The sequence below is a fragment of the Sardina pilchardus genome, chromosome 19 (assembly GCF_963854185.1).
Source record: "Sardina pilchardus chromosome 19, fSarPil1.1, whole genome shotgun sequence".
NCBI classification, from domain to species: domain Eukaryota; kingdom Metazoa; phylum Chordata; class Actinopteri; order Clupeiformes; family Clupeidae; genus Sardina; species Sardina pilchardus.
This window is the reverse complement of record NC_085012.1, coordinates 3,768,170-3,839,167: the sequence shown is the minus strand read 5'-3', so window position 1 is coordinate 3,839,167 and position 70,998 is coordinate 3,768,170. Positions and strand designations below refer to the sequence as shown.

Sequence of the window (70,998 nt, the reverse complement as noted above, 5' to 3'; positions counted from 1 at the left end):
ATGTCTATGATATCTGTAGTGTTCCTAAACATGGATAACATAATGCGTCAGGGGTCATCGTGTCTGTTCACGTCAACAACCACGGGTTAAAGTAGACTGAGTGTCTCCTGAAGGTTTCTAATGTTGTTGTATGATTATCTATCCTTTGCTGTTGTGTATTTAAACCGTGTATAATTCTCTGTCAAATCAGAGACGCATATTCTGGAGTACCCTGTGCTTCGTGTGTGCCTCTCTCCTGTACAGCTGTAATTAAACCCTGTATCCTGTTTGTACTTCTTTGTGACTGGATCTCATGTTTCACTTTGGTATGCAATATTTTTACCAACAGTTTCTGGAGGTTCTACCTGAGCATTGATAAGGATTATATGGATATATTGAATTAAAGATTCTTCTGTTTTGAAAATTGAAACCTGATGTGTGTGATCCCTCAACACGCCGGAGAATTGCTCTCCTGGTGAGTAGTATTGGTTTGTTCCTTTTAAGTGCTACAGTACATTCTGCCTTTGGTTGGGCAAAGGGAGATTCGGGTGAGTAGGGCCCCTGTCTTTCTTAACCGAATAGACAGTACTCGTTTGGGGATAGTTTTTTGTTGGGTGATAGTCAGTGTCAGTGACGGTTGAGCTATCGGCCCTGGCATCAAAGTCTCCCCAGTAAGAGAGGACATTTTGAGTGTGCGCACAGACGGGCCAACGTCAACTAATCTATCTGTTAAGGACAGACCTGTTAAAGTTTGAGACCAGTTACGCTAAGATGGCCACTTGGGATGAAGGAAGGGTTCCATTGTCTATCCAGGTTGCTATGGCTATGGTTGGTGATGATAAAGAACATGACACAATTAAAATTTCTATGGTTAAAGATGGCTATCAGACAGCTTCTGAATCAGATGAAGCTGCACGTTTTTTGGAGAGTGTGTGGGCTCAGAAGTCTGGAGGACGGCTCTTAGAGCCCGATGGGCAACCTGTTTGTGTGCCTGAACTTAAAAAAGAGCTAAAAGAGGCTTCTGAGACAATGTGTAAACTAGTTGAGAAAAAGCACCATGCCAATCTAGTGAAAGGTACGTAGGCTATGTGATGATGTGGGGTTATTTTAATTCCAACGACCAAGGGAACTTTATCAGGATGCATAATATCCTGGATCCATGAAATAGCTGGCCTTTAAAAACAAAAATCTGCCTGCCCCTATGTTAACCCTATGTGTTAAATTCCCATAGGTCACGCCTCTTGTGCAGTAGAAATACAGCGCAGACTCCCCATACTAATGTTCAATAATACAGTAAAAGATTGATCTTAGTTTGGTGATAGCCAGACTAAGATCTATGTGAAAAATTGCCGAAATTCCCCTTTAAAACTAGTTTTTGACCTCAATAGCAACTTTGTTTCCATATGGCTATGCACACATAATTATCTTTGTGTGTATGTGTGTGTGTGTGTGTGTGTGTGTCTCCCGGGACATCTAATGGCTTATGATATAACAATGACCAAAACAATGTCTTTTAAATTGTAGATATTACAGATTCTAATTCAACAGTATGTCATGTGGTATGTGTCAATGAATTTGAGGTTAATTTTTTAAAGGATATTGGAATTATGCCTTTAGGTTACTAAGTGTATGACCTAGACATGCTGAGACATCATTTAGCTCACAAGGAATTTTATACTGTTCCTTATTGCCACAATAATATAATATAAAAAATGTGTGGGTGTGAACTATTAAAAAAAATGCCCGGAACTAATACGTAGCAGAACAGATGTTAATTTTTAACTCTCTTACTAGATTATAAAAAACATACATACATGAAGAGAGACGATGGAGAAATTAGGAGATATAGCTGGTTTTCCTTTTGGCAGCATGGATGACATTGCTGTGGTTGGGATTGGATGCAATTTTCCAGGAGGTGAGAAAAAATATTTATTTTTTATAAACATTTTTTTTAATAAACATTTTTTGGATTGTTGGATTGCACTAAGCTAGTTTAACTGTATGGATAATAAGCCTACTAAGCTGGTTTAACTGTATGGACAAATCACCTAATACAGATAGTTTAACTGTATGGATAATTGTACAGAACAATTGCATTACTGGACAATTGCATTAGCCTATCCCACCCATAGTGTCTATTTGTCTGCTAATGTACACACTGTATTTATTCTTATACACAGCCTTATTCTACTGCTCTACATTCTGTTCTTACTGTTCTGGGTTTTTTTTTAATTATTTTTTTAAAATCTTTTTTATGTTACAGTACTTGTTGAGTGTACTTTGAGAGCAAAGATAAATCAAGTCAAATGTCTTGTTTGTTGGCCAATGAATCTGATTCTGATTCTGGATCATTAGCAAATGTTTACAAGTTAAACTGTGATGGCAAACAAAGGAAAATGCAGCAAACATGATGGATCAAAAAATAAATAAATACATTTTAAAAATCAAGCAATCATGGCTCCAAGGAGAAGTATTAGAAAGAGAAGTGTGGTGATGTGAATATAGTATGTGTCGAGCAGAGACTGAAGCAGGCGACAATGAGCCCAGCTCATTGTAACAGAGAAACATCCATGGCACCTGCCATCAACAAATAACGCTAAACAGTATGTGCAGTATACAATATGTCAAAATGGCCTACACTATTGTATTTTAATGGCAATCATATTGGTGGTACTTGGACAGCCAACTGTTTTCTGATATGGTAGTCATTGCGAAAAGTTTGAGAACCACTGGTTTAGATTAATATTTTTGAAGTGTGTTTGATGTGCTTATAAAAAATGGCTTTGCCATGACTCATTTAATTTCATTTAATTTCATTTCATATTCATTATGCAGGAAAGTATTGAAAGTACAGTTTAAAACGGGCCTGACTCAGTGAGAAGCTGATTTCCAACAGGTTCCTGTTCTGCAGCACATATAACAAGTAACAGGGAGAAGACAAGACACATCAATAGTGTAGAAGCGGGTGCGCACATCTGAATATTTAAGAAAGTAGGTGCTGGACTCAAAAAGCAACAAGTAAAAATGACCAAAAAGTCCGCACACTAAGGTGCTGTGTCCACCAAACGCGTTTTTTACAGCCAGAGCGCCCTCAACCTCCTTCTCTCGGCGCTTCGATAAGTGTTTATTGTTGCTAAGTTACCAAATCCAGAGACGGTTTATAACGAGAAGTGCCATTGACGAGCCCGGCGCTGTTCTAAAAGTTGATTTCAACTTTGAGCGCTCTGAGCGCTGCGACAAAAAACGGTCGGCGCCAATGTTTTTTTCCGCCGAGGGCGCTCAGCGCTGTGAGCGCTGAGCTACATAGACTTTACATTGAAAATTGTCGCGTCGGTGCAAAAAACGCGTTTGGTGGACACAGCACCTAAAGCTCCAATATTCTTTTTCTTTTTATTCACCACATGTGACGTTTCGGGACACACTGCCCTTCCTTTGCCATGACTCAACCCATACTTTCAGACCAACGCTATCCTTATTTTGTCATTTACACGGACATTTTTTAATACAGCTTATCATTTTCATGTCTCTGCAGGTGAAGGCCTTGATAACTTCTGGAAGGTTCTAGTGGAAGGAAAGAATTGTGCTGTAGAAATTCCAGATGAGAGATTCGACTGTTCCCAGTGGTATGATCGAGATGAGAACAAACCTGGGAAGATACGGACCAAGAGGGCTGCCCTTATAAATGGGTATATTCTTAATGTGACAAGTACATTTTAGAAATGATTAAATATGTGTTTGCTATTCACACTAACCTGTGTGTGTGTGTGTGTGTGTGTGTGTGTGTGTGTGTGTGTGTGTGTGTGTGTGTGTGTGTGTGTGTGTGTGTGTGTGTGTGTTTGTGTGTGTGTATGTGTGTGTGTGTGTGTGTGTGTGTGTGTGTGTGTGTGTGTGTGTGTGTGTGTTTGTTTGAACATAGATTTAACGAGTTTGACAACAAGTTCTTCGGCATCACGGATGCTGAGGCTGACCAGATGGATCCTCAGCACAAGATGCTGCTGCAGTGTTCCTACAGAGCCCTGGAGGATGCTGGGATTCCCATGGAGAAGGCCAGTGGCACCAGAACAGGGGTTTATATAGGTAACATCTCCTTATATTCACCTCTTCTAACAAAATAGCAATTTAAGTCTGGTGTAACGCTGACCGAAACAATAATATTCACTGAAATATCCTTCAGAGGCAAAACATGATTGATAAGATGCGGAAGGTCTTACATTTCATCAGTTTACCATTACCTTTTCTTTTTAGGCCTCATGAACAAGGACTATGAGATCCGTAGTAGCAGCAACAGAAATGCCATAACCCACTATTACGCCACGGGTACGGCTATGAGTGTGGCAGCCAACAGGATCTCCTACACTTTCAATCTCACTGGGCCTTCATTTGCTCTGGACAGTGCCTGCTCCTCCTCCTTAGTAGCCCTGCACTCTGCCTGCCAAGGCATCAGACAAGGTAAAAGCAAACTGTGTATACTAATGGATATTTCCTGCTGTCATATTACCTGATACAGTATTACTGTAACATTAGCAATGGCAATAGTCCTTGAGCTAGACCTCCTTATTTTGGTCCACTAATACTATTTGAAGGGAATGTCTGCTACATTCAGGGTCATTTTTGGGGACTTTATCATCCTGTTTATGTCTATTATACTGTATACCTAGAAGAACTTAGAACTGAGAATACCTTTATTGTCATTGCACATTCAACAAAATTAAATTGCACCTACCCTGATGGTGACACATATGACAAGACAACATACTAAAACATAAATCACATATTACAACAATAATAATAAATAAATAAATAACTACGTAAGTAAGTAGATAAATTATAAGAATAGATAAGTAGCTAAAATAAGACCATAAAGTGCAGTCCATAAAGGGCAGTGCAGTACATACTGTATGGGTCATGAGTTCAAGTGTTTTATTAGCCTGGCACGCCCTCCCAGTGACGCAACACCTTCGGCTTTTGCTGTCGCTGGTCTGGTCAACTGCTAATCGGGAAGGATTTCTGAGTTCCCGAAATCTGCGGAACTGCCCCCTTTGATCGAGAACCAATCAACTTTGAGCAGCTCCAACGGTTCTGGGTAGAGGCGTGTTCAAGGCAGAGGAGAGAGTGTTGCTATTGGTTTAAACTCGGCAAACCGCTTTCTGACATCGACCAGTAGCAAATCGAGACACTTAAAGGAGGTCAACCAGCGTTTGGAGAAACCGTGTTAGCACAGGCTCTTGGTCAGACTAAAGTCTCGCAGAGCCTTTGAAAGTCGATGGTAATCAGGCTAGTGTTTTATGGCACTTGGATGCAAACTATTCGACCCTGCAATGATCTGCAGCACCTTCCAGTTGGCAGCCTTGCCTGGCAGCCTTGGTTTGAACCAGGGGTAGGCAACCTATGGCACGGGTGCCACTGCTGGCACACCGAGGCATAATCACTGGCACGCGCCACCAGCATCAGCAAAAAAAAAAGTGAGACATATAGCCTATGATCCATTTTAGCCTCAGCCCACACTGTTCAGTTAAATAGGCCTGCTGTTGCCTATAAAATGTTGTGGCCGTTTCGCTTGTTATGCATGGCTATAATAATAATAATAATAATAATAATAATAATTAACATTTTATTTTATTAGCACATTTTCAATGTATATTCAAAGTATTTTCCCGTTGTTTGTGTGTGTTTTTCAACCATTATTGTTGATAGTGGCACACTCATTGACTAGTAATTTTGAAGTTGGCACTGGAGGTCTCAAAGGTTGCCGACCCTGAACAGTCCTTAATTATGTTCTTTGCCCACTGCAGTCATCTGTATGTCAGTGAGTGAGGGGAGCTGTGTGTGATACAGTGCCCTCCAAAAGTATTGGAACTCATGCTTAAAGTTAAATATAAGATCATCTTTTGGAAATGGATATAAATGCCTTAAATGAAACAATAGTCCTTTTTCCATCAGATTTTCAAGCACATTAACTCTTAATGCGAATTATGTTTTAGCGATATAAGAAGCGCCGAGACGGTTTTCCATTCAAAAGAACAATTCTAGCGAATCAAAATGATGTCATCAGAGCCCTGTTAATGCGCATATTTCTACTGCGCTAGATGGTTTTCCATCAACAGTTGTGCGAATGGAACACTTTATAGCGAATTAATCAAAGGTAGCGAGTGGTACACCATTGTGAGGTGAACGTCTTTGTAATGTATGCGCGAGACAGAACTCAATTTTTTGCGTCGACTTTGTGAACATTCTGAGCAGGCGTCACAGTAACTTATATCGCTACAAACCTTTTCCATCACATTTATATCGATTTAACTCTCCTTAAACCACCTCTGGCGAGCGAATTATCACGACAAAACCGAGGTTAGAGCGATATAAGCCATTTTCCATCACACTAACTTTTGATGCGCATTGTTTTTAAGCTAATTAACTTTTTAATGGAAAAAGGGCTAATGAGGAAATATTCAACCTTTAAGGACATCAATTGTCTTTGTGAATGTCCTTTAAGGACATCAATTGTCTTTGTAATGTATTGTAAATAAATAAATGTTTTCCTTAAAATACATAAGTATTGGAACGCCCATGTTAAATTCCCATAGATGATTTTTATTTTTATTTTTAAAGGTAAACTATGCAATGTTTTTCAGTTAATCAGTTCGTTCCATAGCCTACTGCTATATATGATTAAATGAGTCATTACCGTTTTTTTTCAGCCGCCCCAGTGGTCTGTAGCGGTAAAACCACGCTTGCAATTTCAGGAGCCCTCGGGCACGCACCCATGATCTACTCCAGGAATTGTCATGTGAAGTCTCATGAAAAGGCACGGCAGACTGACCGATTGAGGAGTTTTGTAAAATATACACGCTAAAGCTGTAGGGGAAGCTCTGCAGAGAACTATGCAAGCATAAAACGAGCGAAAACGAAAAGCGAAAGCGAAACCAGCTATGAAATCGCCAATCCTGCATAGTTTCCCTTTAAAGGCCAGTTATTTCATGGATCCAGGACACTATGCACCCTGATAAAGTCCCCTTGGCCTTTGGAATTAAAAATAACCCCACATCAACACTATACCCTTCACCATAATAAGAGTTTAGCATGCTTTATGTCAGTTATTAGCTGTTAGCTAATTAGCTGGTTTGAATTGCACTGAGCTCAATGAGAATGATTCTGAATCGCGTTCGATGCCGTTGTAAATTTCACGATAACCTCACACTTTGACCGCATTTCGTTCTATAGTAATGCGCTAGCATAAAACTAGCACAAAAGTTAGAGTGGCTGCGTCTCGTTGTTGCATGGCAACCATTCATATGGAGGGAATATATTTCTTGGCGGAAGAATGATTATCTATGAATACATTGTTACTTTTTCGTTGCTGTGCCTGTTTCATGAAATGAAAGACTCTAGATCGACGTGGTAACCGTTTTAGAAAAGCAGTAAGCCACTAGAGTCTGTGGTTTATACTGTATAATCGAACAGATTACACAGCTTCACATCGTGCCTAAATCCGCCCCTTAGCTGTTCGATTATACAGTATAAACCACTGCCTCTCAGGGCTTATTGCTTAATTAACAGACCTCCGAACGTTGGGAAGGCCCGTTCATGTGAATGGAACTTTCTGCAGCACTCTGAGGAGCTTTGTAATAAGGGCCTCTTATATTATGTTCACTATTTTGTGTCATCATACAGGTGACTGTGAGATGGCTCTGTGTGGAGGCGTCAGCTGCATCTTTGAACCAACACTCTTTGTGGCTCTCAGCAAAGCCAAAATGATCTCGCCTGATGGCATGAGCAAACCTTTCTCCAATAAAGCAGATGGATATGGCAGAGGGGAGGGATGTGGCATTGTCCTTTTAAAACCTCTGAAAAGGGTAATGCAAACAAATAAGGCTTTATTAACAGATATGTGTGTATACACTGCATCAAGTAATAACACATGGTCATGAATCTTAAGATAATTATGATCATTAATATCATACTGTTAAGACAATGTGGTATCAGTGTAAAATTAAAATAAAATATAATGCAATCAATACCATCGTTATCTAAAGTACTGTATTTGAAATATTGTCCATACATTTCACAGGCTTTAATGGATTCTGATCACATATGGGGCATTATCAGCAAAACAGCCGTGAACCAAGATGGCCGCACAGTCACTCCAATCACCAAGCCATCCATGACTCAACAGGAGGAGCTTCTCAGCAGAATCTACTCTACAGAGAAAGACCTGACTAGTGTCCAGTACGTAGAGGCTCATGGGACTGGAACACCAGTAGGTGACCCAATTGAAGCAGGAAGCATCTCTAATGTCATTGCCAAAGCAAGACCAGCAGGATCAGGGCAGATTTATATGGGTTCAGTTAAAGGAAACATTGGGCACACTGAATCAGCAGCAGGGGTGGCAGGACTGATTAAGGTTCTCCTAATGATGAAACATGAAACAATTGTGCCCTCAGTGTTCTACACAGAGGATGGAGCTAGCATTGATGCTAAAGCCCTGAATGTAATCGTACCTACCCAGCCACAAAAATGGATAGCCACAAGTACTGGAAGGGCTGCAGGGATAAACAACTTTGGTTTTGGGGGGACCAATGCCCATGTTATCATCAAAGAGTATAGTCAACCGAACAATTCAGATAGAGAGGTTCAGAAATCTCAGCACATGTTTGTGCTCTCAGCAGCATCAGAAAAATCTCTTACCAGCATGATTGCTGATATGGCTGAACAGCTGAGCAAGGAGACAACAGCTGACATACAAACACTTGCATACACGTCAGCGTGTAAGAGAAGTCATGCAAAACACAAATACAGGAAGGTGTTCAGAGCCTCATCATTGACAGAGTTAGGGGGACAGCTTAAATCTGGTCTTGATAAAAAGATAATCCCTTCCAAATCAGATCCCAGATTGGTGTTTGTTTTCTGCGGCAATGGCGTTACCTACAGAGGGATGTGCAGTCAGCTCCTCAAGAAAGAGCCTGTTTTCAGAGAGAAGATGAAAGAAATTGAGATAATCTTCAAACGCTACCATGACTTGTGCATAGTAGACTCACTTGAAAATGACATAGATGAGGAACTTGATTTCTCAAAACCAGATGTTGTCCAGCCACTGTTGTTTGCTGTTCAGGTGGCCATTGTTGCTCTCCTAAAGCACTGGGGTGTTAGACCAGATGCTGTTCTTGGGCACTCTGTGGGAGAAGTTGCTGCTGCTCATTGCTCTGGACTGGTGTCACTTGAGGATGCTGTCAAGGTCATCCATTACCGCAGTGTGCTGCAGAGCAAGGTCACTGGTGGGAAGATGCTGGTTGTTGGGAACATGAGTGTAACAGATGTCTGTCAACACCTTCCTTCTTTCTCGGGGAAGATTTGTTTGGCAGCCCATAATAGTCCCACATCTTGCACTCTTTCTGGTGATGGAGAATCCATTTTGGCTCTGTACCAAACTCTAAGCAGTTCAGCAAACAGCAAGACTCTGTTTCTTCATGTCTTGGATGTCCCTGCTGCATACCACAGCCAGATGATGAACCCAATTCTATCAGAGGTAGAGAGCAGCATAGGCACTTTGGAGAAAAACAAAATGGATGTAGAGTTGTGCTCAACTGTATCAGGCAAAATAGCTAGCAATCATGATTTCTGCACTGGCTCATACTGGTCCAAGAACATCCGTGAGCCTGTTGAATTTGAAAAAGCTTTGACAGTAGCAGCTAAAGATAAGAAGAATGTTGTGTTTGTAGAGATAGGTCCCAGGCGAGCTTTACACAGAAACATCATGGAGACACTTGGAAATGACTCTACTATCCTGTCTTCAGCACAGCCTGAAAAAGATCATGAGACATTGCTTACCACTTGTAGTAAGCTGTTTGAGTTGGGTCTCAATGTCAACTGGCATAACTTATATGGAGGCAAACAGATCATACCATCATCACTGCCAAGGTATCATTTTGACTGTGTTAGAAAACCCATCACCATTTCACATGCACCAGAAGTCACGGCAAGAAACCACCCTGTTCTTAAACAGACAGGTGGAAGAGACAATGAGTTTATTTGTGATTTATCAGCAGAGGAGCTGTCATATTTAGAACAACACAAAAACAGCGGAATCCCCATAATTCCTGGAGCTTTATACGTTGACATGGGCCTGGCAGCTTATATGGCACATGCCAAACCAAAGGCACCTCTCAACACGCTGCAGCTAAGCATCAACTTCTTGAGTCCATTTCTGCTGACCAAGCGTCAACCTGAGCTGAAGGTGACATTTGAACCAGATGAGCATGAGACTCTTTTTAAGATTCATTCCAGCAGCACAGTCTTTGCTTCAGGAAGCATAGAATGCAAAAGAGGGCAAACGGCAGAGGAGCAAAACATCTCATTAGACTGCTTGTCTAAGAGATGCACATCTGTTGTTAAATCTGATGATCTGTACAGGAAACTAAACATGGGAGGGTTTCAGTATGGTGGTGTCTTCAAGAACAAAGGAGACATTTTTTGTGGGGAGGAATTCAGGGAAGCATATTCTGCTGTGACTGTTCCAGAGGAGTTGCTTAGTCAAGTACATGACTTTTGCATCCATCCAGTTATTCTGGATTACCTTCTGCAAATGACACTCGTCACAAGTTCCCAGGGGAATGTAACTAGACCTGGGTTTCCAGCAGCAATTGGAAGCTTAGTTGTCTTTGAACCCCTGCAAGATGAAATGATGATATATGTGCGTGCAACAGATATGACAACTGATCACTTTGAGGTTTGTGGCTGCTTTACAGACAAAAAAGGAAGAGTTCTTGTTGAAGTGAAAAATTTAATTGTCAAGTACGTTGGAAGTGTTTCCCGTGTTGTTGATGAGTACTTCTTTCACAATGACTGCAACATAATTTCAGAGGGTGTGGAGCAATCCTTTCCAGGAACGGCATTGGTCTTTTCTGATAATAATGCCATTGCAGAGGCATTGAAGCCATACTTGAGTGAAGGCTCAAAATATATTTCCTCGAAATATACAGACAAAGTGTTGAAACAGGGAATGGCTTCATTTTTTTCCAAGATGAACATTTCAGATGTGAGGAAAACATTTACAGACATTTTGTTTCTGTGGGGCAATCAAGACCTCTCCCCTAAGACAGTTGATGATGTCTTGACAAACATGGTAAATTGTTGTGAACAATTGCGCCAAATAGTTTTAGAACTAAGGAAGATGAATTACTCAAACTCTGTCAGAGTAGTGACCTATCGATCTGCAGAGATCACAGTGGACCATATCAGTTCAGGGTTTGTGCTTTCAGGCATGACAAGAGCATGTGCAGCTGAAATATCTGAATTCACATTTCAGCTGATTGACATCGGCTCCGTCTCAGCTGAGGACATTAGAGCCCTTAATCACATCTTGACTTCCTACCCCAGCAGCGAATACCCAGAGTTGGTGGTGAAAGATGGTCAGATTGTCCAGCCACAAATTGCTCATACCCCAATGATCACCTTCAACCAAGAGAAGAGGGATCACTGTTCACAAGCAAAGTCCTTCACTTTGCAGACAGCAAACCCTTTTGAAATGATCGGCTTATCTGCAATTCCCTCTGATGAGGAGGTTGGACAGATACTAGAGAAAAATGTTGAGGTTCAGGTTAGTAAAATTTGTGCCCATTCCTCAGACTATTATCCAGTCAGTGTTTCTGACCATAACTTTGGTCAAACAATGTATTGGAACAAACATACAAATCAGAACCACAAGCTCCTGGCTCTTGACTTCAGTGGTATAGTCACAGCGGTGGGGAAGGGTGTGAGAAAATTAAAAGTGGGAGACCACATTGCTGCCTGCTACCCTGTAGTTGCATCCTCCAGAGTTGTAGTACCAGAGGAAGTTTGCTACAAAACAAAGAAACTTCCATTTTTGCGAGACCTCCCATGTGTTTCATACTATGTAGTGGCTTGGATGATACTCCGCTCAACTTTGCCAAAACTGAAATGGGATGGCAAGTTGGGCATCCTCTCCTCTGTCCCTGACTCGGGCTTGGTGAAAGCCCTCACTCTGATTGCAAATAAGTCTGGATGGAATGCTTTTGTTACGACTGAGCTGAGTGGGGCCCTGCAAGATCTGAACAAATTTGATGCACTTGTCGTACTGCCTCCATTTGACAAATCTCTATTTGTCAAAGCATGCACCGTTGCTGGGGTTAAGAATGTTGTTGTTGTTTGTGACAGAAAGCTCTCATCTACTGTCTCCCAAAACATTCTTGGAGTAGACCATGATGCTTGCATTCAGACCATTGTGACATCTAGCATCTTGGCTAAAGGCTCTATCAGAGCAAACCAGCCACAGATATACAAATGGCTGAAGGCCTTGCATCTTGACAAAAAGTTGTTATCTTTCCCAACTATCACTTTTCAGAGGGGCACGACTGGAAGCATTGACCTTTTGCCCTTAGATGAGCCAGAGTCTTATTTCAGTGTCAAAAGTATGCCCGTGGTGGCACTAAGTGAAAGCAGTGGTAACAATACAATCTCTGACATTTCACTGCTACCAAGAGAACAGAAGCTCTTCAACAAGAACTGTGTGTACATTGTGACTGGTGGCCTCACTGGGCTGGGGTTTGAGACAGTGAGGTTCATTGCTGAGAGAGGTGGAGGGTACATTGTCATTTTCTCCAGGAGGAGTCCCAGCTCTGAGATGCAACAGGAGATTGATGCTGTGAAACAGCAGTGTGGGGCAGTGATTGCCAGTGTGCAGTGTGACATTGCTGTCACTGAACAGGTTACAAAGGCCATCCTGAACATTGAGGAAATATTCCCCTCCTATCCAATCAAGGGGGTATTTCACAGTGCAGTTGTACTTCATGATGCTCTCATGGGAAGCCTTGACCAGTCCCTCTATGAGAAGGTTCTGAAGCCTAAAGTGAATGGAGCACTGAATCTGCATAATGCCACAAAGCACTGCAAGCTAGAGTACTTTGTATGCTACTCATCTATCTCTGCTTTTATTGGCAATGCATCCCAGACAAACTATGCAGCTGCTAATTCTTTTCTTGACACCTTCTGTCATTATAGAAGGAATCTCGGACTTGCAGCGCAGTCCATCAACTGGGGGGCTCTGAACCTTGGCCTTCTGTTGAACCAAGACCATCTGCAAAAATTCCTAGAGGCCAAAGGCATGATGGTGATGGAGAGTCCAGAAATCAACCAAAGCTTAGAGCAGTGCCTTCTTTTGAACAAACCCCAACAGGTTATTTGCAAGTTCAATTTCAAAACCATGTATCACCATGGTTTTACACAAAATCCCTCTCTCTCTAAACGTTTGCTGACGCTGGTTCAGGGTGAACTGAAAGATTTTGAAAAGTCTGATCCACAGGCTGCACATGACGAACTGCCTTCTTCCCCACATGAGTTTGTCAGGACCATACTCAGTGAGACCTTAGGTGTTGAGTATGATGAGCTGAATGATGAGACATTCCTCTCAGCTCTGGGTGTAGACTCCATGTTAGGCATGACCCTGCAGAATCTCATCTTCCAGGGAAGAGGTGTAAATGTCCCTCTTGTAAACTTACTGGATCCTAGCTGTACTGTTGCTACCCTGGCAGCCTTACTGATGGAACATACAAGAGAGGTTCATGAAGACAATAATGATAATACTTCATTATAGATTACATATGTAGCACAGATTGTGTGTTTGAGGCTAAGAGAAACAAAAGCATTTTGTCAAAAAGATTGAGAATGCATGACAGTATGACATAGTGTCAAATATATCCCGGACTTGTAGGATATGAGCATTACATTATGAAAATAATAGTTTGAAATATAGGGAAAAAAGCCAATCACAATCATTAATATCATGACTTATTTATCCTGTATCATATTCTGTATTAACAGATTATTTGGTGTAGTGTAATGTTGTTCTAATCAAATGTATCAATTAGAAAAAAAAATGAATAAAAATAAAGTCATAGTTTGAAATAAAGGGGAAAAAACTAATCATTAATATCATGACTTACTGTATTTATCCTGTCTCATATTCATATTAACATTATGATTTGATGTAGCACAATGATTTTCAAATTAATTGTATCAATTGAAAACCATGTGAATAAAAATATAGTATACCACTGGAAATAGTGTCTGACCCTCTTTAATTTGTACTGTTTCAGAGAAGATATGTGTACTTTTTGGGCCGAGTGTTCAGTACATATTTGGCACCGTTACCATACTGAGTAGCTAAATAAGAGAGGGGGAAATTAATTTGTGAGAGCAAATTGAATGAAATAGTGCCGGGATAAAACTTCTTATTCTATGTATATAAAATGTGGGTCTTATTCACCATTGCGTCTTATTCACCATTGTGTAAACCAAAAGGAGGCTAAGGGGTACACAGACTACAATAGGCCTCTATCACTGATGCATCTACTGGTCAATGCATAGAACACTGTTTGTGTACCCTGTAGCCTCATTTTGGTTCATGAATATGAGTAAGGCGAATTGGCTTCCTCAAACCAGCAACCATGTAAAGCAGGTATTGTGCCACAAGATGGCAATGTTTCAGTAGCATTAATGTGCTTGGCCATTTGCTGCATTTGTACAGAATGTTTTGTAGTGTAGCAAAGAGAAAATAAATACAGTCCCCTCTGGAAGACATGCGGTAACACTTTACGATAAGGGTACATGAATTCTCATGAATTCATGCATGAATTAATCCCTGAATATGTCATGAATCATTATGAGTTAACATGAATTCACTGATTGTCATTAATGAATTCATGCATAAAAACTCATCATCTTAAGCATTAAGTACGGTTGGCACATCATCATGAATCATGATGAATTAAGCATGATCATGATGACTTTTTGTCGGACAAAATCGTGGACTTCACGGTCATGGAGAAAAAATGGAAATGTCCTTATGGAAACTCACTTACTATTGAAGAGAGAGAGAGTGTGAGGTGAGAGATGAAAGGCAATCCTTGTGTTATCTTCATTCTTTGAGGAAGTACAGATACTTATTGCTCTGTATCACAGTCTGGGAAAACTCCATTGGTAGAGGCAGCCATGGCCTACTGGTTAGGGCTTTGAGCTGGTAACCGAAGGATTACCGGTAGGAAAAAATGTGGGTAGGGGGAATAGTTGGCCACTGCTCTCCCATACCCACATCCACAGCTGAAGTGCCCTTGAGCAAGGCTGCTCCCCAAGCGCCGCAGCTCACTGCTCTGGGTTAGTGTACGCTTCACCTCACTGTGTGTTTACTGTGTGCTGTGTGTGTTCACTGTTCACTAATTCACGGATGGGATAAATGCAGAGACCAAAGACCAAGAAGCCTGATTTGATTTTTTAGACCCTGGAATCACTTTGTAGTCATGCATTAGTGGCCTGAATTTGATTCGGACAGCTATTGTTAGTCAGTGGAGTTTGATGAGCTATGGCATCAATGTGCCCTTTTCGGTTCATTGATAAACACACACACCACCATGTTCTGCATCATCTATAAGGGTTTCACTCTATGAGCTGGGCGACCCATTAAAAGGGCACCCTCTGTGCCAGTCCGCCGTTGCTCAGGGGTCATAGATCATGCCCACAGATGTTTTTGTCAGATAAGTGTTGGAGAGATTTAAGATTCTTTGTGAATACCTACAGTACTGTACATGCCTGAATGAGTAACTCCAGAAGATCGTCTTCTGAAGAATGAAGACATAACAGCCACAATTCTTTACTCAAAAATACTCAAATTTGTTTTGTTTTTTTTTAAATTAGAGATAGCAACTTGTGAATAAAATCAAAATATGTAAATTAAGTAAGCAAAATTGGTGCTTGACTGCTTTGCTCTATGTGTGCAGTGACTATGCTAAGCTACTTGGTTTACACATGATTTTAACAGGTGGAACATTTTCACAGCAAAATGCTCTGTACACGGTTTGTGGTCTTATAGGCAGTTCAAAGTTGAGAGCCAAAGAACACACAATAACCCACACCCACTGTGGCAAGCTCGCCATATGCACCACTCACAAGACACATGTTCTGAAAGCAGAGTATGTGAATGTACACTACAGTATATGTGTGAGTGCACTGCATACACACTTCCGGTTGAAAGCTCACCACATTTGTGAAATGTTCCAAAGCTGACAGTGACAGCTGACAGTGAACAATACACCCCCACAATCATGTTTTTGCAAATGAATCCATAAAGGCTCCTTCCAAAGTCAATTTAGGGGTTATTCAACTCGTAGCAGGGTGAACGACTGCAATCCCTTCGTGGCCCTCTATCTGCTATAACCACACTACTGTATGTAAGTTAACCGATCAGTTCTTTGACAGTTTTTTTTGTCTGAGAAATAAAATAATTTCCAATCAGATACTTTCTAGGAGGAATGTTGAATGAAAACCTGCCTAGGTCAAGTTTTCTTATGGCCTGATCCAGCTAGATGGAGAGATGATTAATGTATTATGTATTGTTGTTGTTTGTATTGTTACTTTAGTTTTTCTTCAGTGACTGTAAGTGTACAGTACCTTTTATATGGGTACAGATTTTTATTTTTCTACACTTTACATTAGTAAGAACTATAATTTTGCCATTTTCTGTTGATTGACTTGTCACTGTAACTGAACATATGGTACAGTGAAAGAAATAAATATTGTCTATAGCATCAGTTTTGTGCATTGCTTGATGAGGGTTCATCAAAATATTCTTGTCATCTAAATTATCCTAATGCTCTCAAACAATATGTCTGAATAAGATCCATATATTGGACGAGGGTTTTTACAAATGTGTTTTGAATTTATTGTGTTGGTGTGTATAAGATTGAGACAGTGCAGAATCATTCAAAGAATGTGTTAGTGATATGAGATTGAGAACAGTATAAATATTACATTTTGCTAACAATCTGTTATGTTCTGCTGATTGGGTGTGGTGTTTGGTTAATTGTATGATGTGTTTAGAAAAAAGAGCCCTATTTTCAAAATTGTGTGTAAACGATTGGAAAAAATTGTAACTGTTTTTAAAAACTGTTGCTTACTTGATGTTGTTTGATGATGTATTGTCACTAAGGTAGTATGCTGCTAGCCTGGTCCTAACCATCCCATAATACTACCATTTCATTTCGTATTATGGTCTGGAATTTCTTTGCTCTGAAGCGCTTGCAGGAAGCGGGAAGTAACGCCCAGTTCTGGTTTGAATTGATTGGACAGCTCTCACCCAATCGGCGATAGTTACTCATAACAACATAGCGCAGGCGTTTAACGTCATCGTCACGAGCGCCCTCCCCCTTTCGCCCCCACCAACCCGTCTCTTCGTTTATTGGCTGCTTTCTGGAGGGGGGGCGTTCTGTTACAATTCTACCGAGCAGAATGCTCCACAGAGGAGCACGGCCAGACTCGTAGTGGAGGCAATCCTTGGCCGGAAGTACGTGGATGGCTCGCGAGGCTAGTATGCTGCTTGAATGATAGGACTTTTGCATGATCAGATTAGCATTGACACATTATATCTTTATCAGTCACCTCTACTGCTATTCACTGACACAGTTTTGGTCCACAGGGTCACCACAGGCTGACCACTAATGCAGAGCAACTGTCACATATTTTGGTGGAACGCAATGTACAGCCTCATGGAAGGCTGTTTCAGCACATGTGGGCCTACAGTAATTCTGGTGGAGCGTTAGCAATGGTATCTCCTGTTTTATTCTGCTCCTTTCATATTTACTCCAACACTAAACATCTTGTTTTTGCTCAACCGTACAACTCTTTATTTAACTTCAGTACATGCATACATACTGTACATCCTTCAGCATTTTAACATGCTCATTCACTAAGTGTGACATCCAACCAGGTACATGTCAACAGGCACGCTAAAACTATGAAAATGATGGTCATTCAGAAATGTCTGTGCTGGCTGAAAAGCCCTCCAGGAAGTGTGTCATGGGAAATTGTGGCATGGTGCATTGTGTGTCTAAACCAATCAGAATACGTCTTGTCATTTTCAATACACTAAGAGCAGGAAGTCCAAAAAAAAATAAAAAATCTTCATAATAGTTCATGTCAACATGGCTGTGTCATCATCCACCTTCATCGCAATCTTGTGTAAGTACATTTTCCTCAAATTACACCTAACTTATGTTTTCACTTGTTTCCAAAGTCTTTACATAAATGTTTACATATTTCAGGTGTTTTCCATTTCAGTCAAAAGAGCATTGGTGGAATAGAAGTGGAAAGAAAAGTCAGACCAGGGGAGAGAATTTCTCTTTTCTGCGACTGCCGCATGCGTGATGGTGGAGATATGCAGTTATCATACATTATCTGGAGCAGACACTATTCTCATGTCAACCAGCCTCCAAGTAGTATTTCTTCAAATGGAAATAACTTTCCTTCTAATCTAAGCTTGATAAGGAACCCACTTAATAATACGTACGATCTAGTGGTTGAGAACATCACTAAATATGATCTAGGGGTTTACTACTGTGGCTATATCTGGAAAAAAGTGAAACAGAAGGATAAGCATGGAACAATGTTTACCAGGCTAACTTTTGAAGGTAAGCAATATAACCAAACCAGTTTGATCAATGCCATTAAAACATTTAACCCTCTATGGTACGGTGTTGCCTGTAGGCAACATAGCCTATTTTGCCTTGTTGTAATAAAATGAGACATCCATTAAATAAGTTAATACCACTTTAAGAACTGGACAACTCAATACTAACCAATGGAAATGCAAAATGATGGTCACATGACTCACAGGCTGCTAGTTTGACACTTCTTTCAGCACATGCACACGTTTGGCTGGGTGTCATATTTTCACGCTAGAAAAGTGTGAATTTCACTAATTTCCCTCAAGTTTGCATCCTTCAAAAAAACTTACAGCCTTCATTGACAAGCATAGATGTATTTTCAATCATTTTTTTGTATATAAAATAATGAATATTTTAGAAAATAGCTAAAATCTGTATGTTGCCCACAGGCAACATTGTACCGTAATGGAATCACAGTAGGCCATACTTTATATCATTTAGGGGTTGGAGGGTGTTTTTTACTCATTGTAATGCTTTTTTCTACTTGCAATTTCAATAAATAGTCATTTAAAATAATATACATGATGATTTTAACATATTTTAGTTTGATTATGATAGTGTTCCACAGTGGTACAATGTTGCCTGTGGGCAACGGGTGAAAATTATATGATACTTTTTTGCAAGAAATAGATAATATTATGGTGTAAAAACTACATAATTCTGCTTTCTATGTCTCTGGCTATATAAAAATATGTTCTAAACACATATGCCATATTCTTTTGTATAAGAAAACATACATAGTTTAATGTTTTCCATTGTGGTACAATGTTGCCTACAGGCAACATTTTTATAAAAACAAAATAAAAAATATATTTGTAAAAATCTTCATTAATTTTGTTAAAGTGACTATTTCTAAGCAGGAAAAACATTACAAAAAAAATCTTGCCCCTTCAGATCATAATGCGTACCATAGAGGGTTAAACTATGGAGGTTATCACAAGACATTCATATAAATTCTCAATGACTTTTTGGGCCAACAAAAATGATGTGAATTTTGTGTGATGAATGTCAGAATCTAATATAGCAAAAATAAAAGAACACATACTGTACACAGTGAACACATACATGGTGAGCAACATGTATATTATGCTAGAAAAGTCTGAAAGTGCACATACAGTATAAAACTTGTGCTGCGCTTACTGTACTACAAGACACTGACTTGACTTGCTCTTTCTCCCTTCCATCAATAGAGCCTTCCAAACCTCCACCTCCAGACTGTCAGACTGTGTGGTCGTTGTTGGCCATTTTGTGCCCAATAAGTGCTCTACTGTCTGCCCTCACATCATCTGCTTGTGTGCTCATTCTCAGCAAAAAGACAAGTAAGCGTTTGTGTGATGGCCTATCTTGTGTCATTTTAACTGTAGCTAAGGGTCCAACGAAGAACTATTAATATTAAAGACGTAATATGCTATTTATTAATACTGTTTGATATGAATTTATTGTACAATTAGTAAAGTTAAATGAAACTGCATTTACAGCATCGTATGAATTAGATTCATGTGATTTTAATTAATGTAATGTATTACTTATTTATATTATTAAAAAGCCATCAATTATGTTACATGTAAACTTGTTACAGTGAAAATCACGCTTTTATTTCCACCGGCTACTCCACACTTCATTTTTTGCAGAATGTGTCTTTCTTTTACATTTTTTAACAGGTTTCCATAATGTGCAACTAAGATTGTGCACACTCACACACACACACACACACACACACACACACACACACACACACACAAACACACACTCACACACACACACACACACACACACACACACACACACACACACACACACACACACACACACACACACACACACACACACAGGTTAGGGAATGTGGGGGCCTAGCAATGCACTGGCAGGAATGGCGTCGCCATGGTATTAGCAGTCACTCACAGCAACTTTCATGACAATTGGACAAAGAATGGCTGAGATGTCAGCTCATCTACTTTATTACTGCGCCCCAGAGGTCAAATGACACCACTTTCCTGGTACCTCCTCACAATCAGGCACCAAGCCCCTGTACCAACTTTGGACTTTGCTGAGATATGAGCTCACTTCCTTTATTACAGTGCCCCTAGAGGTCAAATGATGCCACATCCCTTGTTTGTCATCACAATCAGCTACCAAGTGCCTAGTGCATCCTCACAATGAGCTACCAAGTCCCTGTACCAAATTTGGACTTTGTACATCAAAGCATTGTTGAGATATGAGCTCACTTCCTGTATCACAGCACCCCTAGAGTCCAAATGATGCCAATGTGTCATCACAATCAGTTAACAAGTTCCCTTACCAAGTTTGGACTTCATTCATCAAAGCATTGCTGAGATATGAGCTCACTTCCTGTTTGCAGGCTTTGCTGTCAAATTTGGTTCAAACATTACGCACATGGATGTAGTGCCACCTTTGACACATTGGTGGCGCTAGAGCACTTGAGGTGCAGACATGAAAATGGATGAAATTAATCATGGGACCATAGACTCCCATGCCAGAAGAAAGTCTAACAAACACAATGGGGTCCTGCAGGTTCACTGCTAGGGCCTCAATTAAAATTGATTACAAATCAGCTGTGTGGCTTAGACTACTTGTGCCAGGGGTGAAAATAGACACTCTACATCACTATATCATTATAAGTGGATGCTATTGTTGCCCTGGTGAACAGTAATGTGTGCTATTTACACAGTACATAATTGTTGCAATCAAAACTTCTGTTTGAGCACTAAGCTCTTCTTCAAATTGTGCGCAGATGTTGGTACACATGTGCACTTACACCTCTACCAGAGTGGTAGATAAAACATGGCTCTGACCTCTACTAAATGACGTTCACTAACGGAAGTTCGGGAGGAGCATGATGGAATTTGCCACGCCTCCTTCTTCAATCAGTCAGGCTACTTATTTGCAGTCTACCTGTTGAAGCTTCAGCAACGGCGTTACTCCGCTCGCAACCCACCACCTCCCCTTTCACCCGTCTTCCATAGGTAAAGAATAAAGGGGTGCATGGCGGAATCCTGCCCGACTCCTGCCTGCGCAGTCGACTCCGGTGTGATTCCGCGAAGCACTTCAGGACCCTGGCCAGAGACTTTGCCAAACATGCTCTTCTATTATGCTTTTATGCCTTTGTGATAAAATTTCGGAATGTGAACTAGTGAATCTCTGCCAAAAGACTTTAGATGAGAATAGAACCCCAGGACTCCCAACTATTAAAAATGATGTTAACCACTGAGCTATCTACCTCCACATCTTGATGAAAGTCCATGTATGAATGTTTGTTGTCACATACTGTATCATACAGGGTGCAAATAGCCCAGCTGTGTTGCCAAGGTTATTTGCACCAGGGTGCAGATAGAAACTCCATATTTTTATTCACCATGTAGAATTTCCAGTAAGACCTTTATTTCAGTATTGATTATGTTGGTATTCTCATACTGTGTTCCACAGTGGGTTCAGCCTGACTCTGCTGCTGGGGATGCTGGGGCTGTTGATGCTGGTGGTCATCTGTGGAGCATTGACTCTCCTCAGGCTGAAAAAACATAGTAGGTGTATGAATAGTGTGTAATTTCAACTCAAACACAATTTGTAATAAGCAGTGGGCTTTTTAGGAATAATTGTAAGTGTAAATGTATGTCTCATGAAATAAATGACACACATGTACGGTATATACAGGACGTGCTGCAGGCCCTGGTGAAGCTGTTTTTGAGAGAAAGAGTTCAGCAGATTTGGTAAGTGACAATGAGGAAACGTTTTGATATAATTAGACATTATAAGATGATCCATCAAGGAGGAACTGAAAGGGCTAATGCTTATTTTGAAGTCTCACACCGCTGAGGCTGAAGTTACAGGGGGTCATGCAGACTATCATTTAGACCAAGAGAAGGACAAGCAAACTCTAAGACAGCAGAGTCGGGGTGTCGAGGCGACAAAATGTCAAAGACTTGGTCTGTCGTGTGCCATCAGTTTTCTCTCAGCCTTTCATGACAGCAGCATTTCTGCAGCATTGCCATCTGTGACAAACAGAAGATTGTATTGTAGATATTGTAGGAATACTGAACCACGATGGTAATGTGAATAAATATGCAAAGACATTATTTACACATGTGCATATGCACACACTGTGTCAGCATCCAGAAATAAATGGGTAGATACCGTAAACTGGAAATAGCGAAGAATCCTGTTTATGGCCCATGTCTGACCCCTGCTGTTCTTTTGTAGAACAGCAATAGTTCCACCACCTCTCCGTTCCTCCCTTCTATCTACCCATCTCTACATTCAAAGTTTAACAATACATTTCATTTTTTAATTTTGGACACCATATCCTTTATTCATACAATGAATAATTAAATGATGGATAAATGACTGAGCACTAACCAGCATTGTCTTTCGTTCTTATTTTGTTACAGCAAACTTCCCAAGAGTACAGTGAAGTCACGTATAGCATGATAGCTATGACTAATCCAAAGAATGCAGTATGTCTCCATCTCTCTCTCTCTCTCTGTCTCCCCCCCCCCCCCCCCCCACACACACACACACAAACACTTGTCTCTGGTGCACTCTCACGCAAATGCAATCACAAGGTTTCTTGCTCTAAGTGCTGATGTCTGCTCTCTCAACAGGCTGATGACACCCACAGTGATGTCACCTACAGCACTGTAGCTGCACACAGTAGAGGCCTGAGAAAAGTATATATTTATGTATATATAAATATATATATATATATATATAAATATATATATAGTATTTCTATTATGCTAAAATGATGAGTGATTTGTTATAGTGCAGCCATTAACATGAGCGTATACCCTTCTGTCTGTGTCTGCACATGTGTACCTGTTTCTAGTCCCTTAGATACCAAGTAGCAGATGTCATCTACAGTGAGGTGGCAACAAAGTGAAGCAAGGTAATTTTACAAATTCGATAAGCCTTTACGAGATTTGTTTAATTCAGACAAAATGTACAGTGAAATATGTGGGGCCCTAATTCAAATGATGGGCAAACTATTCATTTTAACTAAAGCTAATTTTATAAATACACAAAATATATTTGCTGGTTGACCAAAATGGGCAAGACATTGATGTGGAAACATTGATTGAATTTGCACCACTTTGCCTGCCAAAGAAATGAGAGCCCATGATTGTGACTCGAGCTTCTCATGTCTCTCCTGTAGATGGCAGAGATGTATAGTAACGAAGTAGAACTACTTAAGTACTCTACTTAAGTACTGAAATGCAGTATCTGCACTTTACTGGAGTATTATTTTTTTCTCCTACTTCTACTTTTACTTCACTACATATTTTTGATGAGTATAGTACTTTTACTCCGATAAATTTTTTATGTGCTCCATCGTTACTCGTTACTGGTGTGTCGGTCACGAACAAATCTGTTCCGGATTGCTCACAAAGTCCTAGTCACACTGATGCGTGTCACTTGTTGACAGCACGATCTTAGCTTTCCAATGGGAGTAAATAGTTGCTGTAATTAAGGGTTCGCGAGAAAATCAAGGTGAAGTTAGGCTACACGAGAAGCATTCATTTGTACAATAAGTCATTCTCAAGTAATCCCGTTTTTAAATTGCAACATTTCTTCTTGGTCTCCGACTTCAGTCTGTGTAGCACCCCACAATAACTAGCCTACTACTTGAATATTGTGTTCTTCCACTTGTTTGGTTTTAGAACATTTATTTAAACTACATAGATTACATAGAAAACATAAGCATCACCTCCACATATTCCTATGCATTATGCCTATTCTAGACTAGCCGGATAACCTACCACGACTGAGGCCTAATTACTCTCATGTTCTTTTAAAGTGACAGGCACTCAATTAGACAATTGACATTAAAGATAAATGTAAGTCAATATGACAATCGTGTAAAATGTGAGTCAAAATAAAAAATCAATATCAAATACTCAACATACTATGTATTTTACCTAATTGTGCAGATCATAAATAGGCCTAATGTAAACTTCATATGAATTTCAAAATGTTTGAAATGCAAACATATGATATGAAGCCACCTTTTCACTGAGTGTGGGGAAGTATGCCTTGTAATGTCTGGTCTCCACTGGTGTGGTGGGGCTCCCATATCAAATCAGTATCAAAATTCTTAACTTGTGACACTATAGTCTTATCATGTATTTTTCATGCTATGGCTACTGACTGATGCATTAGATAGATAGATGACTACAGATGATCAATGATTCTGTATACCTATTATTGTATTAAAAGTGAGTTGTATCGGTCATAACACCCCTACAAATGACATTGGGAAACCCATACAGTTACAGTATATTTATTCACCTTGTTTAACTACTACCACATGTTTATAGCCTAGTCTAGGGCCTAGGCTATGGCCCCCGTGTGTCTGCCAAGGGGCCTGCACTGAACGATTGTGCTGATACCTTTTGCACCCATCTCGTTCGCAAATCAGCTAATTACACAATACTTCTACTTTTACTTCCAGTACTTGAGTAGTATTTTAAAAAATAAACTACTTGCAATACTTAAGTACAAAACATGTTTAATACTTTAGTACTTCCACTTAAGTATGGTTTTTAAAGAGCACTTGTACTTCTACTCAAGTCACTTTTTTGATATAGCACTTGTACTTCTACTCAAGTCTGGATCTCTAGTACTTTATACATCACTGGTAGATGGCAGCATACTGATTCTTCAGGACTCACAAGAATTAAGAAAAAAATCAATGAGCTGATTTGAGAATTGTTATCTTAATGTGTTTAATGTTTGAAATAATTCAAATCAATGGACATCTTTGTTCTTTGTACTGTATGTTTTTCCCCCCTGCATTCTTGAGTTGAGGGTTTATAACATTGTTTTTCATGCTAAACATTCCCTGATTGTATACATAAACAGTCTAACAGTTGACATTAAAATAAATGCCGAGTTAGTTGTGCCACTGGGTACGTGAGTGTTGAGGGCTCAAACAATGCTCTCAATGCTCAAGTTCATGTGTAGAGACACACTGATGATACTTCGGCCAAAGTTTCATGTTATGTTGAGCCTTCTTAGTGTTTTAATAATAGCGATTTTGACACGATCATGTTCAAAAAACGACAAAGAAAACATGGACAAGATTAAAAGTGATGCCTCTGACGTAATTATGCTTTTAAGCGAAGGTTTGACTCGGGTGCATTCACAAAAACACACTATGATGCATTTTGGCTAATCTTTACATATTGTTTACATATTTTACAAGTTAACCTTTACATATTCTTAATTAATGTTGATCATCATTGTAGTGAATATGTTCACAGTAGTACGCAATCTCAAAGTGGCAAATATTACTGTCAAAAGATGATCAAATGCACACCTATAGTGATATCTGTTTGTGTCATGCTCAAGTCTTTGTTAGCTGGTATGTCAGACATTGATAATAGTTTGACCACAAATCCTCAGCAGAACAGAGGTTACTAGCTTTTCCAAAATCACAGAAGTAACGATGACGCTGATGGAATGACAACAGCAGAAAGTAAGCCAGTGTTATTTAAACTATATATACCGCAAAGCGGTACAAAATATGACTGCCGTGGAGCACAGTGGTGTTATACATGAAATGAGTGGTTATGGGATGGCTTGACATGGCCCCTTAAGACCTTCATACAAAAACAAGGTGGTCCTCGAGATATTCACAGAAAACCTGTGTCTGGCCACCTAAAGGCCAGTTGTGGTATAGTTGCATAAATTAATGTATTGCATGGCCCCCCATAAATGGATTTCCACAAAACTTGGCATGCAGTCAGAGGGTGTCAAAATTATCCTACACTGCCAATTTCTTGCAGTTTTGACCATGTCAGGTCAGAAATACCTGCGATTACAACACCTCATTTTTGCTTTTTCATGTTTAACTAGCTACACATGAAATGGTTACAGGATGCGATGACATGGCCCCTTAAGACCAACATACAAAAAAAAAGGTGGTCCTCCTAGGCCCTACGGTTTTCAAGATATTGTTACGACGCTCTCTGTCTCTAGCAGCCTGCGCTACCGCGGAGCCTTGGCTGGGTGGAGACGAAGTGGTGCTTGATTGCCAATTAAGCCGCATCTGGGCGGAAACAGACTTTAAAGCCCATCCTACCTGACCCTCACTCTCTCTCTTGACTCAGACACACATAGACTCATATTCACGACATACATTGATACACGCACTCACTTTTGCATACATTCCCATTTCACTACATTACAAACGTTCTCCACACCCACATCGATATTCTTGCCGGCCTTCCAGTCACTCACTACACCTCAGCCAGTTAATCCTTCATCCCCTAGACATACTTTTGGTGCTTATAATAAATATTTTGTGATAAGTTTATTCGGTGTTGGTCTCCCTTTCATGTGTTCGGTCCAAACGAGCCTGGGCCGTAACAATATTCACTGAAAACGTTTCCATTCCGCGTTATCCATGTGTGGCTACATGCCCACCAAGTTTCGTGCACCAGAGCGCCTCCCTCCTGGCCACGATACCTCCTGCAAAACGCCGCCGCCACCGTCATCGCCCTCCTCGACTGATCCCGCTGCCGACTGCCTTCCATCGTTCTCGAGCTACGGTTCCCGATGCTGATGTCTTTGATGAGCGCAACTATTCCTGATCGAAGGACTGTACGATTTTCACCTGTATGAATGTGTCCGAAGTATAAATAATCCTGCGGTGTCTGGTTAGTGATTGCTGCTGTTTCTCGTCAGCTGCCAAGACGTCAACGACTGGCACTCTGTCTCAAATCGCGTACTTCCGTGAGTACACTTTCATGCAGCACCCTATGTGCACTGTGCACAGGGTCACTATCTTTGAAAATCCTGTGGTTAAGTGGTAGTACCCTGAAAATCCCTGTAAGGACCGGACCTGCTTTACTGTGCTGGGGGTTAGCCACTCCCTCACAGCGGCCGTCTTCTTCGGGTCTGTGGCCACCACGTGTTGACCGACTGTGTCCCAGATACCGCACCTCCCTGCAGGCAGGCTGCATTTCTGGGGCTGGAGCTTCAACCTGTGGGCTGCAAGGCGCTGGAAAACTTGTTCTAAATGGGCCAGGTGAGTATCAAAACAAGGAGAAAAGATAGTGACATCATCCAAATAAATGGATAAAAAAAATAATTCATCTGGTCACCCAGACACTATTGCGTCAACCACTGGAACGTGGCTGGGGCATTGCACAGGACAAAAGGCATCCTCTCAAATTTACAGAAGCCTAATGGTGTCACAAAGGCCGTCTTGAGGATTCACTGAATAACAGGCCACCTTTTTTGGAGTTCTCACCAATTCCTCAATCCGGGGCAAGGGAGAGGCGTCTTTGTGCATCAGCTGGTTCCGTTTTCTATAATTGACGTAGAAACGCCATGATCCGTACCTCTCCCGCACCAAAAACAACTGGGGCCTCCCAAGGGGAGGAGCTCTCTTTGACCACACTGGTTTCCAGCATCCCTTGTAGCGGACCCAGTAACTCAGCATACAGACTGGGCGGGACAGGCTGATGCCTTTCTCTTACAGAGAGTGCATCTCCCGTGGGGATCTGGTGTCTGACGGCGCTGGTTCGGCCTAAGTTGTCTTCATGTGCCGTGAACACAGTGGACCACTTAACCGGCAATGCCCTCAGCCGACTCTGTTCCATCTGGATCAGACCTACCCCTTGTCTTTCCCCTTGTAGGCCCAGCACAGGGTGGTCCTCTGCTCACTCCTTTTCCACCGCCTAGACCGCTACTTCCACTACCAAGGGCTCTGGATGTGAAAATAGCAGCTCTGATTGGCTCCTCACATCTTCAGCACCAACCTGGGCCACATCGGCTAGTAGGGGCCCCTGGGGAACCTGAATAGCGAAAGGCCATGATACCTTGGTGCTAGGGTGACCATACTTGGATGCACCAAGTAGGGTGACTATACGTCCGGATTTCGGGAGGTCAGTCCGGTTTTCGTGGCCTTTGTCCTGACCTCTCTCATGTGTCCTCATTTGTGCCCTTTTGTCGTCATTTCGGACATAAAAAAAGGGCAAAAATGAGGACGCACGAGAGAGGTCCGAACAAAGGCCACGGAAATCACATTCATGCCAAGGATGTCACAATCAGACCCAAAGCATGAATCTTGGACAATCACAACACAACAGTAAATGAACTCCTCCTACCTCAAAATCCATTACGGTATACTAGATATTCGATTGTGATTCCCTATATGTAGGGAATCACAAGTCCTTTTGCTTCCCTTAGTGTTAGCCATGGAATCTCTACCACCTTTGGGAGGAAAGTCCGGAATCAGTCAGAGTAAACATTGGTCTACTGATATCCAATTGCGTGCAGTGAGATTTTCAAATGCACACTTGGTGCCTCCCATCGAGTGAGGCCATTACATTATTCATGGCCAGACCCTTAATCTGAAAGATTCCAGGGTCTGGTTTACAACCAGGCTACCTGTAAACACTATTATGGAATGCTTTCTTCGCAGCAGTGCTGGTTGAAAAGGAGGATAGGATAAACACACACGGTAGACATGGCATGCGCATGCACACACAGGTACGCGCACACAGACACACACACACACACGCAAGCACACACATACACACACACACACACACACATATAGACACAAACACGTACATGCACGCACAAACCAACACATCACACCCACAGGCACACACACGCACACACACACACACACACACACGCACACATATATAAAAACACACACATACACACTCTCTCAAGCAAATACACACACGCACACACACATAAAACACTCACACATGTTTTGCAGTGTGGAGGTGTACATGCTCACTGTAAGAGCAGCTTTGGAACATTTGCCATATGATGTGTGAAATGTGGTGAGCTTGCAGCTGGAGGTGTGAATGCACTCACTGCAAGAGCAGCTTTGAGAACCTTTGCGTCATGCAATGTGATGTGGTGTGGTGAGCTTGTAAATGTAGGTGTGTGGGTTACTGTCTGTTCTTTGTTTGTTTCTCTCGGCCATGAGCTGACCATAAGACCACAAACCATGCACAGAGTATTTTCCACCTCTTAAAGTATAAACCAGGTAGCAATGCACACATACTGTAGTACAACATAGTCCAAGCATCAGTTTTGCTCATTTGATTTGCGTGTGTTTATTTCATATCATATTTGTTGCTATCTCGCTCTTTTTTACTTCATCTGATTCCCTATGTGTAGCCACTGCTCTAATTTGTTAAGTATTTGAGTGGATGAAGAAATGTGGCCCTGTGAAATCTTCCATTCTTCAGTAGACTGTCTGTCTGGAGTTACTCGTTCAGACTTGTAGGTCGGGTCAGGAAATAATCTATTTGAGTCAATTGGAATTAAGTCTATTCAGTTCATAGTAGTACTAAGGGAGTTCAGTGAGTGTTACATATGGTTTGAGTTTACACAGTATTACCAATATTCCTTGTAAGCCTACATGTCTTCAGCTTGGTGAATGAATAAATTCAGTTTATGGTTCAGATTACAAGTGTTGCCGAGGGCCATTAGTTGTGTTTGGAGGATCTTTAGATTAAAACTGCCAGTGTCAACTGTGAGTGACCTTGAATAACGGCAGTTCGGTCTGTAAAATAAACAAAGGAACTTTAAAAAAAAAAAAAAACTCATTGCCACCTCCTTCATACTGTACACAAGTCTCACAACTTGAAACTGCTGCTGTAACGGGCGAATCTCAACGAAGCTCGCTCATTTACACAAAAGTAGAGGAAGGAGTAGGAGATGGAGACAAATTGACAAGCGTGATTTATTTTTGTGGAGAGAATGTGCTGGACGGGGTGGCGGTCATATTTTGTACCGGGTACATGTAAACAGGTGTGCTAAAACAACTGGGTACATGTAAACAGGTATGCTAAAACAACTGGGTACATGTAAACAGGTGTGCTAAAACAACTGGGTACATGTAAACAGGTGTGCTAAAACAACTGGGTACATGTAAACAGGTGTGCTAAAACAACTGGGTACATGTAAACAGGTATGCTAAAACAACTGGGTACATGTAAACAGGTGTGCTAAAACAACTGGGTACATGTAAACAGGCACGCTAAAACAACTGGGTACATGTAAACAAGCATGCTAAAACAACTGGGTACATGTAAACAGGTATGCTAAAACTATGCAGGTGGTCAATCAGAAGTGTCTGTGCTGGCTGAAAAGCCCTCCAGGAAGTGTGTGATATAAAATTGTGTCATGGTGCATTGTGTGTCCTAGTCCAATCAGAATACTTTTTGTCATTCAATGCACTGAGAGCAGGAAGTCCATAAATGAACCCCTCACTCTGATCTTCATCATTTCATGCCAACATGGCTGTCTCATCATCCACCTTCATCACAATCTTTTGTAAGTACATTTCCTCAAATCTGTAATGATTTACATCTCATTTGTATTTGCACTTTGTTTTAAAAAGTATTTACATATAATTGTTAACATATTTCAGGCATTTTCCATGTCAGTCAAAAGAGCATTGGTGGAACAGAAGTGGAGAGAAAAGTCCGACCAGGGGAGAGAATCACTCTTTTCTGTGACTGCCGCATGCGTGATGGTGATGATCTTCAGCTATCATACATTATCTGGAGCAGACACTACTCTCATGTCAGCCAGCCCCCATTTAGAATTTCTTCAATGGGAAATAACTCTCCTTCTCATCTAAGCTTGATAAGGAACCCACTGAATAATACGTACGATCTAGTGGTTGAGAACATCACTAAATATGATCTAGGGGTTTACTACTGTGGCTATACCTGGAAAAAAGGGAAACAGAAGGAGAAGCATGGAACAATGTTTACCAGGCTAACTTTTGAAGGTAAGCAATGTAACCAAACCAGTTTGATAAATGCCATTAAAACATTTAAACTATGGAGGTTTCTAGGCAAAATTGACGAAATTATCACAAGACATTCATATGAATTCACAGTGAGTTTTTAGGCCAACAAACATTATGGACATTTTCTATCTATGACTCATTTTAGAATCTAATATAAAAATAAAAGAACACACACAGTAACATGGTGAGCAACATGCATTATGCTACAAAAGTCTGAAAGTGCACATACAAATATTAAACCTGTGCTGTACTTACTACAAGACACTGACTTGACTTGCTCTTCCTCCTCTGCATCAACAGAGCCTTCCAAACCTCCACCTCCAGACTGTCAGACTGTGTGGTCGTTGTTAGCCATTTTGTGCCCAATAAGTGCTCTACTTTCTGCCCTCACATCATCTGCTTGTGTGCTCATTCTCAGCAAAAAGACAAGTAAGCTTTTCTGTGATATACTAGTCTTGTGTCATCATATACATTACATTCTCACATGAACGAAAACAGACCATTCTAACTTTAACTGTACCTGAGGGTCCAACAAAGAATTATTCATATTCAAATAGCATATTTATTAATTCTGTCTAATATGAATGTATTGTGAAATTAGTAACGTTAAATGAAACTGCATCATTTGAATTAGATTAATTTGATTTTAATCAATGTCATGTATTACTTATTTAGATCATTAAAAAGCCATCAATTACGTTACATGTAAACTTGCAGAGTTACAGTAAAAATTAATATGCAAACACTTTTTGAAATTACTGATGACAAGATCACTATTTAGTATTCCCGATATTTCGGTCTTACTTTCGTAACTAGTATATATATATATATATATATATATATATATATATATATATATATATCATATATCATATAACTATATTTATATATATATATTATATCTATATCATATTATTAGTTTTATATGTATATTAATATAATACATAGAGTAGTCTACCTACTTTTTTGTGTGCACATAAAAGAACAAGTAACACAGGACCAGAAGACTATTTTTTTACAAAAAAATGTGTGGCACATGCTGACTAAAAAAAATAGCATAATAGTACAATTATATTGCAGCTTCTTTGTCATATGCATATGTAGTATTTTGAGTGGTGGGCAGGTCTGTGATAAAATGCAGTGCCATATTATGTAGAGAAATAGAATATGTTGTACATTTTGCAGAATGTGTCTTTCTTTTATATCTTTTAACAGGTTTCCATAACTGTGCAACTAGTTAAGATTGTACACACACACACACACACACACACACACACACACACACTTTTTTGTTCATTTTACATTACGAGAACTGTAAACTGTGCTGTGGGATGTGTGAGACGTGATATGTGGTTGTTTTGTTTGTTTCTAGTGCAAACTTTCCATTTCCATTGAAATTGTTCCACATTTAAATTGAGACAAATTACAAATAATTTTTCAGTGCACACATTTCTTTAATAATTCACAGAGTCAAATAAAGAGGTTGCTGACATTACGCCACAAAGGACAGTAGAGGTAGTCTGGCTCTGCTCCTTTCTGCAGGTTCACTCTCTACCCTCTCTCTTTCTCTCCCTCCTCTCTCTCTCTGTCTCCCTCTCTCTCTCTCTCTTTCTCACTATTATTATTACATAATGTCATGGTGCTGTGAAAACAATGTAAGCTTTTTATCTTGTTAATGAGTTTGCCTCATCATATCTACTCTAGGAAGCAGAAAGCGCAAACTACGCTGCAATTAACTTTGTTGCCCATCAACACAATCGCACACCGAGACCCAAGAGCACCCTAAACACGGACAGCTGTACCTACTCAGAGGTGAAAAGGAGCCCAGTTTAAAAAGTGACTTGTTAGTTTTGCAACTGCACTATATGATGGTGTTACATGATATATTTCAGCAAAGTGAATTTTTGACTTTGTTATCATTGGACACATGTAGCCTACAATAAGCGTGTTATAAGTAATGTGCAGTGCTTAAGATGTCAAAGATACCATTTATGTCAGTTAATCCAGTTGTTACAGTATCAGAAAAGCAAGGCTAGTACACTTTTTTAGCATGCTCAGAATACAGTATTTTCAAAAAAGTATTTGTAAATGTATTATAAATATGTTTTCTGATACAAATATGCTGAAACATGTTAACGTGCATGGACACACAATGCATTTCATTAGCATGGATGCTAATTAAACATGATTACATAATGGTTTATCCTTATTATGTCTTTCTAAATGTCTCCTTTGCATGACAGTCATTTGGTAATTTGGACATTTTGGTCTCGCTGGAATTCCATTAGAGCATGTAAAAATGTGTTCACTACTTTTTTTCTGTCTGATGAGAACTGAGGAACAGAGTGTGGGGATTAAGGCTGGATAGGCCTGAAGAGGTGAGGAGGAATGACAGATTTGTTAAATTGACCGTCTGGGATATCAGTTTTTGGATGCGGTTCTAATGAAATCTTTGAGGACATTGCACTAAATAAATAACAATGCGTACAAAGTTTACAGTGCAGAAAGTGCAACTCTTTATGGCGTTGGTGTTTTGTCACGCTGGTGGGATTATTACATTTAGAGAGTGCAGCTCTTTATGGCGTAGGTGTTTAGTTATGCTGGTAGGATTATTACATTTAGAGAGTGCAGCTCTTTATGGCGTAGGTGTTTAGTTATGCTGGTAGGATTATTACATTTAGAGAGTGCAGCTCTTTATGGCGTAGGTGTTTAGTTATGCTGGTAGGATTATTACATTTAGAGAGTGCAGCTCTTTATGGCGTAGGTGTTTAGTTATGCTGGTGGGATTATTACATTTAGAGAGTGCAGCTCTTTATGGCGTTGGTGTTTTGTCACGCTGGTAGGATTATTACATTTAGAGAGTGCAGCTCTTTATGGCGTTGGTGTTTAGTTATGCTGGTGAGAAGTTGCTATGTCGGTGGGTGTTACAGGCGTGCTTTGCCCCCGGCTCACTGGAAGCTCACTCTAGCCAGCCGCAACAAGGCGAGAGGGAACAGCTGTGGGCGGCACCGCTGTGAAGCATGGTGGAGGGCGAGGGTGAGAAGAGGGTGAGAAGAGGAGGAGGAGAGGAGGAGGAGAAGAGGGTGAGAAGAGGGTGAGAAGAGGAGGAGGAGGGGAGGAGAAGAGCGTGAGAGGAGTGTGAGAAGACGTATTGTAGCTCTTCGACTCTGGCGTGTCCACTACTCATGTAGAGTCCATGCACGCAGGCCAAGTGCTCAGGTCAGCAGTGGTGCACTGGGGGAGATGATATGCATGTCGGCGCACCCCGAGTTACTAACAGAGTTAGTGGGGGACCCACAGGGGCAATGTGGCCTTATGTGGGTGTGAAGGGGAAGGGGAGGTGTTTTGTGTCTCCTTTGTTGTTGTTATTGTTGTTGTTTTGTTTTCTTTCTTGTCATTCCAATTCAAAGTTCAATTCCCCTTCCTGTGAGGTAGTGGCAATTCAATTTAACTTCTAACTCATGAACTGAACCGAGGTCAATTCCAAGATGCTGAATGTTGCACAGCCATGTTAATTACGTGCCTGACAATGTAGCCCAAGACATGAAGTCGTCCTTTTTCATTATCAAGTGACAGTGCAGATGTAACCCAGCTGAGACAAATGAGGAAGTGGACGCTCTTCTTGCACATTGATGCTACATAACAAATTGATAACAGCCAGGCAGACTAGCCAAGGCAACACAATATGGTAACCAACAGAGAGAGTCCAAAAGAGGAAGAGAGACATACAGCCAGACAGATGGAAGCTCTGGGCTGCCTCAGAAACCCTAGATATTACAGTAAAGGACCGAGAGGGAGGAGAATACACTTCAGAGGAATATATACTGTAACTTAAGTTATGAAAACAAAGTAGTATCATGATTAGATTAGCATGAAAAATACTACAAAATGTGGATATGTAGTAACATGATTAGCACATCCATAAAAGCATGCACACTGTAAAACAGGATATGGTTAAGGCGACACTAAAAGGAGAAGTAGAAACGAGCAGACTGCTCAAAAGACTTTCATGTGGCACGTAGTCATAGAACACTCAGACTTTCACCAGCAACATGGACTTCACTATCCTCATCCTTCTCACAAACCTTCAAGGTAATTCTGAGGTCATTATGAGATATCTCATTATATTTATCTTTTTCTTGCTGTGAAATGGTCAGCTTGGGATAGCAAGGGCCTTACAGTAAGTTATATGAAACCCTACTCCAATACAAGTATTAGAGAAACCAGAGCAGAGCTGCTGTTTAATGACTGTAAGTGTGTAATGAGGATAAATGCCAGGATTTTGGGGCATCCAAGTGGAAAGATGAAGGTTCAGTTGGAAGAGAAGTCATGCTGAGAGAGAGAGAATGTGTGTGTGTGTGTGTGTGTGTGTGTGTGTGTGATAGATAGATAGATAGATAGATAGATAGATAGATACTTTATTGATCCCCAAGGGGAAATTCAAGAATTCAAAATTCATGTGTGTGTCTGTGTGTGTGTGTCTGTGTGTCTGTGTTTGTGTGTGTGTGTGTGTGTGTGTGTGTGTGTGTGTGTGTGTGTGTGTGTGTAATATTTTTGTAAAGACTTACTGTAAATGTTCCTCTAGGCATCTTTAGCATCTCCTCAGTGAGCGAAGTACCAGTGGGAAAAGGACAGACCCTCATCATCCCCTGTCACTACAATGCAGCATATAGACATGAGAAGAAGATATTTTATGGTTATTATTATTATGGTTCTTATGTTTATTATTGGGATTGGCGTGTTATTGTGGACAGTGGACATTTGTCTCAATCAGATAGAGTTACAATGTCAGATGACCCAGAACAAACTGTCTTCACTGTCACAATGAGGAATGTGGCGGAGAGTGATGAAGGCTCGTACCAATTTAATATTGAAGGAAGCAGTCGGGATGAATACAAGAATGTCTACATATCAGTCAAAGGTAACAGCACTCACACATTTATTGTAGCTCCCTCTGTGTCATTCCATTGAGCAATCAAAAACTAACATATAATAAGATGATAATATCTCCACAATAATATAACAACACAATATTGGACATAAATGTAATGCAAATTCTTTACATCTTGATCAGATTCTCCAGCACTCTATGTTCCTAGTCAAGCTGAGACCGGATACGTGGATGGGAGCGTCACAATAAATTGCTACTATAAGACCGATGCATGGAAGAAATGGTGCCGGATTGATGGTGCCTGTGCCGATTGGAATTATATAGATGGAATGCGAGTGGACATGAGCACTGATGCAGATAAAGGAGTGTTTAAGGTGATTATGACACGTCTACAACTGAAGCACACTGGCTGGTACTACTGCTCTGTGGGAGACCAACAGATGCCTGTGCACATCACTGTCATACAGAAGACAACTACCCAGAGAACACAGCAGCCTGCAATCAACACAACCACCACTAGAACAACCAGCACAGGTAGACAAGTTTAATCTCACTAGAGGTGGAATAGATCAATCTTTATTCACAATAGTACTTATAAATAAATAAACTTATAAATAAATAAGCCATAATAAGTTACTATTGATTATTTTCTCATCCTGTCTCGCCTTCTACCCTTCAGTTGATTTCTCTTCCACATCAACCACAGATGAGACCCATACTCAAAAGTAAGATTTTATTTTCATACCTTTTTAATGCCTCACATTTATACCTTCTATAATTGTATAACTTTTTTTTTATTAACTCTTTTTACTTCGTCCGACAGAAATGTCATTCAGGAAATGGCCCAAGTTTAAACATAAATTCATATAATTATATTTATGGAGATATGACACTTCTCTCTTTCAGACTTTAACGTTACAAAATGAGCACATGATACAGTACCACCTGCAATTAATCTAGGAAATAAGCATAAAAGTTCCTGTTTTCAAAATTATTTTTAATCACCATCTATGATTTCCTCCTGAAAGGATTCCTGATCTTTATTTCAGTATTGATTATGTTGGTATTCTCATACTGTGTCCAACAGTGGGTTCAGCCTGACTCTACCGTTGCGACTGTTGTGGCTGTTGCTGCTGGTGGTCATCTATGGAGCATTGACTCTCATCAGGCGGAAAAAAAGGAGTAGGCTTACGAATAATCTCAACTCATACTAATTTGTAATAAGCAGTAAGGCTATATGAATAAATGCAAGTGTAGATGTATGCCTAATGAAATGACACATGTGTATATACAGGACGTGCTGCAGACCCTGATGAAGCTGTTTCTGAGAGAAAGAGTTCAGCAGCTTTGGTGAGTGACAATGAGGAAACGTTTTGATATAATTAGACATGATAAGATGATTCACCATGGAGGAACTGGGAGATGTTAGCGATGCTCATTTTGACATCTCGCTGAAGCTGAAGTTACAGGCAAGCAAACTCTAAGACAGAAGAGAGTCGGGGTGTTGAGGCGACAACATTTCAAGGACTTGGTCTCTTGTGTGGCAGAATCAGTTTTCTCTTAGGCTTTCATGACAGCAGCAATTGTGCATTTTTTGTGTGTGTGTGGTTTTTTTGTTTTTTTTACGATTTTGTCAGAAGACTGAACCAGGATGCTAATATGATTAAATATGGAAATACATTTACACATGTGCATATGCACACACTGTGTCTACAGTACATACAGAACTAAATGGGTATAAGCTAAAGAAAGTGGAGAGAGCGATGGGTCCTGTTTATGGCCCATGTCTTACCTCTGCTGTTCTTTATGATAACAGCAAGTTCAATGTGTTGGCCATTCTTTGTCAAAATGCCTTTTGGCAGGAGGGCGCTGGGGGAAAGCAGCTGCAGTGTCCATACCGTATTCGTAACCATAGTGACCATAGGGACCAAGTCTCAAATCCAACGTGTGGTCATTTCCTGATATCACCCTTCTCTCTCCCATTCGCCTCTGTCACTCATCACAGGCCTATCTGAATAAAGACATAAGGCCATCCAAAAATACTCATAAAAATGATTCATATAAAAATGAGTTGTTATTGTACAGTAGATATAGTTCCACCATCTCTACATTACTGTAATCCCTCTGCTCTGTCTTACTTACTATCTTCTTCAGTTATACATTCAAGGCTTAACCATTTAAAATGTAGTTGCTTTATTTTTGTTTAAACACCATATCTTTAGTTCATAAAATGCTGGATAGTTAGTTAATGCTGGATAGATGACGGAGCACTAACTACCATTGTCTTTTTTCTGATTTATTTATTTTGTTACAGCAAAATTCCCAGGAGGACCCAGAAGTCACTGACAGCATGATAGCTATGACTCCTTCAGAGAATGCAGTATGCCTCCATATTTCTCTCTCTCTCTCTCTCTCTCTCTCTCTCTCTCTCTCTCTCTCTCTCTCTCTCTCTCGCTCTCTCTCTCTCTCTATCTCTCTCTCCTTCTCTCTCTCTCTCTCTATCATACACACACCCTCATGCAAATGCGTTCACAAGAGTGAAAGTGATCGCAACTAAATTTGCCATTATAACTAAACTCCACATTTGCCACTGGACATAGATGACCATTAGTGGACAATTGATTTTTAAGATTTCTTGAGCTCTAAGCATGATGTCTATTGATATTTCTTGAGCTCTAAGTGTTGATGTCAATTCTCTCAACAGGCTGATGACCCTCATGGTAATAACCTCCTGCACTGTAGTCACACACTTAAGAGTATTTGTATGTATTTCTATTATAAATGATCTGATGAGTGATTTGTTATAGTGCAGCCATTAACATGATCTTATACCCCTCTGTCTGTGTCTGCACATGTGTACCTGTTTATAGTCTCTTAGATAAGTTGCAGATGTGATCTACAGTGAAGTGGCAACAAAGTGAAGCAGGTAATTTTACAAATACAATACACCTTTATGAGATTTGTTTAATTGAAACAAAGTGTAAAATGAAATATTTCATCTTAAGAGGCCCTATTTCAAATGATGGGCACATTTTTAGTTTTAATTAAGGCTAATTTAGTAAATTATATTTATATTTACTGATTGATTATAATGTGCAAGGCATTGATGCAGAAACATTGATGAGTCAGCATAATGCTTCCATGCTACACAATAGCTGCTACTGTTGCTATTTCATGCACGAGAACTTTGATTGCTGACATAATGTGCACTTTGCTTGCCTAAGAAATTAGGGCCCCTGATATTTTCACTGACATAGTTTGTGACTTGAGCTTCTCATGTATTTTCCTGTAGATGGCAGCAGATTGATTCTTCAGGACACACAAGGATTACATATGATAAACATTTCAATGAGCTGTCTTGTCATTTTGGATCTATTTTAAGCTTAATCAGAAAATGATTGAAATAAGTCACATAATTGAACATCCAAGTTGTGTTTTTTCCCCAACATTCTTGAGTTTGGGGCAGGGTGGGAATTACACCAAGGCCATGAGGCCATGGCCGCCGTTGCCCTACACTTTGGCCTTGATGCCCTGTGAAAAAAAACCCATCATAAGGCCACAGTGGCCTTTATGCCCCTGACTTAGGGTTGCCAACCATTCAGTATAATACGGAATCGTCCCGTATTTGACACGTAAAAGTCTTGTTCTGTATTGAACTGATACGGAACGCTCTTTGCTCTTTGAGTGAAATTAGGTCGGGTGCTTCACCTGATAATTTGCTGCGCAATTGATCACGCATTCCCGGACTGACGGAAAAAGAAAGCAAACGCAACCAAAGTCTGCCATGATTGGGCCTCAACTTAAAGAAGTTTGAGGCTGTGTTAGTGTTTCTCAAAGCCTACAGCGGCTAGCGGGTCTATGTATTTGTGTCGAGATAACCCTGAAATGTAAAACCATCGAATGGCCTTGCCCCTAAAATGACGAAATTCCCACCCTGGTTTGGGGTTTATAAAACATTGTTTCACATTTATTCTAACATTCCCTGATTGTTTACGTAAGCAATCTTACAGTGGAAAAAAATAGAAATGCATATATCAAGCTGCAGCAAAAATAGTTGGTTGGCCAATCAGTGAGGGGCTCCAGAATCCTGTTTGATTTGCATTGGAATCAATGAGCATCAAACAGGCTAATAGGCTCACTGGAAAAAAACGCCATGCCAATCTCTATGGTGAAGGGTATGTGATGATGTGGGGCTATTTTAATTCCAAAGGTCAAAGGAATTTGATTTTTACTCTTTTTTTTTTTTTAATTAAGGCATTAAGATAAATTGTCAAATGTTGATTTTATATTCCTCTTTGTAAGCAACTTTAGCATGGTATCAAATACATGTCGTATGGTAATATTTACTCCTCTGTATCAGCCATGTAGAGGCGGTAGACCTTAATGGTATGACGCAGTGCATAACCCAAGAGAAACATCTCTACCTATAATGTAGAAATAACAAAACAATAACTAGGCTATATCACAAAAGACTCTGCCATTGAATGGTAAAACAACAACAACAACAGCAACAACAACAACAGTCTCGCTAACCCTTCCCACCTGCTCCATGCCTCCACTGAAGCTCACCTGACTCTTTTCTTTTTAAGTTAATTCATAGGTTTCCATAGTTCTGCAACAACTTAAATGCATGCACACACACACAGAGACACACACACACACACACACACACACACCCACACACACACACACCCACCCCCACACACACACACACACACACACACACACACACACACACACACACACACACATTCTGATTGTTTTAATTAAATTGATTTATATTGCTTTATATGCTAAATAAAACGTTGTATTTGCTGTTTATTGGAAGCTTATTTGTAAGGTGTTTGCAATCACACTGAAAAGACACAGGGTGTATAAAGGCCTGAACACACCAACCCGATAATCGACCGTCGGGCAGTCGGGGGCGGTCAGTGACTCGAGTCTGTTTGGTGTGTCCCGTGCCGTCGGCAGTTGTCGTCGGCATTGGGGCTAATTTTGGCCAGTTTTGGCCGACTTGACATGTAGAGTCGGCCAGTGGCTGTCGGCCTCAATTACCAATCTGATTGGTTGAGTCTACTCTTTGAAACATCTAGCAGAGGACTTTGTTTAAAGTAACCATTCGCCATACATTCAGCGATGTAAGTAACTCATGTTGATAAACCTTCTTAACTATTTTTGCTAGAACTAAGTTTCTGAACGTGTGTTATTTCAGGTTATTACCCATTCACTTTTCGTTTACTGTGCTAATATTAGCTAGCAAGCTAAAGTCCTAAAGTTCTTAGAAAAGTGTACAGAGAAAAATATATAAATTCTTCTTTAAAAAAAAATGGGATTAAACAGGTTAAGGTAGAACTCATGAATAACATAAGGTTTCGAAAAAACAAGCCCTGTACTTTTCAGAATTGATGATTCTCATACAGATCATTTCCTGACCCGACCTACATGCCTACATGGCATTCTTCTGAGGAATGAAGGTAGAAGATTCGACAGCTTTCACCAACTCAAAAATACAGCAAAAACGAGAGATAGCAACTTGTGAATAAACTCAGCATATGCAAATCAAGTGAGCAAAATTGTTGCTTGAGCTGCTTTGTTCTATGTGTTCAGTGACTACATGCTAGCTACTTGGTTTACACATGATTTGGGAGAGGTGGAACATTTGCTCAGCAACATGCTCTGTTTGTGGTTTTTGGTCTTATGGTTAGTTCAGAGAGCCAAAAAAAGAACGGACTGTAACCTACCCCTATTTCACACCTCACAGGAGAGAAAACTGCCTTTTGCTAATATGACTGTACACATCTCCAGTAGCAAGCTCACCACATTTCTCATAATATTTTCTCCGAGCCTACCTGGGTCAGGTTTTCTAACAAAGACAGAAAATGTTTCAAGTACTATACATTTCTTGGCCTTTCCCCCCGAATGTCTTAAGAGTCTTAAGCTTGATAATGTAGCTTAACTAACTATATAAAGACTACAGTAGGTAGCATGAAACCAAGCCGTGTACTTTTCAGCAACACCACTGCAGCCCCAAACCACCACCACACACACACACACACACACACACACACACACACACACACACACACACACACACACACACACACACAAACACACACAAACTTTTGTTTGGCCTGAAAAACCTTCCAGGAAGTGTGAAAGTGCATTGTGTGTCCTGTTAACGTGCATGGACACACAATGCATTTCATTAGCATGGATGCTAATTAAACATGATTACATAATGGTTTATCCTTATTATGTCTTTCTAAATGTCTCCTTTGCATGACAGTCATTTGGTAATTTGGAAATTTTGGTCTCGCTGGAATTCCATTAGAGCATGTAAAAATGTGTTCACTACTTTTTTTTCTGTCTGATGAGAACTGAGGAACAGAGTGTGGGGATTAAGGCTGGATAGGCCTGAAGAGGTGAGGAGGAATGATAGATTTGTTAAATTGACCGTCTGGGATATCAGTTTTTGGATGCGGTTCTAATGAAATCTTTGAGGACATTGCACTAAATAAATAACAATGCGCACAAAGTTTACAGTGCAGAAAGTGCAGCTCTTTATGGCGTTGGTGTTTTGTCATGTTGGTGGGATTATTACATTTAGAGAGTGCAGCTCTTTATGGCGTTGGTGTTTAGTTTTGCTGGTGGGATTATTACATTTAGAGAGTGCAGCTCTTTATGGCGTAGGTGTTTAGTTATGCTGGTGGGATTATTACATTAAGAGAGTGCAGCTCTTTATGGCGTTGGTGTTTAGTTATGCTGGTGGGATTATTACATTTAGAGAGTGCAGCTCTTTATGGCGTAGGTGTTTAGTTATGCTGGTGGGATTATTACATTTAGAGAGTGCAGCTCTTTATGGCGTAGGTGTTTAGTTATGCTGGTGGGATTATTACATTTAGAGAGTGCAGCTCTTTATGGCGTTGGTGTTTTGTCATGCTGGTGAGATTATTGCATTTAGAGAGTGCAGCTCTTTATGGCGTTGGTGTTTAGTTATGCTGGTGAGAAGTTGCTATGTCGGTGGGTGTTACAGGCGTGCTTTGCCCCCAGCTCACTGATCTCTAGCCAGCCGCAACAAGGCGAGAGGGAACAGCTGTGGGCGGCACCGCTGTGAAGCATGGTGGAGGGCGAGGGTGAGAAGAGGGTGAGAAGAGGAGGAGAAGAGGAGGAGAAGAGCGTGAGAGGAGGGTGAGAAGACGTACTGTAGCTCTTCAACTCCGGCGTGCACACTCATATGGAGTCCATGCACGCAGGCCAAGTGCTCAGGTCAGCAGTGGTGCACTGGGGGCGATGATATGCATGTCGGCGCACCCTGAGCGACTAACAGAGGTAGTGGGGGACCCACGGGGGTCAATGTGGCCTCATGTGGGTGTAAAGGGGAAGGGGAGGTGTTTTGTGTTTCCTTTGTTGTTGTTATTGTTGTTGTTTTGTTTTCTTTCTTGTCATTCCAATTCAAAGTTCAATTCCACTTCCTGTGGGGTAGAAGAGGCAATTAAATTTAACTTCTAACTCATGAACTGAACGGAGGTAAATTCCAAGATGCTGAATGTTGCATACATGTTGCATGGTAATTATGTGCCTGACCATGTAACCCAAGACATGAAGTCGTCCTTTTTCATTGTCAAGTGACAGTGCAGATTAACCAGCTGAGACAAATGAGGAAGTGGACGCTCTTCTTGCACATTGATGCTACATAACAAATTGATAACAGCCAGGCAGACTAGCCAAGGCAACACAATATGGTAACCAACAGAGAGAGTCTTATAGAGCAGTGGTTCTCAAACTTTTCACAATGAGTACCACCTCAGAAAACATTTGTCTCTCCAAGTACCACCATTATAGCAGCATTAAGAAATGTTAAATAAATGTCACTACAATGTGTATCCAATAAACAGAAGGCCATTTTTATTCCTAACATTTAGCCTGTTTATTATTGGCTGTTATTCAAAGGCACAACTGCACTTACTTGATACTCATCAAGTGACAATGTTAAAAACTGTGATGTTACTGCACTAAAACAATTGCACTGAAGGTCATCCTATGAGCCCGACGGACGCAAAGTTCGTCAAAAAACACCCATTCTTCACTGTTATATTGCTCCGCGCGATTATTAGTCATAATTACTCGCGAACCCGGCATCGCACAGACATAACAAGCATATCAAATGAAAGAGGAGAAACAGAGCTTTCCATTGATACCAAAGATCGATTGCTTTATGAAAACAGACGAAGTGACAAACAAATAATAATGTCATAGCCTATAGGCTACCATTACTCTCGTTTGATTTAGCCTACTCGTGAAACCGCTATCAGAAAGATATGGAACGCATGTCAGATGAAAGAGGAGAGCTGGAGCTATCCACAGATAACAAATACAACCTAACTAGGCCATAAAACCGACGAAGTGACAGCAAAATAATAACTTAATTTACCTCTTCCCTTCCTTGCCATCACTGTGCAGTTTAGCTCACGTTAAATCTCGGAAACTCCCGGCGTACCACTAGAGGGAGCCCGCGTATGAAATAGACTAGTGCCCTATATGTGGAGAGCAGAGCCATAGATAGAGTGAGTTGCGACACTCTTTGATGTTGCCGCCACGATCAACAGTTCCAAAAAAACCTGTGCTGAATGGCTGAATCGCAGGAGGGGGGGGTGTACTTCTGATGCTGGAAGGTGTAATCAATTAACTCATTGACTACTGACCAAGAGATTGGCTGTAAACAGTTCCAAAAGCCCCATAACGAGGAAATAGCCTGGAAAAAGCGCTGCCATTTTTTCCTATGGAGGTCTATGGGAGTGTCGCCACTGTTTTATCTACCGCTCTGGTGGAGAGTATCGCCAACTCAAATCATGGGCGCCATCTTTACTACCGGAAGTGACGTTCGTCTTAATGATGGTCAATAGGGCGAATATGACATGTTGAAACAAATAGCTTAACATCGTCATAAACAAGCCTATAAATGTTATAATGTGCATCACTATCCATTAAAGGGATAGTTCGGGTTTTAAGACACGAAGTTATATGGGTTCCCTGTAAGCAACGTTGTGCATCAGCAATGACTTACCCCCCGACAGCGTCCTGTGAGCCGAGATCCAGCCGGTTTTTGATGCTGAAGAAAGTAGTCCGGCAAGTTTCTGGGGTCACGAAAATAAAGTGTTTTTCTTCTCAAAACCATACGTGTTCAAAAGAGTGATATATTTGCACCACAAAAACGTTGTCCAGGAAAAATTCAAACCTCGTTATCTTTGCACTATTTTTCTCGATTCCTATCACTGCGCGCTACTGACAGCTGGACAACGTTTTTGTGGTGCAAATATATCACTCTTTTCAACGCATATGGTTTTGAGAAGAAAAACACTTTACTTTCGTGACCCCAGAAACTTGCCGGACTACTTTCTTCAGCATCAAAAACGATCAAAAACCGGCTGGATCTCGGCTTACAGGACGCTGTCGGGGGGTAAGTCAGTGCTGATGCACAACGTTGCTGACAGGGAACCCATCTCGTGTCTTAAAACCCGAACTATCCCTTTAAGATGTTAATGCTGTTGCAAATACGCTGCATTATACATTTTGAAAAAATTAGCAAAGACCAGATAAATAGTAATAAATGTTGCCTAGTCGGAGCCAGCTAGCTCTGAAAACGCCTACGAGGCGAACTTTGTTTATCCAATTTCTTACAGCAGTTAGATATTAGTCTGAGGAAACACCTTGAAATAAGGCAATAAGAGAAAACTGAAAGCTTGATTTTGGTGAAATAAGCCTGTTTAGGGCACAATGAATAACATCTTACCTTACTTAAGCCAGCGATCCCTACATGTTGCAGCAACTCTTTGAATCACTGTTAGATTTGACGTCTGACCTCCAGATTCGGACTTAATGTATTTCGACCGTGTATGAGGCAAGACTAAAATATGCTATTTATTTTCTTTTTTATCAATAAGTATGTTGTTTCAATAGACTCTGGGACAGTAAAAGAAAATAGTTTTAATTGTCCATTTTTTTAAAATGTTATTTAAAAATATATATATATTATCATAAAGTTAGGCTATTATTATATAAAGTTATTATTATTACAAAACTACATGGAGGTCACCATTAGTTTGACCTCAGACTTATCCGTTAAATAATAACTTACCCCTATGCACAAAACCTGCCAGACAATAATCACATTTTTCCCACTTCCATCACTCTCCTGAACTGTTTTTGTAATTGGACACCACCACCTTGGCCATAAGTTCAACTTTTACAGACTAAATCACATGCTTCTTGCACATCTCTTGCAATACATTTTGGACTCAATCTATTGGTAGGTGCCTTATGTATATTGTGGTGCTCTAGTATGCATCTTCTGACTGCATACTACTGTATGTCTAATTGTTCCAACAGCTAATGCCAGTCAAATTCCTTGTAGATATACTTGGCCAATACAAGCTCATTCTGATACTAAAACACACAAACTTGCTAGGTTTTCAAAAATATTTTTCAATAAAATATATTTCCATTTATTATAATCAAATTAAATAATCAAAGACAACAATTTCTGACTTGTGTAACAAACATTTACAAGACCATCAGAATCTAGGCCTATATGAAATGCAATATAAGCATGAGGGATGAGGATGAGAGATCTCCATGTGCTCTTTTCAGGTGTCACATTGTTGTCCTCCACCAAGTCCATCCCTTCATGGTCCTTTACATGGCCTGATTAGATGACATGGAGTTGATCAGCTGTCTGCGGTGTCCTCCCCTCAGACCAATTGTACCTTTGTTCTCGTCCTGCATGTAAAATAATGAAACTCTTGTCATTAAATGGGTAGATGTACATAAAAAATACCACTATTTCTACCACTGTAGTAAGGACTGCTCTTCTAAAAAATCTGAAATGTGCACAGGTTGTTATTAAATGTGTATGCTTCTACACCACACTCATTTATCTGTCGCACACTCTCTCACACACACCCACAAAACATGGGACACAAAGGGAGCAGACCGTGAATCTCCTCTCTCAGCCTCAGACTTGGATAATACAAGGCAGTACCATTTAACACCACACACGCTACATCCTCCTAATAATTTTACTAATGACATCATAGCAAAGTGTACCTGAGAAACTGCAACTAAGTGCCTTAATTAACCAAAAATATAAACATAATAATGTTAATGGTAGAACACGATGAAGAAAGGAAGCTGTTGTTTATCTTGACTTAAATTGATCCAGCTGAGGAAAGCACTTGTTCTTTGGAAGGAATTTCAATTTGTCTGCATGCAATATTGACACCGATCACATACCCTGTCTGTGTATAGTGTATTGTGCACACTGTGGTGGAGACTTGGGTCCATGTTGGGTCCATGTTGACTGGGCTGATTTGGTGATGAGGGGTGTCAGGCATCAGGGGAAAGGTGCTGAAGCAAGGAGCAGCAGCAGTAGCCTACAGGATCTTGAGGATGTTGAGGCGACGGGGCAGGGACCTTGAATCAGCAGACAGCTGTATCCCTCTTACTTCACCAGCCACTGACTCTTCTCTACCTACATCTAAAATAACAAAAAAGACAAAGAGGAAGCATAATATTTACTATATTGCTTTGTTTTATAATACAGACATAATTCATCACCTTAAACCATGATTCAATAAAGCATGGCACACTCACTAGAGGGCTGACAGATTGACAGATTGAAGTATAGCCTACACAACCAGTGTAGAGCTGAAGTCTGTATTGACACCACTTAATAATTCGTGATTAGCACACCACCTACAAAGTTTGACAGATAGCTAGCAAACCATATCTTCAAACTATGCTGTGTATTTCAACAGATTTATTTGGACAATACTAGGCTACTGGTAAAGTTTCTAACAACGTTGATAGAAAGACTAGCTAACTTGCAAACTGCAATTATCCGACCAGCTATTTCAGTCAAGCAGGAGGACATTCTTAAAATAGGCAAACAAGACGTTGTCTTATTTTGCTCGACAAGAAAGAAAATGCAAAACTAACAAGTTTATCAATGATTACAGATCGCTATGTTACCTGCTAAGCAGCTGTAGCACTATTAGTAAACACACACGACACAACACTACGTACTGGCTGCTTGTCTTAATAGCCGCTTTAGTGCTTCAAAAACGCAAAAATGCAAGGAAATTAAGACCATAAATGATAACAGTATGAGATGAAAAACCTTATTTACCAGAGTTGTTCCAACCGTTTTCCTTTTAGACAAGGTTAACGAACGATGTATGATGTATTCGCTGCTCCTCCAGAAGTGGCATCTCTCCGGGTAGTTAGAAACAAAATCCGTGCTGCAAATGTCTTAACAAGTCTTATCACTAAAAATGCTTATGACGTAAACGTTATAATGTTAACGTTATCAGAAAAGTTTCCAGTGAGAAAATGGGTCGCTGTATGGTGAAGATATTAAGACTTAATGCCAACGATACTCAAACACTGCCATCTGAAAGCATTAGAAAGCATTCTAGTCAAAAGTACTTTTGGTAGTAAAAATGGCGTCCATAAAACACGTGACCACCTCTGAACCAATCCTTGGCAGAACTGCTCTGAACATTCCAAACACAGTTGGCGGTACTCTCCACATATAGGGCACTAAAATAGACTACAAAAAGAGGATGTGTAGCATCATGATTAGATTAGCACATCCATAAAAGCATGCACACTGTAAAAGAGGATATGGTTAAGGCGAGACTAAAATGAGAAGTAGAAACGAGCAGACTGCTCAAAAAACTTTCTTGTGGCACATAGTCATAGTACACTCAGACTTACACCAGCAACATGGACTTCACTATCCTCATCCTTCTCACAACCTTACAAGGTAATTCCGAGGTCATGAGATATCTCATTACATTTATCTTTTTCTTGCTGTGAAATGGTCAGCTTGGGATAGCAAGGGCCTTAAGTTTTATGAAACCCTACTGTATATCCAATACAAGTATTAGAGAAATCCAGAGTAGAGCTGCTGTTTAATGACTGCATGTATGTTAGGAGGTTAAATGGCAGGATTGTGGGGCATCCAAGTGGAAAGATGGAGGTTCAGTAGGAAGAGAAGTCATGCTGAGAGAGAGAGAGAGAAAGAATGTCTGTGTGTCTGTGTGTGTGTGTGTGTGTGTGTGTGTGTGTGTGTGTGTGTGTGTGTGCGTGTGAGAGAGAGAGAGAGGGAGAGGGAGAATGTGTGTGTGTCTGTGTGTGTGTGTTTGTGTGTGAGAGAGAGGGAGAGGGAGAATGTGTGCGTGTGTGTGTGTGTGTCTGTGTGTGTGTGTGTGTGTGTGTGTGTGTGTGTGTGTGTGAGAGAGAGAGAGAGAGAGGGAGAGGGAGAATGTGTGTGTGTGTGTGTGTGTGTGTGTGTGTGAGAGAGAGAGAGAGAGAGAGAGAGAATGTATGTGTGTGTGTGTCTGTGTCTGTGTGTCTGTGTCATTTTTTTGTTAAGACTTACTGTAAATGTTCCTCCAGGCATCTTTAGCATCTCCTCAGTGGACAGAGTAACAGTGAGAAAAGGACAGACCCTCATCATCCCATGTCACTACGATGCAGCGTATAGATATAAGAAGAAGATCTTTTATGGTGATTATGGTGATTATGGTTATTATAGGGATCATAGGCGTGTTATTGTGGACAGTGGACATTTGTCTCAATCAGACAGAGTTACAATGTCAGATGACCCAGAACAAACTGTCCTCACTGTCACAATGAGGAATGTGACGGAGAGTGATCAAAGCTGGTACGGATTTAATATTGAAGGAAGCTGGCAGTATGAATACAAGGATGTCTACATATCAGTCAAAGGTAACAGCACTCACACATTTATTGTAGCTCCCTCTGTGTCATTCCATTGAGCAATCAAAAACTAACATATAATAAGATGATAATATCTCCACAATAATATAACAACACAATATTGGACATAAATGTAATGCAAATTCTTTACATCCTGTTCAGATTCTCCAGCACTCTATGTTCCTAGTCAAGTTGAGACCGGATATGTGGATGGGAGCGTCACTATAAATTGCTACCACAGTAACTATGGAGAGAAGAAATGGTGTCGGATTGATGGCGTCTGTGCCGATAGGAGTTCTGGAATAGATGGAATGCGTGTGGACATGAGTACTGATGCATATAACAGCGTGTTTAAGGTGATTATGACACGTCTACAACTGAAGCATACTGGCTGGTACTACTGCTCTGTGGGAGACCTACAGATGCCTGTGCACATCACTGTCCAACAGAAGACAACTACCCAGAGAACAATAACACAGCAGACTGCAATCAACACAACCACCACCAGGGCAACCAGCACAGGTAGACAAGTGTAATCACTCACTAGAGGTGGAATAGAACGAACTTCACAAATCACAAATATAAAAATAACGGTATACTTAGTTTTAAAAGCCATAATAAGTTACAATTGATTATTTCCTCTTATTATCTCATCCTGTCTCACCTTTTAACTTTCAGTTGATGATTTGTCTTCCACATCAATCACAAATGAGACCCATACTCAAAAGTAAGATTGTATGTTTATACCTTTTTAATGCCTCACATTCATACCTTATATAATTGTATGTGTATTTTTATTTGAACTCTTTTTACTTCATCCCGCCTCATCTCAACCTGTTCAAAGAGAAATCTTGTCCAGGAAATGGCCCATATAAACACAAATTCATATAATTATATTCATGGAAATATGACACTTCTCTCTTTCAGACTTTAACATTACAAAATGAGCACATGATAGCACCCGCAATTAATCTAGGAACTAAGCACAAAAGTTCTTGTTTTCTGAGTAAGTTCACCATCTAGGATTTCCTCCTGAAAGGATTTCTGATCTTTATTTCAGTATTGATTATGTTGGTACTCTCATACTGTGTCCAACAGTGGGTTCAGCCTGACTCTACCGCTGCGACTGTTGTGGCTGTTGATGCTGGTGGTCATCTATGGAGCACTGACTCTCATCATCAGGCGGAAAAAAAGGAGTAGGTTTATGAATAATCAACTCAAACTAGTTTGTAATAAGCAGTAAGGCTATATAAATGTAAGTGTAAAAGCATGGCTAATGAAATAAATTACACACCATGTATATGCAGGACGTGCTGCAGGCCCTGGTGAAGCTGATTGTGAGAGGAAGAGTTCAGCGGCTTTGGTGAGTGACAATGAGGAAACGTTTTGATATAATTAGACATGATAAGATGATCCACCATGGAGGAACTGAAAGATGCTGCCAATGCTCATTTTGACATCTCATACCGCTGAAGCTGAAGTTACAGGGGGTCATGCAGACTATCATTTAGACCAAGAGAAGGACAAGCAAGCTCTAAAAGCAGAGAGTCGGGGTGTCGAAGTGTCCATACCATATTCGTAACCATAGTGACCACAGGGACCAGATCTCAAATCCGACTTTGATTGATTTTTATTTCTTGAGCTCTCAGTGTTGATGTCTATTGATATTTCTTGAGCTCAGTGTTGATGTCAATTCTCTCAACAGGCTGAAGACCCTCATGGTAATAACCTCCTGCACTGTAGTCACACACTAAGAGTATTTTTTATGTATTTCTATTATAAATGATCTGAGGAGTGATTTGTTATAGTGCAGCCATTAGCATGATCTTATACCCCTCTGTCTGTGTCTGCACATGTTTACCAGTCTCTTAGATAAGTTGCAGATGTGATCTACAGAGAAGTGGCAACAAAGTGAAGCAGGTAATTTTACAAATACAATAAACCTTTATGAGATTTGTTTAATTGAAACAAAGAGTGAAATGGAATATTTCATCTTAAGAGGCCCTATTTCAAATGATGGGCACATTTTTAGTTTTAATTAATGCTAATTTAGTAAATTATATTTATATTTGCTGATTGATCATAATGTGCAAGGCATTGATGCAGAAACATTGATGTGTCAGCATAATGCTTCCATATGCCACACAATAGCTGCTACTGTTGCTATTTCATGCACGAGAACTTTGATTGCTGACATAATGTGCACTTTGCTTGCCTAAGAAATTAGGGCCCCTGATATTTTCACTGGCATTGTTTGTGACTTGAGCTTCTCATGTCTCTCCTGTAGATGGCAGCATATTGATTCCTCAGGACACAAGGATTACATATAATACAAATTTCAATGAGCTGACTTGCCATTTTGGATCTAGCTTAATCAGAAAATGATTGAAATAAATCATCATTGAACATCCAAGTTTTGTTTTTCTTTCCCAACATGTTTGAGTTGAGGGTTTATAAAACATTGTTTCACATTTATTCTAACATTCCCTTATTTTATGTCTGATTTTAGCTTGGTGGACGCTGACATTTTTAATAAAACAGTACAAAGCCTCAGTTCTTCTTCATGTGAACTAGATATTCTGCCCACCAGCTTTTTTAAATCTGTTACTCACCTTATAACAACAGACCTGCTTAGAATCATTAACACATCATTAATGACCGGCACATTTCCCAGCTCCTTGAAAACTGCTGTTTTAAAGCCCCTGTTGAAAAAGAATAACCTAGATGCCTCCATTTTAAATAACTATAGGCCCATATCCAATCTGCCAGTCATAGGTAAAATTATTGAAAAAAATGTTTTTAACCAGCTGACGGCATTTTTAACACAAACAAACTATTTTGATGACTTTCAGTCAGGCTTTCGTGCAAACCATAGCACAGAAACAGCACTAGTCAAAGTGGTCAACGACATACGCCTCAACACAGATGCTGGTAAAGCATCGGTCCTTGTGTTGTTGGACCTCAGTGCAGCGTTTGACACAGTTGATCACTACATTTTACTCAAGCGACTAGAAAACTGGGTTGGCTTCTCGGGTGCTGTTCTCAAGTGGCTAGCATCCTATCTTCAAGACAGGAGTTTTTATGTTTCAGTGGGAAATTGTACCTCAGCACCCACATCTCTACCATGTGGAGTCCCCCAAGGCTCAATTCTGGGTCCACTTCTTTTTAACCTTTACATGCTCCCACTTGGACAAATTAAAAAAAAATAATAATATCGCCTACCACAGTTATGCTGATGACACGCAAATCTACTTAGCCTTGTCGCCTAATGACTGTGCACCTCTTGACACTTTATGTACCTGCATTGAGCAAATGAATCACTGGATGTCATACAACTTCCTCCAAATAAACAAAGACAAAACTGAAATAATAATCTTTGGTAAAAAAGAGGAAAGGTATAAGATTGCCACCATCCTAGAAAATAAGAAACTGAATATAAAGGATATGGTTAGGAATCTAGGTGTCCTGATAGACAGTGATTTAAATTTTAACAGCCACATGAAAGCAATTACCAAGTCTGCATTTTACCATCTTAAAAATATTGCCAGGCTTAGGGATTTTATGTCCAAAGACGACCTTGAAAAATTAGTTCATGCTTTTTTTCTAGTAGGGTTGATTACTGCAATGGGCTGTTCACGGGTCTCCCAAAAAAGACCCTCAAACAGCTCCAAATGATACAAAATGCAGCAGCAAGAATACTTACAAAAGCAAAACGAACAGAGCACATAACCCCTAATTTAAAATCACTCCATTGGCTCCCAGTGAGTTATAGGATTGATTTTAAGGCATTACTGCTGGTTTTTAAATCACTTAATGGGATAGGGCCAAGGTATCTAATATACATGTTTCAGCGATATATACCACCCAGATCACTCAGATCACAACAAAAGTTAATTTTAAACAAACCCATTGTGAGTACTAAACATGGTGAAGCAGCACTCAGCTACTATGCTGCTCACCTCTGGAACCAACTTCCTGAAAGCATCCAGAAAGCCCCAACACTCTGTTGTTTTAAATCAAGACTTAAAGGAATACGCCACCCAAAAATTAAATTAAGCCAGTCTCGGTCACCCCCAGAGTTAGAACAGTGAAAAAAAAACGTCCGGGCATTGTCCTGCTTTGGGAGCAGCGTTTTTAGCTTTAGCTTAGCACAGTTGCTGTAAATGCTATATAAATAAATTGCCTTGCCTTGCCTTGCCTTGCCCTGATTGTTTATGTAAACAATCTTACAGTGAAAAAGATAAGAAATGCATATACATAGTCCTCCGTCTCGGCCATGTAGAGATGGTAGACCTTATGGAACCCATAATGCAGAAATTAACAAAACAATAACAATGGTACAGTCGGCCTTGTAGAGGCGGTAGACCTTATGGTGTGACGCAGTGCATAACCCGCAGTGCATACCTCCATCTTCAATGCAGAAATAACAAAACAATAGCCTAACTGGTAGGCTAGGCTATGTGACAAATGGTAATGGTAATATGGTAAAACAACAGCAACAACAACAACAGTCTCGCTAACCCCTCTCACCTGCCCCATGCCTCTACTGAAGCCCACCTGACTCTTTTCTTTTAAGTTATTTCACAGGTTTCCATAGCTGTGCTACAACTTAAGTGCACGCACACAGAACACACAGACACACACACACACACACACACACACACACACACACACACACACACACACACACACACACACACACACACACACACACACACACACACACACACACACACACACACACACACACACACACACACACACTATAGCTTTAAATGCAACTTTTCAAACACGGGGTGTATTACGTTGCTAGGCGACGCCGTGGCGCTGCTCTTGTGGCGACCGGCTGTGCTGGCATAGTGTTTTTTGTTGTATTGTTTGTGTTGTCGGTGTTTTTGACGTTTTTGTGTTCCTGCATCGTCTTCCTCTTTGTTTTTGGGTCATGCCGATATGAGATGTGCTGCTGCTCTTGGTCTCAGTGGGACACGGCAGACTTTTTGGAGTTGCATAGTGACGAGTGGGGGACGCCACTTTTGTTTTTCGTTGGATTCCATCGGGCTATAGGCTACCGCAACTTCTAAAGGCTGCTTTGGTTCCATCCGCCATGGGATCTTCCAGATGACGACCGACCTGTCGGATACACGAGTTTCTACTGGGTCGAAGAGACCTGCACGGTTGTTTGCGGCGTTCGTGCATGGGCCTGTGGAGTGGCCTATTCAGTCGGAGCTATCCTGGGCTGACGGTCGCGGAGGACGAGGGAGGCGAGGCTTCAGCGCTCCGTTGGGGCTGGATACGGATGCAGCGCTGGAGAGGCACACGGAGGACGAATCTGCCTTCATGTCAACAACTGCTGGTGCTCTACAGCCGTCATAGCCTACGAGAGATGGACCCCTCCTCCTCCCTCTCCTGGGACTAGGGGACTGGACCCACACATAGGCCTACACACACACCCTTGTTTGTCCTGTTCTCCCCTTGTCTTGTCTTGTCTTGTTTGTCTTATATGTTGTGCGTCTTATGTGTCGCTATGCCTGCATGGAGAAATTGCCCCTCGGGGATAAATAAAGTTTTTTGAATTGAATTGAATTGAATAAGGTGTTGGCAATCCCACTGAAAAGACACAGGGTGTATAAGGTGTTTGCAATGACACTGAAAAGTTTGCTACTGCTGTACTGCACTGGTGCGGCTTTGCTGCTGAAGCCACACAGATCAAAAGACAAACAAACCCTGGTGGTACCCCAGGTTGGCGCCATCATGCAAGAGAGAAGAAAAAAAAAACAGAGACGGTGGCATAAAGGCTATTCCATTTAACTTCTAACTCATGAACTGAACTGCTGAATGTTGAACAGCCATGGTAATTACATGCCTGACAATGTAAACCAAGAGATGAAGTCGTCTTTTTTCATTATCATGTAGCAGTGCAGATGTTACCCAGCTGAGACAAATGAGGAAGTGGATGCTCTTCTTGCACATTGATGCTACAAAACAAATTGATAACAGCCAGGCAGACTAGCCAAGGCAAAACAATATGGTAACCAACAGAGAGAGTCCAAAAGAGGAAGAGAGACATACACCCAGACAGATGGGCTGCCTCAGACACCCTAGATATTAAAGGACCGAGAGGGAGGAGAATACACTTCAGAGGAATATATAACTTAAGTTATGAAAACGACATAGTATCATGATTAGATTAGCATGAAAAAGACTACAAAAAGAGGGTAAAAGTATCATGATTAGATTAGCACATTCATAAAAGCGTGCATACTGTAAAAGAGGATATGGTTAAGGCGAGACTAAAAGGAGAAGTAGAAACGAGCAGACTGCTCAAAAGACTTTCTTGTGGCGTATAGTAGGCGACACTCAGACTTACACCAGCAACATGGACTTCATTATCCTCATCCTTCTCACAAGCTTTCAAGGTAATTATGAGGTCATTATGAGATGTGCCATTGTATTTATAGTTTTTAGTTTGTTGTGAAATAGTCAGTTGGAATAGTAAGGACCTTTGGTTCCATGAAGCCTTATATATCCAATGGAGATATGATATCAGAGAAAGGGGTTTCTGCCTGCAGATTGTCTTACTCTTATGAGATATGCCAATTGCATTAATCTGATGTCTGTTGTGAAATGGTCAGTTTGGAATATTAAGGACCTTTTGCTATATGAAGGAGGTTGGTCGTTCAGGAAGCAAATAACTCATGCTGACTCAAAATGTACTGTTATCAAGATTGTGTATGTCTACATATGTCTGTGTCTGTGTCTGTGTCTGTGCATGCGTGCGTGTGTTTGTGTGTGTGTGTATGGGTGTGTGTGTGTGCATGCACGCGAATGTGTATAATAGTTTTTTTGTCCTAACTCCTCCAGGCATCAGCAGCATCTCCTCAGTGAGCAAAGTATCAGTGGGAAAAGGACAGACCCTCATCATCCCATATTACTACGGTGCAGCATATAGAAATTATAACATAGTATTTTATGGTTATTATCATTTGTATGGTTGGAGTGTTATTGTTAGCAGTCAATATTGGAGGTCTGGGAGAGTCTCACTATCTTACCCAAACCAAAGCATCTTCACTGTCACAATTAGACGCATGACAAAGAGTGATGCACGCTGGTACCGATGTGAGATCAAAGACAACTGGCAGAATAAATACAAGGATGTCGACATATCAGTCGAAGGTAAGCACTCACACATTTATTGTAGCTCCCTCTCTGCTATTGAACAATCATAATATTACCACTGCACATGTAGTGATTTTTTCAACTAAATGCCATGCCATGAATTACACAAATGCATTAAATCCTGTTCAGATTCTCCAGCACTCTATGTTCATAGTCAAGATGAGACCGGATATGAGGATGGGAGCGTCACAATAAATTGCTACTACAAGACCAATGGATGGAAGAAATGGTGTCGGATTGATGGCATCTGTGCCGATTGGAGTTATAGATATATAGATGGAGAGCGTGTGGACATGAGTACTGATGCAGATAAAGGAGTGTTTACCGTGATTATGACACATCTACAACTGAAGCACACTGGCTGGTACTACTGCTCTGTGGGAGACCTACAGATGCCTGTGCACATCACTGTCCAACAGAAGACAACTACCCAGAGAACAATAACACAGCAGCCTGCAATCAACACAACCACCACCAGGGCAACCAGCACAGGTAGACAAGTTTAATCACTCACTAGAGGTGGAATGGAACAATCTTTATTCACAATAGTATACTTATAAATAAATAAACTTATAATTAAATAAGCCATAATAAGATACAATTGATTATATCTTCTTATTTTTTCATCCTGTCTTGCCTTTCAGTTGATGATTTGTCTTCCACATCAACCACAAATGAGACCCATACTCAAAAGTAAGATAGCATATTATACCTTTCTACAGTAATGCCTCACATATACAGTACCTTCTAGAACCTTTTTTATTTTAGCTCTTTTTACTTCATCCGGCCTCGTCTCAACCTGTTCAAAGAGAAATGATCATCCAGAAAATGCCAATATAAAAACATATTTTCATATTTTGGTTGATTGTGTTTAGAGATATGACACCTCTCAGACTTTAACGTTTCAAAATGACACACTTGACACCAGCTGCAGTTAATCAAGGAACAGAAGACTGTGTTTTCAGTGATATTTTAATCACCATCTAGAATTTCCAGTGGGGATTTCTGACCTCTTCAGTATTGATTATGTTGGTGTGTTCCACAGTGGGTTCAGCCTGACTCTGCTGCTGGGGCTGCTGGGGCTGATGCTGCTGGTGGTCATCTGTGGAGCACTGACTCTACTCAGCCTGAAAAAACATAGTAGGTTATTTCAACTCGAACACAGTTTGTATGAAGCAGTAAGGCTATATAGTAAGTAATTAAGCCCTTTATTGTCATTGAAACAAGTACAACGAAATTGTACACCAGCCTGAACAGGGAGGTGGGCAGAGAAACATAGCCTACAGCATAACATGAGGATAGGGACTCGGGAAGAGGGAAAAAAAGGCAACCCTCAGACTATGCTCCTGTGTAGAGTATAGTGGGGCAGGAAAAAAACCCTCAGCATAAGCACATAATCATCACACATTACAACATAAAAACATTATTACATTACATGAATAAATGTAAGTGTAAATGTATGTGTAATGACATTAAATGACACGCCATGTATGTGCAGGACGTGCTGCAGGCCCTGATGTTGACGCTGTTTTTGAGAGAAAGAGTTCAGCAGCTTTGGTGAGTGACAATGAGGAAACGTGTTGATATAATTAGACATGATAAGATGATCCACTAAGGAGGAACTGAAAGGGCTAATGCTTATTTTGAAATCTCACACCGCTGACGCTGAAGTTACAGGGGGTCATGCAGACTATCATTTAGACCAAGAGAAGGACAAGCGAACTCTAAGACAGCAGAGAGTCAGGGTGTCGAGGCGACAAAATGTCAAAGACTTGGTCTGTCGGGTGGCATCAGTTTTTATTTCAGCCTTTCATAATAGCAGCAGTTGTGCATTTCGTGCTAACCGAACCAGGATGCTAATGTGATTAAATATGGAAATACATTATTTACACATGTGCATATGCACACACTGTGACTGCATGCAAAACTAAATGGGTAAATAAACAGGAGAAAGTGAAGAGTTGTCTGAGCTGTGCTGTTATTTTGTATGATTACAGCAATAGTTCCAGCACCTCTCCATCCCTCCAGTTGTTTTATTTACTCCTCTCCTTTACTCATACATTCAAGTAGCCTAGAAATCTAGACGCCCCTAGCGGCAGCAAATGTAATTTGGCTGGCGGGGCAGTCTAGGCACGATCCAAAGAGCTTAGGAGCTGAGAGCTAGAAAATCAAGACAACAATTTAAAACTCTTTTTTTTTGGTTTGGACACCATATCTTTCATTCATACAATGAAAAGTTAAATAATGGATATATGACTGAGCACTATTGTCTTTTGTTCTTATTTTGTTTCAGCAAAATTCCCAGGAGGACCCTGATGTCACTTATAGCATGATAACTATGACAAAAAATGCAGTATGTCTCAATCTTTTCCCCCTCTCTCTCTGTTTCTCTCTGTCTCTCTTTCTTTCACACAAAAGCACACACACACACATACACACTCTTATCACTGTTATACCCTCACACAAATGCATCCACAACAGTTTACTGTACAGCAAGTGATCGCAACTAAATTGGTAATTATTACTGATCTCATTTGCCACAGGACATAGAAGACCATTAGTGGAGAACACATTTTTAAGATTTCTTGAGCTCTAACTGTTGATGTCTACTCTCTCAACAGGCTGATGACACCCACGATGATGTCACCTACAGCACTGTAGCTGCACACAGTAGAGGCCTGAGAAAAGTATATATTTATGTATATACTGTATATATATATATATTGTTTTTCTATGCTAAAATGATGAGTGATTTGTTATAGTGCAGCCAGTAACATGAGCTTATACCCTTCTGTCTACACATGTGTACCTGTTTATAGTCCCTTAGATACCAAGTTGCAGATGTCATCTACAGTGAAGTGGCAACAAAGTGAAGCAGGTAATTTTACAAATCCAATAAACCCTTTATGAGATTTGAAACAAAGTGGGAAATGAAATGTTTTATATTAAGAGGACCTAATTCAAAGTATGGGAAAAGTCTTAGTTTTAATTGGCTAATTTAATCAAATATATTTGTTGATTTGACCATAATGGGCAAGACATTGATTCTGAAACAACGATGTGTCAGTGTAATGCTTCCATATGCCACACAATAGCTGCTAGCTATGTCATGCACGAGAGCTTTGCTTGCTGACATAATGTGCACTTTGCTTGTCTAAATTAGGGTCCCTGATATAACATTGTCACTGGCATAGTTTGTGACCTGAGCTTCTCATGTCTTTCCTGTAGATGGCAGCATATTGATTCCTCAGGACACAAGGATTGCTGTAATAAAAATTCAATGAGCTGACTTGTCATTTTGGATCTAGCTGAATCAGAAAATGATTGAAATAAATCAAATCGTTGGACATCCTAGTTGTGTTTTTTTTCCAGAATTCTTGAGTTGAGTATAAAACATTGTTTTCATACTTATGCTAAACATGCCCCGTTGAAAAGATAGACAATACATCAATAGACAAACATGTATATATACATACATGTAGGACATAAAACACTTTAAGCATCAACCAAACAAACAAGAGATATAGCCACAAATGACAGTCAAGCATGACAAAAGACCAGGCATACATATATTACAAGAGGCTACAGCAATAACAAATGTTTTATTATACTATAAGAACATGTCACTTCTTTGGGAAATTAGCTTATTAAATTAGGTTAATTGTAGTCTGCAGTGTAGGTTGGCGGTCTATACATTTTGACCTCTTACTGTAATAAAGGACATCCTTATATTTTGAGAGAATAATCTGAAGCTTGCTGCATACCTTTCCAAATCCCTTTCTGATTCAAAGCCTACTAGCCCACTGCTAGAGAAAGCTGTCAGCTCAGGTTGCAGCTACAGGGATATAGTATAGGGATACTGTAAGATTTTCTGTAAGATTACACAATACATTTTGTATGAACAAGGGCAATTCAATATTCAAAATAAATAAAGATGACATACTGTATATTGATAACAAAATCTTGTTCCATGTGCCCTTTTTTGAATATATATGTGTGTGTGTGTGTGTGTGTGTGTGTGTGTGTGTGTGTGTGTGTGTGTGTGTGTGTGTGTGTGTGTGTGTGTCTGTGTGTCTGTCTCTCTGTCTGTTTGTGTGTGAATGTGTGTGAATGTGTGTGTGTGTGTGTGTGTGTGTGTGTGTGTGTGTGTGTGTGGGTTTACAAAATGGTGCTTGTTGACTCACATTCACTCCCTTCATGCCTTGTTTACATACAGGGGCCACCCAGTAGTTTCAGGGCTGCTCAAAAGTATCTACCACTCTAGTACGAAGCCCTTTAAAACGACTCCCAAGTTCCTGCATTGGAAACAGCCAAGTGTGTGTGTGTACATTATATGTGTGTGTGTGTGTGTGTGTGTGTGTGCGTGTGCGTGTGCGTGTGCGTGTGCGTGTGCGTGTGCGTGTGCGTGTGTGAACCCTGCTTGTGCTTTGTCTGTTAATCCATCAGACTGTAGATCGGGGAGTTGTAGCGCCCCCAACTGGTGGAATTTCACAGATCATGGTGTGCATCCAGAAGTTGTCATGGTGATCTCATATGTAAAATGTAGTGCAATTCAGGAGATCTCATCACAAGATACAGGTGAAATGCATTTTTGCATTTAAATCACTAGGTGTCGCTGCTGCTACACCACATACAAGTCTTGATGGGCTGGGTTACAGCGGGCCTTCAAAGCCACAAAAATGTGCCCTCGTGATTCAGTATCCCTTGAATAGGTGCACAGTGAAAAAAAAAGGTTGGCATTACCTGTGGCCCAGTTATGCGTTGATAATGTAGGTGTGTGGGCATGTGCCAGTCATGTCCTGATACAGTGTAGGTGTGCCGGTCGGAATGTTCATGGAATTTAGAACAATATTTGGCGTATTTTTTATTGAACAATGACTAGTTAGGATTTTTTTTTTGTTTTGTTCGGTAAACAGTAAATAAGGGAGGATAAGGGAGTGATACAGTAAGGGAGGATTATGGCTTGGTCATATGTGACCCTGGTTATACAGCTCTGGATTCTGAAAACCACAGGTCAAGGTAAGCAGCCAAAGTATACAAATATAACAATTTGTTTGCCCGATATGTTTTTTACTCTCCATTTATTTCTATATTCACTATTTATTTCTACTAAATCCTTATCATCTTTGGTAAATGGTTACTTGCTTTATTTTTACTTGCTTTCAGATAGTTTCAGTTAATGTATTTTACAAATATTATGACTGAAAATAGCATTTAACTCTATGCACAGTTATATCGACAGAATCTTCAACACATATTGTGTAGATAAAAATAGTCTAGGCTTTCCTGTGCACCTTTGAACCTATGCTTTGAACTCTGAACTAAACAGGGTTTATAAGTCAACTATTTACCTCTATTGGTCAGAGTCAGCATGAGACTAGTAAGCACGGAGCCCGCAAAGAGTCAGGGTGGAGATTTACTGAGAGAAATACTTTTGCGTTTCCTCACATTGATGTGAGATCAACATGGCAACTTCTTAAGCTTTTGAATGCAAGAGAGCATTGCAATAGGCTGCCTAAGGATACAAGGAAGGGAGCATGGCAATAGCTATATGAATACATAAGAACATCACAATATGCCTATGAACACAAGATAACATCGCAATAGGCCTATAATACAAGATAACATTGCAAAAGTCTTATAATACAAGAGAACATCGCAATAGGCTTATATAATACAACAAGATAACATCGCAGAAGGCCTCAGAATACATGAGAACTTCACAATAGGCTTACATTCATTACATATGAATACAAGAGAGCAATGTCTATTCATTTATTTCTCTCTGAATGTCCACTACCAAAGTAGCCTGTATGTGTGGGCGAATGCATGTATTCTTTGTGTGAAGTGCATACTGTATGTGTTAGTGTGTGTGTGTGTGTGTGTGTGTTTGTGCTTTTCTGTGTAAATTGGTCTCAATATTCAATGTTGCACAAAACTGGCTAGTGCATGATGTGTTAATAACCTTCAACCTACCCCAACCCTCATCAGCCAAATTTAGCTGGCTGTATTGGCCTAGTGCTTTGGTTTATGCTTGGGTAAAATGCATCATGTTTTGCCTCAGAGACTACAGTTTAAACTAATATGAGGCATGTGGTTCTATGTACAGTAAAAGTACAAAACAATAGTTGCTGAAACATTTAATCTTCTTACTGTACTGAATGTCAACATTTCATAACATTATAGGCTTAAAGATCACCATGTGGGATAGTGGTGCAATTTTGTAAACGCTGAGGTGATCATATGTCTAATATATACATACAGTATATATACTGTATGTATACACACACACATATTATACATATTCTTCCTGAACAAGGGAGTTTTTCCTTGCCCCTGGGTGTCCATTGGTTCTCCCCTACCCCTCTTTTTTTGTTTTGTTTTGTAATTATTTATTTTTCTTTTCAATTTATTTCTGTAGTTTAATGGACACTTGAGCACAAGGAATTGTATTACTTATAAATTACTTTAATGAGTACATGACAATAAACTTTGAACTTTGAACTTTGATATACAGTATTATTCCTGCTTTGTGGAAATGGTGGTGTCCCATGTTACAACCATTCCAGGTCTCCCCCTACGTTCTGAAGTTTGTTTTATTTTCATTTCCATATCATATGCCAGACACTTGTAAGTCAGCTGTAAGGAGGTGGAAAAGCTACATCAATCACAGTTTTTCAAGGTGCATATCAAAGATCCTTAATTATTGATTAATTATAGGCCCTGTTTACGCGTATCTAGATATTTGAACAAACGCATACATTTGTATGCGTTTGGGCCTTTCGTTTACACGTAGACGGAGTTCTAACCCCCCCCAAACGGATATCTTTACAAACGCACTCCAAAGTGAAGATGTATCAAAACGATGACGCGTTCGATTGTGTCGTGTGTCAATTCCATTTCACGTGTGTGCAGCATCATGCTACACACCAGCCTGATATAGTGCGATTCATTTTTAAATATTTCGCATACTATTTTGTGTTGTTTATATGTTGCCAAGCAAGTCTCACCCTCTCTGGTGCATATATTTACACTAACACATGAAGGTCTCCTATATATTTGTTTTGACCTCCAGACTGTCAGTGATTTGTGTGAATGAAAAATGACAACATAGTCACCTGTTGAGCATCATAAGAGCTGGATATAGTAATGGATGGAGTGTGGTCTCTTGACTGGTAGCTGTTGAGCATCATAAGAGCTGCATTACATGGATGAAATGCGGTCTCTTGACTGGTAGCTCAATTACCATCACTGTTTCTCTAAACTGGAGATTGTGTTCTCCCCTCTAGATACTCAAGTCACCTGCATCATCTCTGAGCGTTGCATCCTTCCTTGTTCCATTGAACCCCATGGTGGTATTGAGGTGATCCACTGGTACCACACTAAAAACAGTGATAATCCTGTTCATAGTTATTATCACGGAAAGGACCAACTAAAACTCCAGGACAAAGCGTATAGTGGAAGGACATCTTTATTTACAGACAAGATATCTTCTGGGAATGTTTCACTCTCGTTAACTGGCGTGAAGACACAAGATGAGGGCAGGTACAAATGCTACACCAGCACCAAAAACGGGAATGACGAGCAATTTGTAAAAGTGGTCGTGGAAGGTATGTCCCTTTTCCTACATATATCTATACTATACATTACATTTATATATATAATCACACATATTTACAAATGATATGTTTTCTAGGTTTTAGATTCATGACTGGCTGATAAAAGTCAGTGTATGCGTTGTCTCCATGTTTAAGTATAAACATTTCTTCCAGGTTCATTCAAGTCAGTGGATATAACAGTGGTCAGTGACAAACTCACATGCAGCTCTGAGGGCCTCTATCCGGCTCCCACCCTCACCTGGTCTACTGACCCGCCCTCACCGATACAACCAGAGAAGGCACCTGAGACCCAGCAAAATGCCCAGGGCTTGTTCTCGATAGCGAGCAGTGTGCAGAAGACGTCCGACAGCACTTATATCTGCACTGTAACAGCAGGGCACATCACACGGACATCATCACTGAAACAGCAGAGTATGTGTGTGTCAGTTTGGTTGATTTCGTATCCAGACCAAAGTAATACCAGCCACCACTGTATGTATGTTGCTTTGATAAAGAATGTAGAGCCAGCACATGATAACAGAGACTACTGTATTTTCCTTTTGTAGTCATGTAAAAAGAAGGAACAGTCAGTGTTTTTTAGCGAGAAGCTTTCCTTCACTAACGCTTCCTGAAGGACACTATAACCTGATTATTTAGTGACTGTGTGGAATGGCCTTTAGAGCCAGTTAGATTTGCCCATTCTTTATCAACTCAAGAACAACAGCTGCACTTCCCCAAACACATTTGTGTAAATGTATCCATCTCTCACCATAAATCCCAATATCTCTATCTCAGTATCTCATGTCTCTATCCAATTTGTCCCTATATGATTTTACACACATGTACTGTATATTCTGATAGTTAGATGTGGTGACTTGGGGTGAGAGGAGATGTTTACTGATTTGAGATTTGTGATTTACCACAGGCCTCAGTGCTAAGGGAGGTGAGGCACTGGTCATTCCCTGCAGTGTCCCAGGGCCAAACACAAACCTCAAGGACTTCACACTCACCTGGCTCTTCAATAAGGACACAGTACTCACCTTTGACGGTCAGGTTCAAATGTCCAAAACATGGCGACACGATGTGAAGTATGCACCCCAAGAAACAACAATTAAACTCCTCAAACCCTTGAGTGGGACATTCAGCTGTGAAGTAGTTACGACCGAGTTCAGACACTTTGAACAAACAGAAGTCCTTCTGCAGTCTGGAAGAGGTAAAAACAGCAGCCATCAGGTCTCCAGTGTGTGCTGATATCCACTCAAACTTAAATCAGAACAGGGTGTGCGCTGTGGTTGTTATAGTTGGTCAGATGAATACTATAATGAATACTTTTGATGGTAGACTAACTTGTATCGGGACAAGCCTACTATGAAGAACCAGCCTTGTAACTTCACTTCACCCCAACCAAGAGAATCACACACTGATATTAAACAATTGTACAATACCATTTGTATAAAATCATGTCATTTTACCTTTACTTGACTCAAAGTAACACCTTGTCAAATATTACTCTAATACAAATGAAATTGGCCATGTCCACATTTTACTTGAGTTAAAGTACTTGCTTTTGAAATAAGTATTTAGACCTTTAGTTCCTTGCACCCAGCATCAACATTTTGCTGACTTTCACAACTTAAAACTAAAACTCACAACTGTTAAAAGGGATACAATAATTCATATACAGTATATTCATTCTCTGTTAAAAAAAATCTACCAACATTTACTTTTTTTTTAAAAGTATATTTTTTGGCCTTTTATGCCTTTAAACAAATGAGACAGTATAGAGACAGACAGGAGGTGAGTGGGAGAGAGTGTTGGGGTGGGATCTGGAAAGGACGACAGGGCGGTGCCAAATCCACTAACATTGTCACCGCCGAATACAAAAGAGGATAGTAATCTGGAACTAACATTACCACGGAAAAAATAAACTTCTAATCTATTCTATTGCATTATTGCATTTTTTAAATAAAAAAAAAAAACACTTGTGATAGCTGGCATAATCAATATTTTTCTTTCAGGCTCTGGAGGTACTCACCCAGCTGCAATAGCTGTACCTGTGGCTGTGGTCATAGTTGGCCTTGTAATAGTAGGCATAGTTGTTCTACAATGCAAAAGAAAAGGTGAAGGTGAGGTTTGCTGTTGTGCTTGTATTATTATTATTATTGTACTATCACAATTTATGTAATTTAGCACATTATAGGGGCAGAGGTTTTCATAGCAATCGGCATAATTACTTTAGTTGTCCTAATACGCAGAAGATGTGCTTGTATTACTATTATGATATTACATTATTATCTATGTATGTATTATTTATCTAATTTAACATATTATATGGGGCAGAGATTTTCTCAATATTTGAGCCAAGGATTGAGTTATGCACTGTAAGGAAAATGGCACACTGCTACAATTGTTGAAAGACCAGTTTATAATTCAACAAAATGCATTGACTTTGTACAGTTAAACCCTTCAATGGGTTTACAAAAACAATACTACTAGTAAACACCCAGTTTAGTCACTGAACACTTCAGGCCTTAATCGCAGAGGGCCAGGTCTAACCTAGAACAGTGTGCCAGCAACATTAAAACATGAATTTGTTATTTGTATGCATACTTTTTTCTCTTCTTGTTTTGTCATAGCTTTTGTTGTACTGACTTAGTTTGTGGTATCTTACAGCTAAGCAGAAATCTGAAACAGACAAGAAAGATCACGAGTCACAACGCCTGAACAACAGCAATCAATCTTAGAATAAAAGGAAATAGCAAGCAAATCACGTGATTCTTCCAGAACAAACCAGAGGAAGAGGTGAGCACCATCAAGAGAGGGGGATCTGAGGGAAACAGCATACTACTGTATGTCTGAGCAGAAGACTATATGATGTTTCTATTGTTTGATCATTTTATTTTTTTATAATGCTGCACATTGTTGTGTGGAACAAAATGAAGGATTGAACAAAGTGTCTGAGCTGTACAAAAAAAAAAAAAGTGATTGTAAAGTTATTGTATGGGGATGAGGATAGTGATCATCATGTGAAATCACAACACTTAGCAGGTCTGGCTATCACTACGCTGCATTCTAGCAGGAGGTAACTTGAGTCTCATACTGCAGAGTTTTATTAGACTCGAAACTGAGAGGCAGCAACATACCAAACAGGTGACTCAGGAAGCTGCACCAAGAGCAAAGCTGCATTTTTGTTGTTTTTGATGTGCCATTAAATGATTGTGAATGACAACCAATGAGCTTTATACATGTTTTGTGTGTCTACTGTACATGTATTTTCTAAATGCTGCTGTGGTTTTTTTCGACAATGCTCTGTGTTTTCTGGGTTAAGAGATACTTTGTGAGCGCTTGTGTTATCAGATAACTTTGGCATGTTGCTGAGCCTGTTCCATTCAGAGAGGACACAAATATCTTAGTGTGTGTCATTACAAAAAAATCTTTGCTGTGTGGTGGTCAGAAGGGCACTATTTCTAACATACGTGCATCGCCCTCTCATGGTCAGATCTAAAACTGCCTGAAATGTGAAAATGTGCTCTAATGTTAAAACCCTATAAATCCTTGCAATGTAACTTGTCAATAGGCAGCTTGAACTATAAAAGGAGGGTTAGAGATTAAAATAAATAGTTCATAACAGAAGTTAGTGGTTGAAGTGTTGACTGTGAGCTCCACTGTATTATGTATAAAGTACATTGTGTGGATTACTGGGCAGCTTCATGATGTAATTTTAATCAATATAATTTGTAAAATGTGATATGACCATTCTCTGGAATGAACAATAAATTGATTACACATTTTTATTGATTGTTCTGTTGGTTCCTCTTCTCTTACCACCCACAATATACACTGTATGATCTTATGTTAGCTGTCCTGTTTTCTTAAACAGGAAACAGTTGTACTCAGTTCTTCTTCCAAAAAAAAGTAATCGCCCCACATTTTGGTCAAGACACCCTTCTTCAGTATGAGTATGGAGATTTTTCTGTTAGGCCTAGGCCTATTGAGTGTATTACTTAAAAGCTTTCAAATAATTTCAGTTAGTTTCTTTCCTTTAAAGGGATAATCCGGAGTGAAGTGCACTTTAGATAAATTTTTCGGACTATTGGGAGTACATACGTTGAGTTGACACCAAAATTATGTCATTCGGATGTATTTTGAGAAAGTTCAAGTTCACCGTTTTTAGCCAAAACTCGTTAGCCTGGAAGTGATGCGGGCATGTCCTTTCGCCGCTACAAAACGCTCTTTCTATACCTCTTTTACTGTTCCAAACAACACTACACTTACGTGGTAATGAGTAGAGGGTCCCTAAAGCCAAACCGAAGTATCCCCACGTCTTTATGTGGTCGGATAGAGAGTCCAGAATGAATTTAATCGAGTCAGTACCTTTCCGGAAATGTCGCTGCTGCAGCTGGCAACACTTTAGCAACACTTAATTAATATTTCCGGAAAGGTACGGACTCGATTAAATTCATTCTGGACTCTCTATCCGACCACATAAAGACGTGGGGATACTTTGGTTTGGCTCTAGGGATCCTCTACTCACTACCACGTAAGTGTATAGTGTTGTTTGGAACAGTAGAAGAGGTATAAAAATAGCGTTTTGTAGTGGCGAAAGGACATGCCCGCGTCACTTCCAGGCTAACGAGTTTTGGCTAAAAACGGTGCGAGCTCGAACTTTCTGAAAATACATCAGAATGACATGATTTTGGTGTCAACTCAACGTATGTAGCCTAAAAGTCCGAAAAATTTATCTAAAGTGCATTTCACTCCGGATTATCCCTTTAATGGCTAAAAACAAATATACGTTTTATTGACAACGTGTTGGGGGATCTTGCCTGACCAGACAACAATATGGGGGGTGGTATATATTTATATAAAATGAATATATAAATATATACAAAATGTAAGTACATGTGGTGATAAAAAAGCCCCGCTTAGTCTGCTAGATTTCCAGTGCCTTGGAACCTACAGTAGCCTACGTTTGAACTTTGAAACAGATCTAATAAGTAAACTATTTATCTCAGTGGTAAATGGTTTCTTGTTTTATTTTCAGGATTTCTATGATCTGACTATTTATGATTCATAGACAAAATATTAGAAACTGACTGTGTGCTAAACATGGACTTTATTTCCCTTAGGGACACATAACAGGAGGGAGGCACAGGCAAGGATGCATCAGGTGAGGGTGGGGACCAATTCACAGTGAAAAAAAAGTTGTTTTTCATTGCAAAGTGAAAAAGAAAGTATGTACCATGGGGTGTTACCTGTGTCCCAGTCGTGCCTTCCCTCATAGAGTGTAGGTGTGCAGGTGGGAATGTTCATGGCCATTTAGAATGAGACAGTACATGGAATATTCTTCACTGAACAATGACTAGTAGGCATTATGATTTTTTTGTTTTGCTCAGGAAATAGTAAAAGGTAAGGGCGGACTATATGGCTAGGACATATGTATTGTCCCTAGTTGTACTGCTCTGGATTCTGCAAATCACACAAGGACAAGGTAAGCAGCCTTGTGCTTAGCAACGCCACCGCGAGCATGCAGTATGTCAAATAAATGAATTGCAAGGACAAAATGTAACAATATGTTTGCCAAATATATATTTTTTACTGTCCATTTATTTCTATATTCACTGTCTATTTTTGTTTTAATTAATCCTCATCCTCAGCTTAGCCTACAGTAAATGGTGTTCTAAAGTTTGTTTCTTTCGTTTTCTTATTCAACTTGCCTGACCAGATTCCTTTTCAGTGTGAGAGTTTTAACTCTATCCTTTCAGGTTTGCTCACTAAGAGATATACAAGGACACTGAAAAATCACTCACAGTTGCACGATACCCTGAGTAATATATTTCTATCAACACATGAAGGTCTCCAGTATTAACTAAATCATGCTCTCCTTTTGCTAGATTGTGCTCTCAATTTAGTTAGCATTTAAATGTTTAAACTACAGGACTACAGCTACAGTGGAATAGTGTGTACTACAGTGAAGAGGAGAATATCACTTGGAGTTATCTCTGTATATTATGTCCATAGTGCTTTAGGATATGCCTGCACACTAAGTACTAGTCAGTCTGGAGGAGGAGAAGTGGTAGAAAAGGAGACAGAGAAGAGAGGGAAATAGAGTGGGAAAAGGGAGGAGTGGTAAATTCATATTAGGTGCGTGAGGTTAACAGTGATGGCCAGTAGCTTTACTACTTGTAGCGAAGCTACTACTGTACCTTAAACACATTTCTCAGCAGATAGCTTTACAATAGCTTAGCTGTTTTTGTTTTA

The 70,998-nt window shown here is 40.2% G+C and overlaps 5 protein-coding genes and 2 long non-coding RNA genes across 8 annotated transcripts; 6 read left to right on the top strand and 1 right to left on the bottom strand.

The window, feature by feature from the left end:
* The first annotated feature begins 1,848 nt into the window (after positions 1 to 1,848).
* LOC134066510 (phenolphthiocerol/phthiocerol polyketide synthase subunit C-like) lies at positions 1,849 to 13,582 on the top strand. The gene is made up of 6 exons (XM_062521870.1): positions 1,849 to 1,894; positions 3,512 to 3,665; positions 3,896 to 4,056; positions 4,225 to 4,428; positions 7,648 to 7,829; positions 8,045 to 13,582. Exons 1-6 carry the CDS (start codon positions 1,849 to 1,851, stop codon positions 13,580 to 13,582), a joined length of 6,285 nt encoding a protein of 2,094 aa, XP_062377854.1.
* A 9,302-nt stretch (positions 13,583 to 22,884) lies between these two features.
* Positions 22,885 to 25,675, top strand: LOC134066397 (uncharacterized). Its single transcript, XR_009936419.1, has 4 exons — positions 22,885 to 22,951; positions 23,099 to 23,164; positions 23,323 to 23,382; positions 25,136 to 25,675. It is a non-coding gene; the product is annotated as an uncharacterized LOC134066397 (long non-coding RNA).
* Positions 25,676 to 30,769: 5,094 nt separating this feature from the next.
* LOC134066509 (uncharacterized) lies at positions 30,770 to 33,445 on the top strand. The gene is made up of 5 exons (XM_062521869.1): positions 30,770 to 30,806; positions 30,904 to 31,269; positions 31,591 to 31,719; positions 32,759 to 32,805; positions 32,995 to 33,445. Exons 1-5 carry the CDS (start codon positions 30,770 to 30,772, stop codon positions 33,121 to 33,123), a joined length of 708 nt encoding a protein of 235 aa, XP_062377853.1. The 3' UTR covers positions 33,124 to 33,445.
* A 1,874-nt stretch (positions 33,446 to 35,319) lies between these two features.
* Positions 35,320 to 40,843, top strand: LOC134066396 (polymeric immunoglobulin receptor-like). Its single transcript, XM_062521723.1, has 10 exons — positions 35,320 to 35,382; positions 35,876 to 36,211; positions 36,365 to 36,715; positions 36,861 to 36,906; positions 37,269 to 37,363; positions 37,476 to 37,531; positions 38,496 to 38,561; positions 38,886 to 38,901; positions 39,052 to 39,107; positions 39,474 to 40,843. Exons 1-9 carry the CDS (start codon positions 35,343 to 35,345, stop codon positions 39,057 to 39,059), a joined length of 1,014 nt encoding a protein of 337 aa, XP_062377707.1. The 5' UTR covers positions 35,320 to 35,342; the 3' UTR covers positions 39,060 to 39,107; positions 39,474 to 40,843.
* Positions 40,844 to 46,657: 5,814 nt separating this feature from the next.
* LOC134066056 (uncharacterized) lies at positions 46,658 to 48,745 on the bottom strand. Its single transcript, XR_009936362.1, has 3 exons — positions 48,366 to 48,745; positions 47,471 to 47,714; positions 46,658 to 46,957 (listed from the first exon to the last, which is right to left on the bottom strand). It is a non-coding gene; the product is annotated as an uncharacterized LOC134066056 (long non-coding RNA).
* Positions 48,746 to 49,687: 942 nt separating this feature from the next.
* Positions 49,688 to 60,491, top strand: LOC134066508 (uncharacterized). Its single transcript, XM_062521868.1, has 16 exons — positions 49,688 to 49,972; positions 50,126 to 50,485; positions 50,642 to 50,690; positions 51,062 to 51,159; positions 51,271 to 51,326; positions 55,082 to 55,316; positions 56,825 to 56,948; positions 57,045 to 57,136; positions 57,269 to 57,631; positions 57,784 to 57,832; positions 58,158 to 58,279; positions 58,638 to 58,696; positions 59,433 to 59,492; positions 59,761 to 59,826; positions 59,959 to 60,017; positions 60,368 to 60,491. The coding sequence occupies exons 1-15, from the start codon at positions 49,837 to 49,839 to the stop codon at positions 60,010 to 60,012; spliced, it is 1,923 nt and encodes a 640-aa protein (XP_062377852.1). The 5' UTR covers positions 49,688 to 49,836; the 3' UTR covers positions 60,013 to 60,017; positions 60,368 to 60,491.
* Positions 60,492 to 61,916: 1,425 nt separating this feature from the next.
* LOC134066096 (V-set domain-containing T-cell activation inhibitor 1-like) lies at positions 61,917 to 68,535 on the top strand. Of its 2 annotated transcripts, none has more exons than XM_062521299.1 (6): positions 61,917 to 62,158; positions 64,429 to 64,749; positions 64,912 to 65,169; positions 65,663 to 65,950; positions 66,756 to 66,857; positions 67,411 to 68,535. In XM_062521299.1, the coding sequence occupies exons 1-6, from the start codon at positions 62,098 to 62,100 to the stop codon at positions 67,479 to 67,481; spliced, it is 1,101 nt and encodes a 366-aa protein (XP_062377283.1). In that variant the 5' UTR covers positions 61,917 to 62,097; the 3' UTR covers positions 67,482 to 68,535. The 2 variants fall into 2 exon arrangements, with proteins under 2 accessions (XP_062377283.1, XP_062377282.1); XM_062521298.1 differs by having other exon boundaries at positions 61,919 to 62,158; positions 66,756 to 66,863.
* Positions 68,536 to 70,998: the final 2,463 nt, after the last annotated feature.

What these genes read in the sequence shown, in the direction of transcription:
- LOC134066508 (XM_062521868.1), top strand. Translation starts at nt 49,837, where the DNA reads ATGTCAGATGACCCAGAACAAACTGTCCTCACTGTCACAATGAGGAAT. An exon ending in CACCAGGGCAACCAGCACAG is followed by an intron (nt 50,486 to 50,641) that starts GTAGACAAGTGT and finishes TTTAACTTTCAG; the next exon opens with TTGATGATTTGTCTTCCACA. An exon ending in AATGAGACCCATACTCAAAA is followed by an intron (nt 57,833 to 58,157) that starts GTAAGATAGCAT and finishes TGACCTCTTCAG; the next exon opens with TATTGATTATGTTGGTGTGT.
- LOC134066510 (XM_062521870.1), top strand. Translation starts at nt 1,849, where the DNA reads ATGGATGACATTGCTGTGGTTGGGATTGGATGCAATTTTCCAGGAG. An exon ending in CTGCCAAGGCATCAGACAAG is followed by an intron (nt 4,429 to 7,647) that starts GTAAAAGCAAAC and finishes GTCATCATACAG; the next exon opens with GTGACTGTGAGATGGCTCTG. An exon ending in TTTTAAAACCTCTGAAAAGG is followed by an intron (nt 7,830 to 8,044) that starts GTAATGCAAACA and finishes TACATTTCACAG; the next exon opens with GCTTTAATGGATTCTGATCA.
- LOC134066096 (XM_062521298.1), top strand. Translation starts at nt 62,098, where the DNA reads ATGGCTTGGTCATATGTGACCCTGGTTATACAGCTCTGGATTCTGAAA. An exon ending in TGTAAAAGTGGTCGTGGAAG is followed by an intron (nt 64,750 to 64,911) that starts GTATGTCCCTTT and finishes CATTTCTTCCAG; the next exon opens with GTTCATTCAAGTCAGTGGAT. An exon ending in CCTTCTGCAGTCTGGAAGAG is followed by an intron (nt 65,951 to 66,755) that starts GTAAAAACAGCA and finishes TTTTTCTTTCAG; the next exon opens with GCTCTGGAGGTACTCACCCA.
- LOC134066396 (XM_062521723.1), top strand. Translation starts at nt 35,343, where the DNA reads ATGGACTTCACTATCCTCATCCTTCTCACAAACCTTCAAG. An exon ending in GATGAGACCCATACTCAAAA is followed by an intron (nt 36,907 to 37,268) that starts GTAAGATTTTAT and finishes TGTGTCCAACAG; the next exon opens with TGGGTTCAGCCTGACTCTAC. An exon ending in CATCAGGCGGAAAAAAAGGA is followed by an intron (nt 37,364 to 37,475) that starts GTAGGCTTACGA and finishes GTGTATATACAG; the next exon opens with GACGTGCTGCAGACCCTGAT.
- LOC134066509 (XM_062521869.1), top strand. Translation starts at nt 30,770, where the DNA reads ATGGCTGTCTCATCATCCACCTTCATCACAATCTTTT. An exon ending in CACCTTCATCACAATCTTTT is followed by an intron (nt 30,807 to 30,903) that starts GTAAGTACATTT and finishes AACATATTTCAG; the next exon opens with GCATTTTCCATGTCAGTCAA. An exon ending in CATTCTCAGCAAAAAGACAA is followed by an intron (nt 31,720 to 32,758) that starts GTAAGCTTTTCT and finishes AATAATTCACAG; the next exon opens with AGTCAAATAAAGAGGTTGCT.